This window comes from Eretmochelys imbricata, chromosome 4 (assembly GCF_965152235.1).
Source record: "Eretmochelys imbricata isolate rEreImb1 chromosome 4, rEreImb1.hap1, whole genome shotgun sequence".
Classification (NCBI taxonomy): Eukaryota; Metazoa; Chordata; order Testudines; family Cheloniidae; genus Eretmochelys; species Eretmochelys imbricata.
In genome coordinates this window covers 140,321,160-140,393,012 of record NC_135575.1, presented here as the reverse complement: position 1 = coordinate 140,393,012, position 71,853 = coordinate 140,321,160, and the positions used below count along the sequence as shown (strand labels likewise).

Here is a 71,853-nt window from a genome sequence, read left to right as displayed (position 1 = left end):
TGAGCCAGGGAGAACTGGAAGCACTGCCATCTCTCCACCAGGCTCCCTTCTAGACACGGCCTTGGGGGATTCCACCGTTCCCTTTGCTTGCACAGACGAAACGTCCATCGGACACGCTGTAATATACCCGCATTGCACAAGAGGGCCAGGAAGAGACTGACCTTTTAGTCCTTAGCTGGAGTGCCATGCCAAGGCCACCCCCCTGATTACTGACCCCTGTCATGTGACTGGGTATAGCCACAGGCTCCAGAGGTTACTGCCACAATCCCCAGAAGTGGATGCTCCAGATTTATCTCCTCTACGGGGATCTCCAGCACCGGGATTGGCACGTGGCTGTGGTTCCTGTTTTGTGTGTGGCCAGAAGAACGCAGTCTCCAGGGCTGTCAGGGGCACTGCAGTCGGTTTTTAAAACAGTCAAACAGATGGGATCCATTTTTCTCTGTCCTTCCTTGACTGAGTTACTAGCACATCCCCCACATTCCCCCTAGCCCAGGGGTTCCCAAACTTCAACAACCTATGAACCCCTTTCACTAATATGTCAAGTCTCGCGAACCCCCTCCTAAAAATGACTATTTCCAGGGATTTTCTCCTTTACCTGAGTATAAATTATAAAAGCAGTGATCTTGGAAATATAAAATTTGTTTTTATGACATGCTTATTACACACTATTTATTATTCATTATTATTTATCATGACAGTATTTTTATTACATTATGAAAACGGCAACACTCTTCCAAGGTCTCACTTTCGTAGCTTGTATCACTTTGAATAATCTTGTTATAAGACAAGGCTCCTATGTTTAATCAAGGAGTATCACATGTGGAACAGCATGAAGGGAGTTAAGAAGCCAACTCAAAGAGTTCCTCATACACGAGCATTCAGGTCTTGAGCAGTCAAGGCAAACGATGCACGTTACAACAAAGCTTAAACTTGTTCTTCATCATAATTTTAAAAACAATACTAGCTGTCTATTTAATTTTAAAAACAGCAAAAAATACCCACCTCCCTTTCCAGTTCTTCTAAGGAGCCTTGAAGTTTAAATCTCCTCAGTGTGATAGATATACTTGCTTTGATCTGCTTAGCTCTTGGAAGTCCAGGGGCTCCGGGCTGCCAGCCCCGTGCTGCCCTGGGTCCCCAGGGACAGCTCTGTCTTCCATTAGGGAATATTTTCCCAAAAACCCCCTGTAACATTTTGCAAACCCCAGTTTGGGAACTACTGCCCTAGACCATCCATACAATGCGTAGGCCTTGAAAAGGCAATCGCAAAGGGAAGGCCAGCGGCTTGGGGTGAAAATGTTTACATGGATGCAAATAAATTAGTTGTGGCCGAGGGAGAAACTCATGTGTGTGAAGAGGGTGACGATCCAACTGGCTTAGCCGAACTTCAAACCCGCTAGAAAATCATGAGTGTCCAAGCTGGACTCAGATTTCAACCTAATTTGCTTTGCACGTTGTAATGATTTGGGAAACGGGTCTGTACAAAATGACCATGTCTGGTGATGAAAATTGCTGTATCAGGGAATGGCTCTACGTGGTTATGGAATCCACCAATTGCTGACATGGGCTGAAGCATGTACCTAACAGTGAGGGACAATGGAGAGTCGTTCGTGATAATGAGTGCGCTTTAAACCAAACAACAGGTATGCTCAGGAGGTTGGCTGGAGCTCAAGAAGCTACTTCCTTCAGCTTGTCTGCAGGGAGACGGTGAAGTCAAGAGTGGAAAAATGGCAGTAGCAGAACAAAGGAACTAGGTGCTGGTAGAGGGAACATATAAACTGGGAAAACTCACTGAGACGATGTAACAAGGCCTATGCTTAGCCCTCGCACTATGGGACCCCTGCGCCCACAAAATCAGCTAGAGACCTCTTCTGGGTGCAATCACCAGTGCCTTTTATTTACCTTGTCAGCTCCCAGCACCTTCTGTTTACAGACCACGCCTGTCATAACCATACAGCTAAGGGTGGCCTAGAATTCCTCCTTACCTGTAAGGGGTTAAGAAGCTCAAATAACCTGGATGGCACCTGACCAAAAGGACCAAGGGGGAAAGAAAATACTTTCAAATCTTGGTGGGGGAGGCTTTGTTTTTGTGTGTTCTCTTGGGAAGCAGAGAAGCATCAGGTCAGAAAACTCCTTCTCCTATAAACCATCCTAAAAGTCTCTCATTTTACAACAATTGTAAGTAAAAGCCAGGCAAGGCGTGTTAGATTATTTATTGTTCTGCTTGTGAATTTTTCCTTTGCTGGAGGGAGATTTATTCCTGTTTTTTGTAACTTTGAAACTAAGCCTAGAGGAAGTTCTGCTGTGTTTCTGAATCTTTTGTTACCCTGTAAAGTTATTTTCCATCCCGATTTTACAGAGGTGATTTTTACTTTTTTTTTTTAAATAAAATCCTTCTTTTAAGAACCTGACTGATTTCTCTATTGTCTTAAGACCCAGGGGTTTGGGTCTGTGATCACTTTGTAACCAATGGGTTAGGATATTATTCTCAAGCCTCCCCAGGAAAGGGGGTGTAAGGGCTTGGGGGGATATTTTGTGGGAATAGGAACTCCAAGTGGTCCTTTCCCTGATTCTTTGTTAAATCACTTGGTGGTGGCAGCATACCCTCTAAGGGCAAAGAATTTGTGCCTTGGGGAAGTTTTAACCTAAGCTGGTAGAAATAAGCTTTGGAGGTCTTTCATGTGGGTCCCCACATCTGTTTCTTGACTTTAGCAAAGCTTTTGACACGGTCTCCCACAGTATTCTTGTCAGCAAGTTAAGGAAGTATGGGCTGGATGAATGCACTATAGGGTGGGTAGAAAGCTGGCTAGATTGTCGGGCTCAACGGGTAGTGATCAATGGCTCCATGTCTAGTTGGCAGCCGGTGTCAAGTGGAGTGCCCCAGGGGTCTGTCCTGGGGCCGGTTTTGTTCAATATCTTCATAAATGATCTGGAGGATGGTGTGGATTCCACTCTCAGCAAATTTGCGGACGATACTAAACTGGGAGGAGTGGTAGATACGCTGGAGGGGAGGGATAGGATACAGAAGGACCTAGACAAATTGGAGGATTGGGCCAAAAGAAATCTGATGAGGTTCAATAAGGATAAGTGCAGGGTCCTGCACTTAGGACGGAAGAATCCAATGCACCGCTACAGACTAGGGACCGAATGGCTAGGCAGCAGTTCTGCGGAAAAGGACCTAGGGGTGACAGTGGACGAGAAGCTGGATATGAGTCAGCAGTGTGCCCTTGTTGCCAAGAAGGCCAATGGCATTTTGGGATGTATAAGTAGGGGCATAGCGAGCAGATCGAGGGACGTGATCGTCCCCCTCTATTCGACATTGGTGAGGCCTCATCTGGAGTACTGTGTCCAGTTTTGGGCCCCACACTACAAGAAGGATGTGGATAAATTGGAGAGAGTCCAGCGAAGGGCAACAAAAATGATTAGGGGTCTAGAACACATGACTTATGAGGAGAGGCTGAGGGAGCTGGGATTGTTTAGCCTGCAGAAGAGAAGAATGAGGGGGGATTTGATAGCTGCTTTCAACTACCTGAAAGGGGGTTCCAAAGAGGATGGCTCTAGATTGTTCTCAATGGTAGCAGATGACAGAACGAGGAGTAATGGCCTCAAGTTGCAGTGGGGGAGGTTTAGATTGGATATTAGGAAAAACTTTTTCACTAAGAGGGTGGTGAAACACTGGAATGCGTTGCCTAGGGAGGTGGTGGAATCTCCTTCCTTGGAAGTTTTTAAGGTCAGGCTTGACAAAGCCCTGGCTGGGATGATTTAACTGGGAATTGGTCCTGCTTCGAGCAGGGGGTTGGACTAGATGACCTTCAGGGGTCCCTTCCAACCCTGATATTCTATGATTCTATGATTCTATGATCTGTACCCCAGAGTTCAGAGTGGTGAGGGAACCCTGACATGGTGGCAGCGCCGTGGGATCATTTTGAACCAAAAGCACAGTAGGATTTTAAAAGGATAATTTTTTTCCCCCTTTTGGCTGCTTGGAAAGCAGGGACGGTTTTTTTAAAGGATTTTGTTTTTTTTAAGCTGTGAGCAGCTGGAGGTTTTTTTCCCTGCCTGAGGACAGGGTAGTTAACCTCCTGCAGGGGAATTCACACTTTTTTTTTTTTCTTTCTAGCTCTCGGGTTAGGCCAGATTAAACACAGAAAGACTAGGATGACTGACAGTGACGTCCAAAAGAAATCAGAATTAGCCAGATTCGAAGCTGATGAGAGACAAAAAGAACATGATAGATGGATGGCCTTAAAGAGCTTGGAATTGGAGGATAAAGAAAGAGAGACAGGAAGCATGAACTGGAGGATAAAGAGAGAGAGAGAGAGAGAGAGGAAGCATGAACTGGAGTTAGAGACAAAATGCTTAGAGATGGAAAGGGCTAAGCAGAATATAGCAGATAACCCTAGCAATCCTTCTCCAGGTGCCACTTCCCATCCCAGAAAATTCCCCACCTACAAGGTAGGTGATGATACAGAGGCCTTCTTAGAAAATTTCGAAAGGGCCTGTCTTGGGTACAGCATCTCTGCAGACCAGTGTGTGGTGGAGCTGAGGCCCCAGCTCAGTGGACCCTTAACAGAGGTGGAGGCTGAAATGCCTAAGGAACACATGAACAGTTATGAACTTGTTTTTTTAAAAAAAAGCCAGAATCAGAATGGGACTAACACTCCAGCAGGCCCGTCGGTGGTTCAGAGCCCTAAAGTGGAAACCGGGCATGGCATTTTCCCCAACACGCCTACCACATTGTAAATATTTGGGATGCCTGAATATCAGGAGCAAGCGTTAAATCTCTGGAAGATCTGTCTTTCCTAATGCAAATGGAGCAGTTCTTAGAGGGTGTTCCTGAGGAAATAGAAAGGTATATCCTAGATGGGAAGCCCCAAACTGTAATCGAGGTACGGGAGATTGGAACCAAATGGGTGGAGGTGGCAGAAAAGAAAAAAACTGGTAGCAGTTGAAGTGGATATCAGAAGGCGCAACCCGAGACAACACCCTACCACCGGGGGCAGCCCAAGGCCCCACCTACATCCCAAGGAAAACCCCAAACACCTTATCGTCCCACCACACTTTTTCTCCGGCAACCCACCTCGCCCCAGTGACCAGTCAGCTGGGCGATGTTTTAAATGTAATGAGCTGGGGCATGTGAAGGCCAGCTGCCCCAAGAACCCCAACAGACTGCAGTTCATTCTCATTGGGTCTGGAACACATAAACTTATGAGGAGAGGCTGAGGGAACTGGGATTGTTTAGTCTGCAGAAGAGAAGAATGAGGGGGGATTTGATAGCTGCTTTCAACTACGTGAGAGGTGGTTCCAGAGAGGATGGTTCTAGACTATTCTCAGTGGTAGAAGAGGACAGGACAAGGAGTAATGGTCTCAAGTTGCAGTGGGGGAGGTTTAGGTTGGATATTAGGAAAAACTTTTTCACTAGGAGGGTGGTGAAACACTGGAATGCGTTACCTAGGGAGGTGGTAGAATCTCTTTCCTTAGAAGTTTTTAAGGTCAGGCTTGACAAAGCCCTGGCTGGGATGATTTAATTGGGGATTGGTCCTGCTTTGAGCAGGGGGTTGGACTAGATGATCTCCTGAGGTCCCTTCCAACCCTGATATTCTATGATTCTATGATTCATTACACCAGAGTCACACCAAAGGTCCTCAGGACCAGATGCCTTCCAGGTACCCTCAGAGCGAAGGGAAACTGAGTGTGGGCGGGAAGAAGGTTATTGCGTGGAGGGACACTGGAGCACAAATGTCGGCTATCCACCAATCCTTAGTGGACCCCAACTTAATCAACCCAGAGGTCCAAGTGATGATTCAACCCTTCAAGTCAAACTCTTTTGACTTGCCTACAGCCGAGTTGCCGGTCCAGTACAAGGGCTGGTCAGGAATGTAGACTTTTGCAGTCTATGATGATTATCCCATTCCCAGGCTGCTGGGGGAAGACTTGGCCAACCATGTGAAGCTAGCCAAGTGGGTGGGAATGGTCACCCGCAGCCAGGCTAAGCGAGCTGTCACACCTAGCTCTGTTCCTGAGCCTTCAACAAGGGCCCTGTCTGTGTTACCAGAGACCCAGACTGAGGGGGTGGAACCGGACTCCATTCCAACGTCTGCGACAGCGGTAGTGGATCCAGTCGCAGAGACCCAGCCAGAGCCAGTCCCAAAACCGGAATGGTGGAGCCACCAGCACCAGAACCATTGCCAGCGCTGAGTCCAGCGCTTACAACCCCGTCTACCGCTCCAACTCCAGAGGGCCCCACCGAGCCTGCACTGGCAGCCGCCGCAGATAACCCTACACAAGAGGCTCAGCCAGAGCCTGAAACACCCCATAGTGCACCCACGGAGAGCGGTTCACAGTCAACGTAACCAGCCCCATCACCTGCATCGCTTCCAGGGGGACCAAGCCCCGGTCCACCATCCAGTGAGGAACTGATGTCTCCAGCATCAAGGGAACAGTTCCAGGCCAAGCAGGAAGCAGATGAAAGCCTCCAGGGAGCTTGGACAGTGGCACGGAGCAACCCACCGCCTCTCAGCTCTTCTAACCCATCCCGGTTTGTTGTAGAAAAAAGGACTTTTATACAAGGAAACTCTTTCTGGTGACACCTGGAAGACTGGCATCCTCAAAGACAGTTGGTAGTTCCAACTGAGTACCGGGTAAAGGTCTTGAGCTTAGTCCATGATCATCCTAGTGGCCATGCTGGGGTGAACCAGACCAAAGACCGTTTGGGGAGGTCCTTCCCCTGGGAGGGAACGGGCAAGGATGTTTCTATCTATGTCCAGTCTTGTGAGGTGTGCCAAAGAGTGGGAAAACCCCAAGACCAGATCACAGCTCCTCTCCAGCCACTCCCCATAATTGAGGTTCCATTTCAGCAAGTAGCTGTGGATATTCTGGGTGCTTTCCCGAAAAAGACACCCAGAGGAAAGCAGTCCATACTGACTTTCATGGATTTTGCCATGTTCCGAGAAGGATAGACTTGGGAGAACTCGATTTTGATTGGTTGATCATTTTGACTGATAATATTCATGTTTGTTTTTAAGCATTTTTTTTCTATTTTAATTTTCACAGTTGCAGGAAATTATGGGAGGAGGGATTCATAGTGTGGGGAGGCCAGGCAGTCATCATTTAACGACTGTAGATGTTGAGATTAAAAAAGTTAACCCAAAATATGCAAAGTGACTAGCCTTAAATCAAAGTCTAAGTTCTCAAGCACCATATTTCTGACTTTCCCTCTCTGTACCTTTTGATTATTATCAGTGGAAATATTTTTTGCCTCCGTTTGCGTGTGTATGGTGAAATCGACATTGACCAATAAAAATCCTTCCAAGCCTACGTATGTAACACCCTGGCTTTGTGTGTATGATGCCTTCTAATGGCTCTTACAGCATCTATTGCCATTGGCTAAGAGAAGTTTCCTTTAGAGCTAGTAGTTTGTGGGGGTTGGAGTTGAAAGAACAGGGTTCTAGACCCGCCTCCACAGATGCATGGCACTGGGATCCAAAAGCTCCTCAGTTCTAGCCCAGGCTCTGTTACCTGTGTGGCTGTGGATAAATCAGTTTATCCCGTGCCTCAATTTCCCCCCGATAATACTTGCACATATCACAGGGTGTCATTAGTATTAATTAGTTATTTGCAAAGCGAAAGCCCTGTATGAGGGTTAAGGGTTATTAACCATGCAGTCTGACCTTACTGCTAAAGTCTTGGCAGCCTTTAGCTTCTACATGCTCCTCTTTCTCTCCATTAGCTGAAATCCAAAGGTCAGTTCATAATCTAAAAGCTGCTTCCTAACATAAAAATTTCCTACTGCAATCAAAATTGTATCTGGTTCTATCCTCCTCCCCTCACACTTTGTATGTCACTTGCCATCTTGGTTATTGGTAGAACTGTGTATTAGTAAGGTTGCCTGACATTGGCTGTTATAAGACCCCGTTTTCAGTTGCTTATAAGTTTGCCAAACTTTAACTGTTTGGGCTGAAATCTTCCATGCTGGGCGTCTGCCTCAGGCTGAACTTTGTTGGAAAACTTCCCCCCCAAATGGGAATGGCAATAAGCCATTTCTGAGAAGGAGGCTACGGAAAATATGGCTTGCCCATGTTAACTCTGGTGAACTTTCCTTTGAACAGATCTAGCGAGCTCATTCAGTGAGCACTGTTTGTCCTGTGTGCTGAATGAGGCAGAGGTCCAGGAGTGGGGCTGGGGAGTCTGTGATCATGTAATTAAAGACCGCATCATTATGTATATGCACAAGGGGGCCTAATTAAAATTGTGACCTTAATTCTGGCTTTTCCTTACTTTTGGGTGTTTGATTTGGCCACCTTAATGTTCTTTTAACGTCGTTTTGTGTGTGTGTAATAAATTGTACAACACCCAGCCCAAAGGGGTCCTAGATCCAAGCTTCGGGGCATTACAGAAGTATCACTATTAAATAAGAGATGCAAAGTGATTGTTTTAATAAGCATGAAAGAATGATGATGTGACCCATCTACTTGGATGCTACATGTAGCAGGTATAAACCATTGGCACCTGGTCAGTCTCATTAGCTACACTGGCATGGGGACAGCTCTTGGGATCATGATTAATTCACAGAATGATATAAGCCCCGAAAGCAGCACAGCTGAGTTAAGGCTGTAGATGCAATGGATGTCTCCTGCCACTTAGTGTACACAAATATCCTTAGCGGGGTGTGAAATCCCAGCTGAGGGTACCAGCCAGGCAGTAACGACTTATCACTCACGGCTTGGAGGGACGGACCCTGGACATGTTGTAGGAGAGTGAATGGGCTAAACTGGGAAACTATATTTTGCTTCTTTAAATTCCCCAGCATTTTCAGCTGGATACAACACTCTTCTCCTTTTCCTGTCCGAAACCATTGTTCGGGACCGCTGTAGAGTACTTACCAGCTGCTACCTTTCACCCCAGAACAGGCTGAGTTCCTGCCCTGAGTGGAGACATCACTCCCAAGCTCAGTCACCTCCTCTGGCTCCCCGTACAACTCAGGATTCAGCTCAGAATTGCTCTCCTTTGTTTTTTGTAACTCCTTGAATTCATTTACTCCATTTTTATCTCCTGGCACTTGTCCCTGACTGCCCCCCTCCCTGCTCTCTCTCTTTTTCTGCCCTGGGCTCCTTCTCCCATTACACATTCTCATGGGTTTTGGTACAAGAGCCTTTTCTTCAGCTCTTGGTTCCTGGGACACTCTCCCTATATCTCTCTTGTTGAGCTTCCATCTCATTTGAAAGTAGCTCTTTTCTCCGACAGCTCTTCATTTGTTTCCACTAGAAAGCATGACTGGGCTGGGGAAAGAGTTTGCAATGAAAGAGGTTCATCAACGCTGCATTGTATAGAAGAGAAACAGATTCTGGAGGCACGGTCGTGAGTCCATAGTTAAGCTTACATTGGAAGTTCTAATTTAAGCCCCTTTAACTTCCCATTTGAAGCCTTGATCCTCAAACCACACACCGGTGGAAGACAACTTGGGTGAAAGAGATCATGAAATGATAGGTTTCATGATTCCTAAGGAAAGGAAGAGGTGAGAGCATCAGAATAAAGACAATTAACAAATACACATTTGATTGGTTAGGTTCCATGAGAAGAAAATCTAAGGAGGAAAAATGAGTTCAGGAGAGTTGGCAGTTTCTTGAAGGCAAAACTATCTCAATGGGAAGAATAGAAAGAGGCCAGCAGTGCTGCATCAGCGGCTCTTTGATGATGTGAAAATCAAAAAGGAATCCTACAAGCAGTGGAAATATGGACAAATTGCTAAGGTTGAGTGCAAAAGCATAGCACAAGTATGTAGGGACAAAATCAGAAAGGCTAAGTCACGCAATGAGTTACACCAAGTAAGAGCCATAAAAGGCAATAAGAAGAGGTTCTTTAAATACATGAGGAGCAAAAAAAAGACAAAGGAAAGTGCTGGCCCTCTACTCAGCAGGGGAGAACTAATAATGGATGGCATCCAGAAGGCTGAGGTGTTTCATGCCCATTTTGTAGTCTTCACTGAAAAGGTTAATTGTGACCAGATGCATAGCACAATTAATACTAACAACAAGGGGGAAGGAATGCAAGCCACAATAGGGAAAATACAGGCTAAAGATTATTTAAATAAAGTTACGTGTATGAAGTTCATCAGGGCCCGATGAAAATCATCCTAGGGTACTTAAGGAACGAGCTGAAACAACCTTGGAACCATTCGCAATTTCCTTTGAGAACTCCTGGAGGACAGGTGAGATCCCAGAGGACTGGCGAAGTGCAAACATACTCCCTGTCTTTAAAAAGGGGAACAAAGAGGACCTGGGGAATTACAGATCACACAGCCTAACTTTGATATGTGGAAAGATACTGGAACAAATTATTAAACTATCCATTTGTAAGCACCTAGAGCAGGGGTGGGGCAAACTTTTTGCCACATCTGGGTATGGAAATTGTACGGCGGGCCATGAATGCTCACAGAATTGGGGTTGGTGTGCAGGAGGGGGTGAGGGCTCTGGCTGAGGGTGCAGGCTCTGGGGTGGAGCCAGAAATGAGGAGTTTAGGGTTCAGGAGGGGGCTCTGGGCTGGAGCAAGGATTAGGGGTGTGTGTGTGGGGGGGGGTGAGGGCTCTGGCTGGCGGTGCAGGCTCTGGAGATGAGGGGTTTGGGGTGTAGGAGGGTGCTCCAGACTGGGCCCCAGGGGTTCAGAGTGTGGGAGGGGGCTCTGGACTGGGGCAGGGGACTGGGGCACCAGAGAGGCTCAGGGGTGCAGGCTCTGGGTGCTCGGAAGCAGCAGCATGTTCCCCCTCTGGCTCCTACGTGGAGGTGTGGCCAGGCACAGGAGATAACTGCCCCACTTTACTTGGCCCGGGTGTGGTCTCAGCTGGAGTACTGTCTGATCTGGGGCATTGCACTTTAAGAAAGATGTGGACAAATTGGAGAGAGTCCAGAGAAGAGCAACATAAATGAGCAAAGGTTTAGAAAACCTGACCTATAAGGAAAGGTTAAAAATGGGCATGTTTAGTCTTGAGAAGAGAAGATTAGGGGGGCCTGAGAACAGCCTTTAAATATATTCAGGGCTGTTACAAAGAGGATCACTATCTTTTGTTCTCCATGTCCATCAAGGGTAGGACAAGAAGGAATCGGCTGAGTTTGAAGCAGGGGAGACTTTGGTTAGATATTACGAAAATCTTTAACTACAAGGCTAGTTAAGCACTGGAATAGGTTATCAAGGAGGTTGTGGAGTCCCCAAAACTGGAGGAGTTTAAGAACAGAGATTGCAAGATCAGGGCCTGACTTTGGATCTGAGCATGGGATTTATTAGAAGGTTCTGGTGCATAATGTAGGGCCGGGGAAGGATTTTTCCAGCATATTTCATAACTCTAGGATGCTTGGCTTTCACACTGGTGCATCAGAAATTAGCAGTTTAATGAGGCACTGGAGCATACCTTTTTATTTTTTATTCCTGGCATGTGATTTTTTTCAGTGCACCATTCCCTTTTAATTACCCTAACTGGCCCATGTGCCGCTTTGTCCACCCACTTGATCTTCAGGTGCTCTGTCAAGCTACTGAGTTAAAAAGAAACAAAAATAAAAATAACCATGGTTATTAAATGGATCCCTGTCAATGGAACTAATGTGTAAAGATATGAAACCAGCATTTAAATATATGCTCCCAAGTTAGCCAACAATTAAAGATATAGACACACAAGTCAACTGGCATTTAAAGGTAATTAAAAATCATTAATGTATATTTAACGTTGCTAAGTAACATTCCAAACCATTATTCATCCATCGGACTGGGGGGAAAGAATCATTTGAATGTCATGGAATTAAACAGTTATAATTAAGTTAGCAATTTTACCAACAATCTTAACACATTTCATGTACATATTGCAAAATAATGGGATAAGGGGATAGAGAACAAAGGTAAAAAGTGCTTAACTCTGCCCCTGCTTAAAAAAAAGGGGTCTAATTTTTTCATAATTTGGTTTTCCACTGTTTAAAATGAATTGCTATTGTGATTGTTGGTGTTTAATCTAAAAAAACCGAAAAGTACAAACAGGCAAATGGCTTCCCGTTTGTTTGCATTGCAGAATACCTCACACGTCACAAGATCGCTAATGGAATTATGCAATTTTACAACTCGTCAAAGCAATTGCTGTTTTTATAAAAACAACGAGGAGTCCGGTGGCACTTTAAAGACTAACAGATTTATTTGGGCATAAGCTTTCATGGGTAAAAACCCCACTTCTTCAGATTGTTTTTGTGGATACAGACTAACACGGCTACCCCTCTGATACTTCGCTGTTAAGACCCTCTTGTGCTTCGCATGGTACATTTTGTAAATTTCCTTTATTTTGTTTGTCTAGAGACTTACTGCAAAGTTCTGTCCAATATCTTTGTGAAGATAAATGTGAGCCCAATATTACCACAACTTTATGCATGTGGATAAAGCGAGTGCCTAGATTTTTATCAGGGTTGGATCCTAAATATATTGCGTGAAATCCTAGCAAACTGAAATCAGTGGGAATTGTGCTGTAGGGTTGCATGGGGCCAGGATTTTACCTATTACATACAAATGTGTTCAGGTGTGTTTGTTTATTTGGCTGCTTTTAAAGGGCACCTGCAAAGGAAATAAACTGGGATGGCATTGTGTCCTGTCTCCACTGAGAGCAGGATTGGGTGCATAGTTTATTTCAGGGGAATTGTGATTTTGATCCTCCTTTTACACAACCGATTTTTACAGCAGAATTTCCATGTAAAGGAGCATTGATGGCTTATATGTTACTAAGCAGCATTTGAATAATTCTGGGATTAGAGAGTGTTTACAGTAAAGAATGATGTTGAAGGGATTAATACCACATCACTACTGGTCTTCTGCTACCTGTGTGTCGTTTCAATCACTCATTTTTATGGCTGGTGTTTTGTCATGCATGGAGGGTCTGGGTGGGTGACTGCTTTTCTTAAACATGCACAAAGATTGGTCTTTCTTTGGTTGTGGCGGCTTCCCATCAGCTAGAACGACAGACATAGGACATTTGACATAGACTATTCCTAACGGATCAATACTCGGGTGACTTCTTAACAGAACAGCCTGCAGAGGGAGCTCTATGCAGACAGCAAGTTCAGAGTCACATGGCCTCTGCATTGTGGTTCCAACCACCAGATGACTAAGCAGATCGCTCTCCCCTTCTGAGGATTGGCAGGAGTTCAGCAGTATCTAACCTAAATCTCTCTTGCTGCAGATTAAGCCCATTGCTTCTTGTTTTAATTCTAGTGGACACAGAGAACAATTGATCACTATGATGCAGGCTTCCATGGAAGTTCCTCAGGGCAGGGTCATTAGAGGTTCTTGCTCTGCATAACCTCCTAGTGCCAGTGATTTCAGCCTATCTGGAGCAAACCATAGAACTAGAAGGGACCTCAAGAGGTCATCTAGTCCAGTCCCCTGCACTCAAGGCAGGAATAAGTATTATCTAGACCATCCCTGACAGGTGTTTGTCCAACCTGCTCTTAAAAATCTCCAATGATGGAGATTCCACAACCTCCCTAGACAATTTATTCCAGTGCTTAACTACCCTGACAGTTCAGAATTTTTTCCTAATGTTCAACCTAAACAGCCCTTGCTGCAATTTAAGCCCATTGCTTCTTGTCCTATCCTCAGAGGTTAAGAAGAACAATTCTTCTCCCTCCTCCTTGTAACAACCTTTTATGTACTTGAAAACGGTTATCATGTCCCCTCTCAGTCTTCTCTTCTCCAGACTAAACAAACCCAATTTTTTCAATCTTCCCTCATAGGTCACGTTTGCTAGACCTTTAATCATTTTTGTTGCTCTTCTCTGGACTTTCTCCAACTTGTCCACATCTTTCCTGAAATGTGGCTCCCAGAACTGGACACAATACTCCAGCTGAGGCCTAATCAGAGCGGAAGAATTACTTCTCGTGTCTTACTTACAACACTCCTGCTAATACATCCCAGAATGATGTTTGCTTTTTTTGCAACAGCGTTACGCTGTTGACTCATATTTAGCTTGTGATCCACCATGACCCCCAGATCCCTTTCCGCAGTACTCCTTCCTAGGCAGTCATTTCCCATTTTGTACATGTGCAACTGATTATTCCTTCCTAAGAGGAGGACTTTGCATTTGTCCTTATTGAATTTCATCCTGTTTACTTCAGACCATTTCTCCAGTTTGTCCAGATCATTTTGAATTTTAATATTATCCTCCAAAGCACTTGCAACACCTCCAACTTGGTATTGTCCACAAACTTTATAAGTGTATTCTGTATGCCATTATCTAAATCATTGATGAAGATATTGAACAGAGCCGGACCCAGAACTCATTCCTGCGGGTCCCCCCTCATTATGCCCTTCCAGCATGACTGTGAATGAAGATTTCTAGTATGCTTCTATACCGCCAGGGGGCCCTTTACTGCCAGCATTCCACTCCTGGGTGTGCCACGCATGGAGGGCACAAACACCTGCAGGAATTGCCTCCTGTAATAACCCCTACCACAGGGAGCTGCTCCCCACCACGCACAGGGTCATGTCGCTCTTTGTCCCTGCACTGAGAATGGTTCTGGGAGAGGTGAGACCAACTGCGTGTCCCCTCGTTAGCACCTTCCAGTTACCACCGCACCCGGGGCGGCCCTGAATTTGTGACCCTGCTGCGGCGGCCTCTCTGTGGCCGCAGTTGGGATGTTGTTGTTTGTATTATTGCAGTCCATAGGAGCCTCAGTCATGGACTAGGAAAAACACTGTTTGCAAACTAATAACACCTGGCAATTTCCCTGCCGCCCCAGTGTTGCCAAGTTTTGCAACTTTTATCACAAGTCTTGTGTAATTCGGTGTCTTTCTTGAAGTCCCAGCTCCAGGAGTCATGTGATTTACATCAGAATCTTGGCTTTCCTTCAATGGAAGAAGAAGAAGAAGAAGTAGTTCCTAGCCTTCATGGTGATAGAGAATGTGAAATTGTGACACTCTCCCTCACCCTTCCAGCTCAAAAACCCAGAGGCGAATAACCCACAAAGACCTCCAAATTTATTTATTTTTTTTAAATCTCATGCAATACTGCAGCCCCCCACCACCACCACCACCACAAGGCAGGCAGGTAATAATGTAATGAGCCTCATATTATAGATGGGGAAAACAAGTTACTGAGGAGCTCAGTTAAGGTCAGACAGAGGATTGGAGCTCCTGGCTTCCAGGCCTGTGCTCAGACCTCTAGACTTCATCTCTTCCAAGGAGCAAGCTGCTGGGAACTCTTCCGTATCACCAGCCACAAGTGTTCAAAACTCAGGAGCCAGGGCCCAGAAAATCATGAGATTTTAAAAATAATCAATGTAGGGTCTGTTTGGTGACCATCTGGGGCCTTTAGGGCTCCTGCTCTCCAGCCTTTCCCTGCAAACAGGAGGGTTAGAAATGTCGTGTTTTTTTTTTTTTTAATAAAACAAAAGCTGAGAGTCTCACACAGTCATGTGATTCCAGGAGCTGGGGCTTTATGGAAAACATAAAATAGTATGTGACTCTGTAGTGTTGGCCTCACTGGTTCCTGAGGGCTGACTCCTGAACAGGAACCCTGTGATCCTGTCTTTCTCCTGCTGCAGCAAGGAGGAGTCTGTCTCTTTACCACTGGAATTTGATGGGTTCCTAAAAGGGCTCATTGAGTGGATAGTGCTATGAATGCTCCTCCCTCTCTGCACAGCCCCTTCTGGGTGCCCACCCTTGGGTGTCATCTCTCCTCCTTTCAGCCTGTGAGATCCTGATTTCTCTTGCTAGGCTGGTGTGGATGGTACAGCACGGCCTGCAGATTGCTCTCATGCTCGGCCAGGCAGTAGCTGCTCGCAGCCAAACTGAGGGGCCTCCTGTGGGAATGATGCACCAAGGGAAAAAAAATAAGACCGGGGAAAAAGATTTGAGCCAAGGAGAGATCAGAGCAGTGGCAAGTCTCCTGAAGCATGGGCTAGATGATCATAATGGTCCTTTCTGGCCTTAACAATCGATGATTCTTCTCCTTCACCCACGTTTGGGGGCTGATAGCCAGAGGGTTACTCCTTCCCTAAGCCCATGTAAGGCATGGCTAGAGGGCTGGCTTTGGAAGATCTCATCCAGTCCTGGGCTAGGATTAGCCCCTACCTCTGCACCTGGCATGACTAGCATTGTATGTGGTGGAGAAGCTGGGAAGGACAGGGGGTTATATGTTCTAACCGTTGAGTTGCCACCAGTCCAGTTGGCACAGGCCAGTCCTGCATCCTCCCAGCGCAGCTTGTGGGCCGATGCTGTAACAGTTGTAGGCCCGGCTCATCAGCACGCCATTGTGACGTGTCACATGCCATGGGGATGCTGGAGCCCCAGCACTTGGTTTCTCAATGCAGCATTTGATGTGTGCCATGGAGCGGTGACGTGACGTCTGTGTGCTGTTCGTTCCTCAATTGTCCCACCTGAGTTGTGAGGCGGTGACAACATGCCCTGAAGGGCGTGACATTTCGCAATGTAGCACCATGCTGCATCGTGACGTGATCGCACGGCATCATGACTCAGTGACGTTAATATCCCTGCATGCTAACTTCCCTGAAGCCAAAGGCAGCTGCGTTGGGACACCTTTCCTAACCATGAGCCCCACCCAGCTGCCCAGTTCTCGCTCCCTGTAGGGAGACAGAGCTGTAAAGGCAAAGGAAAATAAGCGATGGGTTCTGAACAGCATAAGGTCAACTGGAGACAACTCTGTCAGTCCTTCTATTGCTACTCTGCTTCTGAGCAGAGCAGCTACAATGATCAAGCCAAGGAGAAAGAGGACAAGGCTGGGCTTTAACCCATCCGTGGTCCTGCATTTCCATTTAAGAACCACAGGGATGGGGGACTAGAATCAGGGATGATGGAGCGGCAGCAGCTTTGGGATGGGTTAGACCTACCCCTTTAACCATCAACCCCTGCCGTCTGTCTCTAACACAGACAAGCTGATGTGCTGGGCAGGTCTGGCTGCGCCTGGCTGAAGAAATGCTCTCCTTGCATGTCAGACGAATGGGGAAGGTGAGGAGTGGGGGGCAGGCATCTGGGCTGGAGGAGCATGAAGATACTGGATATTTGTACTGCTTGGGCTGGTTTGCTTGGCTTTACATAAGAACGGCTATGCTGGGTCAGACCAATGATCCATCTAGCCCAGTATCCTGTCTTCTGACAGTGGCCAAAGCCAGATGCTTCAGAGGGAATGAACAGAACAGGGCAGTTTTTAGTGATCCATTCCCTGTTGTCCACTCCCAGCATCTGGCAGTCAGAGATTTAGGGACACCCAGAGCATGGGATTGCATCCCTGACTATCTTGGCTAATAGCCATTGACCTATTCTCCGTGAACTTATCAAATTCTTTTTTGAACCCAGTTATACTTTTGGCCTTCACAACATCCCCTGGCAAACAGTTCCACAGGTTGACTGTGCGCTGTGTGAAGAAACACTTCCTTATGCTTGTTTTAAACCTGATGTCAACCATTTCACTGGGTGACCCCGGCTCGTTGTGTCGTATGAAGGGGTCAATAACACTTCCTTATTCACTTTCTTGAGTCTTGCAATCTATTGTCCTCCGGGCCAGATGGGCCCACGTCTGTGTGAGGAGAAGAGAGTGAGAGGGAGGATTTTTTTTCCCTAAAATGCCACACGTTGGTTCAACTGTGACCAACTGGCTCTCCACGATTTATACCCCTCCCCCCCGTAGCCCGCAATGGAGTGAAAGCAGCTTGGATTGGGCATCTTTGGGGCCTGCTATTGGAAACATCAAACTCAGGAACATTCCACTTCAGGGAAGCTTTGGTGGGCATGGTAGTGGGTCCAGTTCACTGCTCTGGGAGCCAGTTAGAGAGGACCAGTGGAAGGGTTTAAAGTTCTTGTGGCCACTGAGAGCACTTACTTGCTCTCTCCAAGGACTTTCATTGGCTGCTAGAATTACTGGGCTGGTGGGTCATCTAATCAATTTTGGCTCTTTCTAGGATCACAGGTCTGGCCAGACTGGATCAGACCCAGAGTCTTGTCTAGTTCAGAATCTGGCCTGTGGCCGGAATCTAATGCTTCATGGGGAGGCCCAAGAAACTTTGTAGCGGACAATTACAGAATGCCCTGTCCTTAGAGGAACAATGAAAAGTCATAGAAGACGGCATGATGTGGTGGTTAGAAATTGAGTCACCAGATGTAGGCTCTCTCTAGCTCTGCCACTGATGTTGTGACCTTGGGCAAGTCCCTTAACTTCGCCACCTCAGTTTGCCCAAATGGATTTGATCAAAGCTCCCCCTTTTGGGATCCTTGCATGGAAGGTGCACTGAGCCTGCTTTAAGCTGATCATTTAAGCCAGGACCAAGCTGGCAGAATTTCCCTGCTTTCCTGAGTGTGAGTCTCTTCCCGAAGTTATTTTTATGCCTGCGGTTTGTGTGAATGTGTGCGGCACACAATGAGCCGCGTTCGGTTGTTATGGGAACTATGGATCTAAAAATGTGAAAAGAAAACAAGCAGGGCACATGGGGGGTGAGGGAGATCTTGTAGTTAACAGCTTCCATCACATCCGATGCAGTGAGCTGCAGCTCAAGAAAGCTTATGCTCAAATAAATTGGTTAGTCTCTCAGGTGCCACAAGTCCTCCTGTTCTTTCTGTGGATACAGACTAACGTGGCTGCTGCTCTGAAAGCAGCTTTAATAATAATATTTAGCACAACAGCTGGGAATCACAAAGCACTTCCCCAGGCCGGGCCAGGGTCATTTCACAGAGTGGGAAAATCTAACACTTGGACTGACTCACCCAGGAAGCCAAGGGCAGGGCCAGGCGCCGAAGCCAGCTCATCTGACTCTCAGCCCCAACCGACCACACTTCAGGCTTCAGCCAGCCGCCTTTGGCATCAGGAAAGAATTTCTTCCTCCCGATGCACAATTGGTCACATGGATTTTGGAGGGTTTTTTCCCCTCCTGTAAAGCATCAGGGACTGGCTCTGGCTGGAGATGGGGCCTGGAGAGGTGGGTGTGAGATGGTACAGAGCAGGGATCGGCAACCTTTCAGAAGTGGTGTGCAGAGTCTTCATTTACTCACTTTAATTTAAGGTTTCGCATGCCAGTCATACATTTTAACGTTTTTTAGAAGGTCTCTCTCTATAAGTCGAAATATTATATAACTAAACTATTGTCGCACGTAAACAAGGTAAACACACCTTGTTTAGCCCTGAAGGCAAGACCACAGGGGGAGAGGGAGGGGAAGGGTGACTAGCCTTGTTTCACTCAGGCACACCAACACTAGCAGGGCATCGAATCCAGATCTACAGCAACCTAGCCTAGAGCTTTCCCATCCATCTGTGGCCAGTCAAGAGTCCAGGGCACTCTTTGCAAGTGTAACAGCATTGACCCAGGTATCCTGACCAACTGGCCAATGAAATTCTGCCTGACTCAGTCCCCCATTGATGTTCAATCACAGATATTTTCCTTCATTTCCCCCTCTGACAAAAACGTGGTGTGTGGGGTATCTGGGTGTCCAGAGAGCTCCTCCATGGTTGAGCTGGGCCCTGTGTCTCTCTGGGATCCTGCTGGGTGAAGGGAGCTGTACAAATGCAATGCAGTATTAACTATAACCCTGGCCTTTGCATATACGGGCAGAGCACTCAGAGAAATCACAGGCATATTTCCTGGGAGGGGAATGACAAGGATCAGAAGCTGATGTTAGATAACCCTGGGCTGGATGTGCCTATGACTCATGGTATGTCCACACTACAAAATTGTGTCAACCTAAGTCACATCGCTGTACAGCCACCGCCGTAACTAAATCGCTTATGCATGTCCACACTACGCTCCTTGTCTCAGTGGTGCACCAGGAGTGCGTGCACCAATTTCGCTGCCACGGTGAGGCATTGGGGATTGGCTTCCGAAAGGCAGCAACAGTTGATGTCAGCAACTCCATGTCTCCCCAAACTCACCCAATGGCACGGGGCTACAACGCTGCATGTAACACGCCTGCTTTTGTGAAAAGTGCTAGGTGATCTGTAACGGCCACAAGTGGCCTCTGGATAAGTGTGCCCATTTTACAGGTAGCCCAAAGCCTGCCTGGAGACTTGGAGCATTGTTCCTGCAAGGATAATCCCTAAATACTGCCAAGGATGAAATAAAACAAAATGTTAAATCCAACAAGCTTCTTGTAAGGAGGGCTCCCAGGATGAGTCTGAAAGCCCTGAGCTTGGAGATCTGCATGTGTAGAGACGGCAGCAGACAGAAAACAAATGTAATGGCACAGGGATATTCTTAATGCTAGAAAACCCTTGAGTCAGGGACTTTGTCACTAGTTCCCTTTGTTGGGCCAGGTTTGAGGTGATCACCTTAAATCGGTCCATTAGGAATGGACAGTTCCATCTCTGCAGGGAGCTGATGGGAAATGGGGCTCCATGCGGCCCACGCAATGCTCCATCCCTACCCAGCACCCCGCTCTCCTGGGGCTGTACAATCGCACCAGTTCTGCTGCCTAGGAGGAGGGGCTGAATGCGACCCCTTGTGCACTGAGCCAGCCTGCCAACAGCAGGACCCGTTGTGTGATGTCAACACCTGGCGCTAGGCTAAGACATGGTTTATGGAAGAAAGATGACTTAGAGGGGCTAGGCCCTTAGCCTGAGTTTGATTCCCTGTGGGACCTTGGGCAAGTCTGTGCCTCAGTTTCCCAGCCGTACAGTGTAGATAAGAGCCCTGCTGTCCTAGGAAGATGCTCAATTACAGTGGTAACAGGTGCTATATAAATAGCAAAAGAGCCACCAGTGGCTCCTTACAGGGGCTGAATTAAAGCGGCCAGCCTGGAGGGGAAAGCCCTGTATCACCATGCCAGTGCCCCGGGTGGGACTGACCCATTGGCTTTGGAGAAATGAAAGCCTTTGGTGCCAGGGTAGATTGCCAGGTTCCACCCCCGCTGTGAAGGTCTAGGGACAAAGGCGGCCAGTTCACACCAACAGGCAGGAGCTCACTGAGGACTTTGCAGTAGGCCTGGGCAGGGCAAGTGTTCACATGTCCTTCCTCCCTTGGGGTGATTTAAATCAATAGCTGATCATCCTGGTGCTGTGAGAATCAGGCAGCAATGTGTTTAGTCAACTTAGTTCCAAATTACGTAAGTTCCTGATGTTTCTCACCAGCCCCTCCCATCTTATTTGCTCTGGTTCCTCCTTGGCAACAAGAGGAGCTGAGCCAGGCGGATCCTAGCTAATGCTGGGGCCGCACAAGCTGTGTTATCCGGGTGGGGGGGGGGGGGGGGGAGGATGGTGGTGGTTCTAAACAGAAACCACCCCCAGTGGGCTTGCTGCAGTGAAGTGGTCAGTGGTCATGCCACCCCCATCAGTCTCAGCCGGGGCCACACCCGCTTGCTAGCTCATGGCTGTCTAAAAGCCTAAAGGGGAATTAGCACTCTTCAGGCTCTGCCCCCGCCCCCATAGGTGGGGCAGAGCAACAAGCAGTCTATGAGGGCTGGGTACTCTGGGTGGGGCCAAGCCACCAGCAGACTATGGATGTGGCCGGGCAGCAAACAGTCTAGGGAGCTCCGGCCCTCAGGCAGGGTGGAGCAACAGCAATCTACAGGGCTCTGTCCCCTCTGGCAGGGTAGAGCTACAAGCAGCCTAAGGCACTGAGGCAGACAGAGGACAAATGCAGGCCTCTTGGCCTAATGCGGCAGGCAGCCCCCCCCCCCAGGGGCGGGGTGGGCACAGGGAGGAGGGGGACCCAGGCCCTCTGGGTCCCAGCCCAGGGCTCTGACAGTGGAGGAGGGCTCCCCCACTGGGTCAGCTGGGAATCACACCACAACACGCTGGCCAGTGTTCTGGCCACACATCTGAACTATCATCTGGTGTCTGTGGGCTACTTCCTATTACCCTGCTTCAGCGTACCTCAGCTCATGGGCATCCTCTATCTCCTGGGGGTAGAAGGCCTGCAGCAGTCCCAGTAGCTCCTCTGTGCTCCCATCGACTGGTTGACCCTGCAGTCCTTCTGGGTCCTTGGTGTTGCAGGGCTTGTCCTCAGGCATGGGACTCAGCAATAGCTAGGGCATGTCTGTCTTCTTCACCACGTCCCCTCCAGTTGAGCTGCAGGGCCCACCTTTTACACTTCCTCTCCCGCCCCTCTGCTTTCAGTGGGGCAGACACATGGGTGGCCCAGCTCCACCCACCAGGGGGTGGATAGGGTTTCCTCCCAGTCAGTCTCAGACCTGCAGCAACAAGTCTGTTATCTGGAGGACTTGGCAAAGTTCTGGGCTCCTTTGGGGGCATGATCCAAAGCCCACTGAACTCTTTGGGAAGATACTCAGGGACTCCACTGGGCTTTGGCCCCAACTCTGGCAGGGAGCTGATGCACACCCATTGTGGCCATCAAAAGCAGACCTTTAATGATGCAATGTTGCCTACAGCTTACTATTGCTGAGTGATCCTGGTACATACCTGCCCTTTGCATTCAGTACTGGCTGACTGCTGGCTCATTTCATATTCCCTTCTAGGCAATCCTAATGGGACCACCACAAGTCTCCTTGTAAAACCACCATTTTGTTTAGAGTTGCTTCAGGTACAGGAGACAGCATGGGAAACAGTTCTCTTCCTGACTCTGCCACTGATGGGATGTGACCATGGGCAAGTTCTTAACTCCTCTGGGGTAGATTCTGCTAGCGCCTTCAGCATGCTGATTAGTACTTGACTCCTCACTGATTTCAATGGGCCAGTTTGCGGAGTTAGGTTACTGTTAGCAGAACCGGTCCCTCTGGGATTCGGTTCCCATCTCTGTAGAATATTGAGCTTTATTGACATGCAACATTATAGGGATTAAAAAAGAAAAAAATGCAGGAAGGATTTCTAGAGTAGAACAAACTTTAATTGCAAAAATAAACACAGCTTTGTAATATTCCTGATAGGTTCAGTTTGTTTTACAAAGAGGAAAATATTTACATGGGGGGGGGGGGGAGTGACGACCCCCCACCCAAAGCCATAGTTATGTACAAAATATTATAAACCAGAGTTGGTCAAATAATAACACCTGTCTTCAGTTATTCACGCGTCAGTCGGTCATGTTGATCGCATCCATTTTGGTTTTTTCCCCCCAACAGTCATTCCTGGTGCAGTTTCGACACGAGAACCTGTCTTACGATGGCTTGTTCAGGGAGTTCGTTTAAAGTGCTTGGCAAGCTAAATCGGATTCAGTTTATTAAAAAGGCAGCCCTGACAAATGCAGCTTGTTCTTCGCCTCAAGCGTGGGCGGGATTTCTTGGTGCACGCTTCTCTCTCTTTGAAACCGAAGTTGAAGCCGCAGTTTGCAAGCGTCCCTGGGCCCCGCGCCGCTCCCCAGCTAGCTGGAGCTGTCCGCGCCGCGTGGTGCTGAAACAGCGCGTCTGCCGGCAGCGCGGATTATGCCTCCTTCACCCCCGAGACCCCTCGGCTTGCTCCGGCAGGGACTGTTTACATAGGACTGTGCATGGCCCCTGGGGCCCATCGTGACAGGGGTGGTGCCTTTCACTTATGTACATCCAAAGCGCCTTCTCTCCCGGCCAGAAGGACTCGCCAGAGGAAGCGATCCCTGCCCACCACCAATTGTCACGATCTTTGCCACTGGCTCCCGGGAGCCATGTGGAGGTGGACTCTCCAGCCCGATCCCTTCAGCCAGGGGCGGCCGGGCTCACCCCAGAAAACGACATCCACCAGGGCTCCCCGTTGGGCTTCAGAGAGTCCCGAATGACAGCCCCACCGCATAGAAGCCGAGGCCTTTGAGCTTCTCCTCGGTCCTTGCTTTCTGCTTCAGGTGGACCTTGCTGTGTCTCTTCTTCTCGTCGCTCCTGGCAAACCGGCGGCCACAGATGTCACAGGAGAAGGGCTTCTCCCCGGTGTGCGTCCGGATGTGGGTGGTGAGGTGGTCGCTGCGGCTGAAGTTCCGCAGGCAGATGCGGCACTGGAAAGGCTTGTGGCCGGTGTGGATCCGGAGGTGCCGGTTGAGCTCGTCCGACCTGGCGAAGCTCCTGATGCAGGTCTCCACGGGGCAGGCGAAGGATTTCTCGTGGGGCTTGGGGCAGAAGCATTTGGAGGAGCATTTGTTCTTGCGGGTTCTCTTCTTTGGCTCGGGTAGGATGTTGGGGTTGGTGGAGATTAAAGCGTTGGCTGAGGAGGTGGAAGGATGGGCCAGGAAGTCTGCGGTGGGGACTGACGGGGCATGGTGGGGGTGGAGGAGGTCGGTTGGATTCATTAAGCTTGGAACGGCCTCAGGCTGAGCCAAGGAGGATTCGAACTCGTGCATTAACTGCGGTGGGAGGTTGTGGATCTTTGCCTCCCCGAAGTCGCCGGGGATTTGCCCCTGGCTGCCGAGATTCTGGAAACTTTCGGGCTCGCAACCGGAACCTAAGTTGTTGCTGAAGGGGGCTTCAGACAGGCTGTTGAGCTCTGCCCGGCAGCTGACGGACAAGGCGTTTTCGATTTTGGAGCCGAGGGGGTGGAACATGGCCTGGCTACTTTCCGGGGGCTGGAAGGACTCAGAGGACGGGTAGCCATCTGGCAAGTAGTTCTGAGGTTGAGCGAGTGGCTCCCATGGGGAGCAGGAAACCTTAAACTTGTCCAGGGATGGAGCCATGGGGGGAATCTTAATGTCCTGCTTGTTTTCCAACAGTTTTGCCTCAAAGAGACACTGCGAGGAGCTTCCTAAACTCGGCGAGGTTTGGACTTGGGGCGCATTCTCCAGGGTGGGGAAGCCGGGGTAGCCCTGCTCAGCGAAGGGGGGCTGGACAGAGATATTCAGTTCCGGCTGGCAGCTGGAGTAAAGGTCCAAGTGGTTCTGAATGGCTTCTGGGACCGAGTAAAGAGAGTCCAGTTGTCTTTGGTGGCCTTCGGAGCCAGGGAAAGGAGAAAGGCCCAGGATGCCCGACATCAAGTTGAAGAGGGATTCCTGGTCGTGGGGCTGCTCCGGCATGGCCTTGATGAAAAAGCTGCCCGTGTAGCTGAGCGAGGGGACTGGCTGGCCGCCGAGGAAGAAGTAATCTGCAGTCTCACCGTTTATTGTGGACCCCATGAAGTCACCTGGGAATTAAAAGCGGGGAGGAAAGACGGTTATAGACATCGCTTGGCTCGGGGGCGGGGGATACAGAACGGGCTGCCTAAATAGCGACGCCAGGGCGGGACCTGCAGAAACTCACCGCTCAGCTATGGAGCACCCCGGGGTTATGTAACACCTCTCTGCCTCGCACGCGCGGCTTTTCTTCTAAAGACGAGGTGCCCCGGGACAGCGACTTGCCCCCGGCCCGATTCCCACCCTCCCAGGCCTGGGTCAGCTTTGGATCCACGACCAAGGGCCACCGTCTCTCCGCCAAGAGCCCTACTCCTCTTTCAAAGCCAGAGGCTCCTTTGCAGGCTTTCAGCTGCTTGGAAGCCGGACCCCCCGGCTCCTGCTTGGCTACAGGTTGAAGGCATCAGCCTGTGGGTGGGGGTCTCTCTTACCTCCGGGGAAATCGGCCGCCGCCTCTGGCTGCTGCCCCGCCAGAAGTTGCTGCTCCTGCGGGCCCGAGCCCGGCTGCTCTCCGGCTTTCAGCTCGCAGCTCTCCTGGTACTTGCAGTAGAGCGGGTCCTGGCAGGAGAAATCCATCACGCCCAACATCTCCGGCGAGCCCAGGCTCGGGGGCGGACGGGAAAGTCCCCAACGCGGCAGCCCCTCTGCCCCGCTCCCCAGCGCTGCTCCAGCCCCTGCGGCGCCCGTCCCAGGCCAGTGCCCGGCGGCCTCGGGGCATGGGCGCTCCGCCTGCTGCGCCGGGGCTCGGCGGGTCCTCCCGGCTGCCAGCGCCGCGGCCGCTTTTATACCTGCAGCGGGGCTGGCTCGGCTCTTCCGCCGCGCCGCGCCGCTTCCTTTTCTGGAGTCCCCGGCCAGGCGGGCGGTGACGTAAATGCCCATAGATGGACTCAGGATGTAGGCTAGGGAGTCCCAATAAGGAAATCTCTCCCTGTGACGTGTTGCCATCCCTTCTCTCCCCCCCCCCCTTTCCCTTTCCCTTTCCCCAATAACAATAACACCCAGCAGCAGCCGGGGCGCTGCGGGTCAGGGAGAGCCAGCCGCCCCAAAGGCTGCCAATTCTGCTCAGCTGATCTGGGCTTGCCGCCCCAGGAGGGGAAAGGGGAGAGCCCAAGAGGCTGGAGGCAGCTTGCCAGCCTCCCCCCGGCCCCTGGAGGACGGGCACGTGAGTGGCAGGGGGGCACCGGGCGAATTCTTCCCCCAGCTGGCACAGCTGGAGCTGGGGTTCCCTGATGGAGGCGCCTCTTAAGGCTGCTGGGGCGGGGGGGATCCCAGCTTGGCTTTCAGCTTATTCAGCTGGAGAGAGAGGGAAATGTAGGCCAGGCAGCTATAGATGTGAATCATGGCTCAGCCCAGTGGGTGTATTTATGTATGGAGATAACCGAAGTGAGGTATTTGTATATTTATACCCACACAGTTAGAGCTTTCATAGAATCATAGAATATCAGGGTTGGAAGGGACCTCAGGAGGTCATCTAGTCCAGCCCCCTGCTCAAAGCAGGACCCATCCCCAACTAAATCATAGCCACACCTCCCATGGCATCTTTCAGTCACACGAAGTGCACATGGAACTAACCACCTATTTCCTGCACACACTGTCCGTGCATTCACAAACACGCGTGTTCCCAGCGGTACACGCACACAAAGGGGGTGCCATGCTTAGGGTTTGATGCTCAACACCCACTGAGTAAAGGGCTCAGCGCCTCTCAGGCTCAGGCCCTGAGGGAATAGACTTTCCACTGTATAATTATGCAATTCCTTAAACGCTTTGACTTTCCTCCCAATGTGGGGAGCTGTTATTCCAGATTTACATCACCCCAGGCTCCCATTCACCTTATGCTATTTCCCCCCTGCCATGTGTATGTATTTTGTTGCTCTTGTTTCTTCTAGAAGCATGAAAGACGTTGGGTTTGTTATTCCCTGCCCCCATTTCTGAGGGGGATTTTTACATTTAACTAAGCCTCTGCAGGCATTCTGCATTTGCTTTGCAGAGGGATTGTGCCTTTTGTATAGTCATTTGATTAACAGCTAACAAGCAGATACCCAATGAACAAAAACATCTCAATCATTTCCCCTTACTGGCTTTCATTCCCCAGCACAGCAAAGAGTACATTGCTTCCCCCCTGCCTGGTTTGAAGTATGTGTGTATTTGGGTCAGGGAGCATTTGGATCCAGATGCACAATCAGAATATACAATGGAAGGAGGATAGTTTAAAATAGAATCACTGGGTCTAGGTCAGAGGTTCTCAAACTGGGGGTCGTGAGGTTATTACTTGGGGGGTCACGAGCTGTCAGCCTCCACCCCAAACCCCGCCTTGCCTCCAGCATTTATAATGGTGTTAAATATATTTACAAGTGTTTTTAATTTATAAGGCGGGTTGCACTCAGAGGCTTGCGATGCGAGGGGTCACCAGTACAAGTCTGAGAACCACAGTGACTCAAAGAGCCTGATGGCATTTCCATCACCTCTGGCTTCCTCTCAGCCACAGAGGAGGCCGAGCTCAGCAGCATTGCTGTTTATCTGGGGTACTTGTAGGGCCCTCCTTACTGTAGTAGCTGAGCTGTTCACAATCCGTAATGTATTTAACCTCATAACACAGAGAAATGCTTTAGCTCCATTTTACAGATGGGGAAGTAGAGCAACTAGCCCAAGGTCATACAGCCAAGAGCAGAGCAGGGACTTGGACTAAGGGCTAACACAGCTTGGGCAGGTGCCCTATGCCTAACCGCTGAGCCATCAGTCCTCTCTTCAGAGCACTGTCTCCTCTAACCCTGAGGAGTTTTCCACCTGAAGGGAAGAAGAAGACAGGGTGTGGCGTTTAATTCCACCAGTGGCATTAGATTATCAAAGGAGCCCATACAGTAATAATAATAATTAATTAATACTTAGCACTTATTTTCCTCTTGATCCTGCAAATCCTTGTGCATGCAGCAGGTTGTGCAAGGTTATTGCACTCCAGTGGAAGTCTAAACAATAGGGACAGCTTGGTACAAATAAGGTGAAATATTAGGTTTAAATCCCTGGCATTGATCTTTAGCATATGACAGGCTCCCTGCCTGCTGTCTCCTTCACTCACCAGGTGTGAGATAGGATTCTGCCTGGAGCTAGGCAGCCAGTAACGCCGAGGTCCCTTTTGCATTTCCTATCCTGCTCATATACCTTACATTGCTCTGCATCTGCCCAGCACAGGATCACATCCAGCCTCTCTGAGATGTTGTGTGCAGGATCCAACCCTAAGATCCAACCTCTTCCCTGCTCACACCCATCACAGCTTTTCTGTGACAGCAGGGTTCTGTGCAGGGCTGAGATTCTCTCACCAAGCTCTGATGTTTTACTGTGCCACTCCCGGGGCAGTGCAGTGCGGGCATTCGGCCACACTCGCCACATACTGAGCAGGTTAAAAAAAAGCCAGTGGAATTTTTTAAGCAACCAAATTTTAAAAGAAGAAGATAAGAACGGCCCTACAGACCAAAGGTCTATCTAGCCCAGTACCCTGTCTTCCGACAGCGGCCAATGCCAGGTGCCTCAAAATGATAATGCATAATGATTTATCTTTATAGAGCATAATAACAATAATAATAATCCTGAGATTTTCATCAGTGGATCTCAGATCACTTGAAAAAAGAAGTGCATATTGTTATCCCCATTTTATAAATGAGGAAACTGAGGCACGGAGCGGTGAGGTGAATACACCCGACAAGCCAATGTCAGAGCAAGTTTTCTGGGAGAGGAAGTCCCTACCTGTGCTTGATGTCTGCAGCATGTGCAATAACCAGCATTTCAGATTGAGCCATATCTAGTGCAATGAACTGACGTTATCTGCAGGGTGAAGTAGTGTTGAAATAAATTAAATTAATTAACCAAATGAAATTAATAGGTAGCAGGTTTTAAACAAACACAAGATAGAATTTTTTCACTCAACGCACTCCTTGCCAGAGGGTGTTGTGAAGGCCAGTACTATAACGGGGTTCAAAAGGGAGCTAGATAGATTCATGGAAGATAGATCTATCAATGGCTATGAGCCAGGATGGGCAGGGATGATGTCCCTAGCCTCTATTTGCCAGAAGCTGGGATTGAGTGACAGGGTATGGATCACTTGATGATAGCCTGTCTGTTCATTCCCTTTGGGACACCTGGCATTGGCCACTGTCAGAAGACAGGATACTGGGCTAGATGGACCTTTGGTCTGACCCAGTCTGGCCATTCTTATGTTCTTATGTTGTAGAATGGTAGTGCTGGGTGATTGGAAACCAAGGCTCCTACGTACTATTCCTGGCTCTTCCAGTGACTCACAGTGTTACCCTTGGGCAAGTACTTTTAAATGTGTCTGATTGCACTTACTCACTTTGCACGGAGGTTGGTAATGTTCATATTTGTAAAGCACATCGAGCTCTTTGGCTGAAAGCTGCTATAAAAGTGCAAAGAAGTGTGACGTTCGAGTGGTCATTCGGCAGGCACTTGGGCCTAATTCTGGATCAATTCTCCAGCCTGGTGTTAGAGGGCAAGGTGCTGGAGGAGGTAACATATTTTAAATGAGATGTAACAGGAAAGTCCCAACCACTTGTGGCCATTTATATTCACACATGTAAGGCAGTTAGCTGCCAAGGCATGGCCAATATTCTGCATTCTTAATTGTGCCCACTGCATTTACAGCTGGGCATGGCATTCTTCATCACTTCCTCTACTAAACTGCTGCTTAGTGTTGCATCACGCTGTTATACAGCTGCCATTTTCCACCCTAGAGGTGGTGAGTTCAGTGATTTCTTCTTGCTCTGTAAAAGCTACATAATCATAGAATCATAGAAGATTAGGGTTGGAAGAGACCTCAGGAGATCATCTAGTCCAACCCCTGCTCAAAGCAGGACCAACCCCAAATAAATCATCCCAGCCAGGGCTTTGTCAAGCCAGGCCTTAAAAACCTCTAAGGATAGAGATTCCACCACTTCTCTAGGTAACCCATTCCAGTACTTCACTACCCTCCTAGTGAAATAGTTTTTCCTAATATCCAACCTAGACCTCCCCCACTGCAACTTGAGACCATTGCTCCTTGTTCTGTCATCTGCCACCACTGAGATCAGCCGAGCTCCATCCTCTTTGGAACTCCCCTTTCAGGTAGTTGAAGGCTGCTATCAAATCCCCCCTCACTCTTCTCTTCTGCAGACTAAACAATCCCAGTTCCCTCAGCCTCTCCTCGTAAGTCATGTGCCCCAGCCCCCTAATCATTTTTGTTGCCCTTCGCTGGACTCTCTCCAATTTGTCCACATCTTTTCTGTAGTTGGGGGCCCAAAACTGGACGCAGTACTCCAGATGAGGCCTCACCAGTGCCGAATAGAGGGTAACAATCATATCCTTTGATCTGCTGCAATGTTCCTACTAATGCAGCCCAATATGCTGTTGGCCTTCTTGGCAACAAGGGCACGCTGCTGTTTCATATCCAGCTTCTCGTCCACTGTAATCCCCAGGTCCTTTTCTGCAGAACTGCCGCTTAGCGAGTTGGTCCCCAGCCTGTAGCCATGTATGGGATTCTTCTGTCCTAAGTGCAGGACTCTGCACTTGTCCTTGTTAAACTTCATCAGAGTTCTTTTGTCTAGGTCACTCTGGATCCTAACCCTGCAATCCAGCATATCTACCTCTCCTCCCATCTTAGTGTCATCCGTGAACTTGCTGAGGGTGCAATCCATCCCATCATCCAGATCATTAATAAAGATGTTGAACAAAACTGGCCCCAGGACCGACCCCTGGGGCACTCTGCTTAATACCGGCTGCCAACAAGACATCAAGCTGTTGATCACTACCCATTGAGCCCAACAATCTAGTCAGTTTTCTATCCACCTTACAGTCCATTCATCCAAGCCATACTTCTTTAAGTTGCTGGCAAGAATACGGTGGGAGATGGTAACAAAAGCTTTGCTAAAGTCAACGTATATCACGTCCACCACTTTCCCCATATCCATAAAGCCAGTTATCTCATCACAGAAGGCAATCAGGTTGGTCAGGCATGACTTGCCCTTGGTGAATCCATGTTGACTGTTCCTGATCACCTTCCTCTCCTCCAAGTGCTTCAAATGGATTCCTGGAGGACCTGCTCCATGATTTTTCTGGGGACGGAGGTGAGGCTGACTGATCTGTAGTTCCCTGGGCTCTCCTCCTTCCCTTTTTTAAAGATGGGCACTATATTTGCCTTTTTCTAATTGTCTGGGACCTTCCCTGATCGCCAGGAATTTTCAGAGATAATGGCCAATGATTCTGCAATCACATCAGCCAACTCCCTCAGCACCCTCGGATGCAGTGCATCCGGCCCCAAGGACTTGTGTATGTCCAGCTTTTCTAAATAGTCCTTAACCTGTTCTTTCGCCACTGAGGGCTGGTCACCTCCTCCCCATACTGTGCTGCCCAGTGCAGCAGTCTGGGAGCTAACCTTGTCTGTGAAGACCAAGGCAAAAAAAAAGCATTGAATACTTCAGCTTTTCCCACAACATCTGTCACTAGGTTGCCTCCCCCATTCAATAAGGGTCCCGCACTTTCCCTGACCACCTTCTTGTTGCAAACATACCTGTAGAAACCCTTCTTGTTAACCTTCACATCTCTTGCTAGCTGCAACTCCACTTGTGCTTTGGCCTTTCTGATTACACCCTTGCAAGCTTGAGCAATATTTTTATACTCCTCCCGAGTCATTTGTCCAAGTTTCCACTTCTTGTAAGCTTCCTTTTTGTGTTTAAGCTCACTGAAGATTTCACTGTTAAGCCAAGCTGGTTGCCTGCCATATTTGCTATTCTTTCTGCACATCAGGATGGTTTGTTCCTGCGCCTTGAATAAGGCTTCTTTAAAATACAGCCAGCTTTCCTGGACTCCTTTCCCCGCCATATTAGCCTCCCAGGGGATTCTGCCCATCAGATCCCATTAGGAGTCAAAGTCGGCTTCTCTGAAGTCCAAGGTCCCTATTCTGCTGCTCTCCCTTCTTCCTTTTGTCAGGATCCTGAACTCGACCATCTCATGGTCACTGCTGCCCAGGTTGCCACCCACTTCTACTTCCCCTACCAATTCTTCCCTGTTTGTGAGTAGCAGGTCAAGAGGAGCCTGGCCCCTAGTTTCCTCCAGCACTTGCACAAGGAAGTTGTCCCCAAAAACTTCCTGGATTGTCTGTGCACTGCTGTATTGCTCTCCCAGCAGATGTCAGGGTGATTGAAGTCCCCCATGAGAACCAGGGCCTGTGATCTGGAAACTTCTGTTAGTTGTCTGAAGAAAGCCTCGTCTACCTCATTCTCCTGGTCCAGTAATCTATAGCAGACGCCCACCACGATATCGCCCTTGTTGCTCTCGCCTCTAAACTTAACCCAAAGACTCTCAGCAGGCTTTTCTCCAGTTTCATATGGAGCTCTGAGCAATCATACTGCTTCCTTACATACAGTGCAACTCCCCCACCTTTTCTCCCCGGCCTGTCCTTCCTGAACAGCTTATACCATCCATGATAGTGCTCCAGTCATGTGAGTTACCCCACCAAGTCTCTGTTATTCCAGTCACATCATAGTTCTTGGACTGTGCCAGGACTTCCAGTTCTTCCTGCTTGCTTCCCAGGCTTCTTGCTTTCATGTACAGGAACCTAAGATAACTAGCCATTTGCCCTACTTTCTCAGTATGAATCGGGGGCCTTCCCTGTTGCACCCTCCTCCTTACGTTTCCTCCCGGTATCCCACTTCCCCACTTACCTCCGGGCTTAGGTCTCCATCACCCAGCGAACCTAGTTTGTAGCCCTCCTCACTAGGTTAGCAAGCCTGCCTGTGAAGATGCTCTTCCCTCTCTAGGTGGAGCCTGTCTCTGCCTAGCAATCCTTCTTCCTGGAACAACATCCCACGGTCGAAGAATCCAAAGCCCTCTCTCCGACACCACCTACGCAGCCACACATGGACTTCCACAATTCGGTGGTCCCTACTTGGGCCTTTTCCTTCAACAGGGAGGATGGACGAGAAGACCACTTGCGCCTCAAACTCCTTTATCCTTCTTCCCAGAGCCACGCAGTCTGCAGTGACCTGCTCAAAGTCATTCTTGGCAGTATCATTGGTGGAGAAGCAGGAAGGGGTAGCAGTCTGAGAGCTTGATCAGTTTCTGCAGACGCTCTGTCACATCCTGAATTCTAGCTCCAGGCAAGCAGCACACTTCTCGAGTTTCCCATTGTGGGTGACAGATGGATGACTCCGTCCCCCTTAGGAGGGAGTCTCCGACCACCATCACCCATCTCCTCCTCCTAGGAGCGGTGGTCGTGGAACCCCCATCCCTAGGACAATGCATCCCATGCCTTCCGGTCAATGGGGTCTCCTTCTGATCCCTTCCCTCAGATGGCTCTTCCAAATTATTCTCCACAGTAGCACCTGTGCAGAGAGCCTGAAAATGGTTTCTAACCTTTATCTGTATAATGTATGTAGATCTTTCAGGATGGAGGAGGCTAAAGAAACTAAGGGCTAAACCTTGCGCATTCTAAAACCCAGCTGTGATAAGGGAAATTTGGTGGCTTACCTCTAAAACCGAAGTCCTCCAACCTTCTCAGCCAGTGGAGTATTGCATAGATTGTATCCTCACACAGAATCTCCTCCCTGAGCATTCATCGCATCTCCTTTATCGTGTTTTCTCTCTATTTGTTGATGGTCTTGTGGACCAATATCATGGACTCCCTGGGTGTCAGTAGACCATGTTTTGAGAACCACTGTTCTAGGAGGAAACTGAGTAGTTTAACCTTAAGACATTCAAGAGCGTAGTGACTATCTGGTTTACCCACTTTGTTGTTGTTGGGGCATTTGAGGAAGTACATCACATGTTGTGATAAGGATGTGTAGGATCCACAGATCTTGAAAGGTGTATTGTGACGGGTATTTATCATTGTATCAAGGTTCTCGATTTGCCAAATATTCCAAGAAAATTCGCTTCAGATTGACTTGAAACAAATTTCTTTTTCTGTGTGTGTGTTTTTTTTTTTTTTGAACTGCCAGTGAGATGAAAGATCGGTTATTTGCACAGCTCTATTCCAAAAGTCAGTTGGAACATTTCAAATGTTTTCAATGGGTTTTGGATTCAGACCACTGAAACAACCCATATTCTCATGCAAACGAAGAGCCTGGAGTCTGAACAACTGCTTTCCTTTCTCACTCTATTTTCCTGTTTTAAAAATGTCAGGGATCCAGTCATGGAGCAGAAACAATAACACATAACTGAGGCTATGTCCACACTTAAAACATTACAGTGGCCCAGCTGTGCCTCTGTTGCACTCCAGTGTAGACACTCAGCGAAGGGAGGAGTTCTCCTGTTGCTGTAGATAATCCACCTCCCCGAGAGGCAGTAGCTAAATTGACGGAATAATTCTTTCACAGACCTAGCACTGTCTACATGGGGCCGGGGGTTAGTTTGGCTTAACTACATCTCAGGGGCTTAGATTTTTCACACCTGCGAGAGAGGTAGCTATGCTACTGTAACTTTTCAGTGTAGCCCAGCCCTTAGGTAGGCCTTGACTGCATAGAAAATTTTACCAGACATACAGGTATAGTTACACAGGTGTAGTCATACCATGTGGACCACTTCCTAAGCAACCTAAATTATAGCAAGGCCCTCTTATGCCAGAAGACTATACCAGTGAGGGGTAGCCATGTTAGTCTGTAGCCACAAAAACAACAAGGAGTCCGGTGGCACCTTAAAGACTAACAGATTTATTTTGGTATAAGCTTTCGTGGGTAAAAAACCCACTTCTTCAGATGCATGGAGTGAAAATTACAGATACAGGCATAAATATATATTGGCACATGAAAAGAAGGGAGTTACCTCACAAGTGGAGACAAACTTTCCCATGTAGACAAAGTCCTAGGTGATGATATGCGGTGAATCTGCCACTTTCAAACCCACTTGCAGGGTCTCCATAGTGCTATTCATTTCACAGCTTTCGAATAGAGATTAGTTTAGTGGCTGAATGAGTCACCCAGATAAGGGGGGTCTGTGCTTGTTTCAGTTTAGAAATCGTGACCCTTCCTTCTCCTAGGGACTCAGCACAGATTAATGTAATGATCTCCCAGCCTGGCTAGAAATCTCTGTCATAGGCTTCTGCTGGAGAGCAAAGGGAGAGGGAGGGAGGGAGCAGCCTTCAGCAGACTGGAATCCTGGAAGAGGCTTGCTAAAAGAGACAACCAGAGCCACCTGATGCAGGGAAGGAGCCTCAAGCTGCTGGTTCCTTATAAGAGAGCTGAAGTGGGTCCAGGGGGGTGGGGAAGGGGCTGGTTCCGAGAAGCTGTAAGGGAGTCAGCTTGAGGGGAGGCACCTGCAAGCTGCCAAGAGAGGGTCTGTGGAGGGACCTTTTTCAGCTTCCCCCAGGGTCTGAGGTATGAGCCAGGCCCTGGGACTGATTTTTGGGAACTCTGAGTGATGGAAGTTCCTTCTTTGGAACTTTGTAAATGAAGACAAGCAGATGCCAAGAAGGGCTGTGGTTGAAGGAGAAAGGTTGTGGGGTTTGTGTAAGGAGCCCCGAAGAACGGGAAAACAGGGGTGGGGTGCTGCAAAGGCCCCCCATGCCATGTGGGGGTGCTTGGGTGATAGCCACCCCGTTACAGTTGCCCCTGCGTTACCAGGAGCACGGACAAAGGATGGGTTCTGGTTCCTGTGGGTCACATTGTTTTAGCCATTTGTAGCAACCTGTGCGAGGTAGTGGGAAGAAAACGTGGACAGGAAGTTTCCTGTTGATCACAGCCAAGCTCTGCTGTAGCTCAGTGGTGCAGGTTCTCACCAAGGGCACTTGGCTTACTAATGCCTGGGGTATCCTTCCAAGGGCCAAACAGGTCCTAAAAATAAGAGAGAAACTTGTACTCAGGGCTGGATTCTGTCCCCTGTGAGCCCACGCAACCCTAGAGACGCCCAGGATTTTGTCTTGGGTTTTTTGTACTCTCCTGGCCTGTCCTTAGAACACTGCAGGTATCTCTGTCTGTCACCTTTAAAGTCCAAATATGGAAATATATCTACATGAAGAGACGGGCTGGAAAACCCTCAGTAAAGCTCTAGGCATTTCTAATGTGCCAGGCCCTGATCCTGAAAACAGATGCACTAGTGAGCCCCTGGGATTTCATAGATTCTGATGCCGGAAACAACCTTTGTGATCATTTAGTCTGACCTCCTATATAACACAGGCCAGAGAAATTCCCCAAAGGGACTTCCCCTGGATGCAGGCGTTCTCACTAGTGCACGTGGGCTTGACTGAGACTCAGACTACACGCTGTACTGCAGAGTAAGGACCACCCTCTTCTATCCCCAAGTGGGCGACCCCGCCCTTGAATCCAGGAATCAGGCAGGTGACTCACCCACTTCGGCGATGACTATCTTGCACACTGCTGGCGGTGGTGCCTAGGGTATGTGTCGAAAACCAGGCTGTGACCACCACACCACCGTGTGCAGCCGCGCGTGGCAGTGAAAGGCTCTGGCTGGGAGAGGCAGTGTGGAAAGGCACTGGTAGCACCCTGCAGTGGGGAGAAGCAGCGGCCCCGTGGAGCTGCCGGAGCCTTTCCACACTGCTTCCCCCCTGCCAGAGCCTTTCCACACTGCTTCCCCCCCGCCAGAGCCTTTCCACACTGCTTCCTCCCTGCCAGAGCCTTTCCACACTGCTTCCCCCCTGCCAGAGCCTTTCCACTCTGCTTCGCCCCCGCCAGAGCCTTTCCCCACTTCTTCCCCCCTGGCAGAGCCTTTCCACACTGCTTCCCCCCTGCCAGAGCCTTTCCACCTGCTTCCCCCCTGCCAGAGCCTTTCCCCACTGCTTTCCCCCTGCCAGAGCCTTTCCCCACTGCTTCCCCCCTGCCAGAGCCTTTCCACACTGCTTCCCCCCTGCCAGAGCCTTTCCCCCCTGCCAGAGCCTTTCCCCACAGCTTCCCCCCTGCCAGAGCCTTTCCCCACTCCTTCCCCCTTGCCAGAGCCTTTCCACACTGCTTCCCCCCCGCCAGAGCCTTTCCACACTGCTGGAGTCTTTCCCTGTGGCAGGGAAAGGCTCTGTTGGCAGGACACTGCACTCCTAACAGCAGTGTTGCAATGCAGGCACGGCTTGGGGGCATAGAGAGCCTTTTAGGGTACATGCCCTAAAGGTTCAGGTGTGTCTTCACTCACCGAAGCCATGCATCAGTATCTACGCTGCAATTTATGCCCGTGGGCGGTGCAGCGTATGTACGCTACATGCCGCCGTAAGAAGTGTGCAGTGTAGACATCCCTGAGCCCCTCTCTGGAGCAGGCCTGGGTACTGGGTTCCCCTATTTGCTGGCCAGAGTAGCTGAACCTGTGGTGGTGGGAAGTAATTTACTGATGTTCTAGGCTAGTAGTAAATTACGGCACTCCAAGAACAAGCAGGGAGCAGAGACAGACTTGTGAGTTCAAACGGCATCCCTGAAATCCCTGCCTCCTGGTCCTACCCTTGGGTTTACACACCACCCCTTGCTTGGGCCTGTGCCCAGTGTCACAATCTAGCCCTCTGGGTGCAGGACTAGGAGCCAAGACTGTTGCAATCCCGAATCAGTAACCACGCAGCTGTCATCTGGAATTGGCTCGCAAGATCTCAGCCCCTAGGAGGTTTCCTATTTCCTCCATAAAACACAATCAAGGCATCCTTGTGGCACCTTAGAGACTAACACATTTATTTGGGCATAAGCTTTCGTGGGCTAAAACCCACTTCATCAGATGCATGCAGTGGAAAATACAGTAGGCAGGTATAAATACACAGCACATAGTAAGCCATGCTGTAGTAAGTGTTCACTTGGTCCACCTACTTTCTGGACACTTGCCAAACTGCCCAGCTGTTCGAGTTGCATTGCCAGCAACCTGCCGAAGTGGCTGGAGAAGGGCAGCCCCTGGGAGATGGGGGATTCCCACAAGCCGGGAGAATGCTAGTTAATGCAGCTTATCTTCTCCATTGAAAGAAAGCATTGCATGAGTTCTGCTCATTGCTTCTTGGGTCTGGACAACAACTTAAGTGAGACTCAGCTGAGGGGATTTGTCGCTCTGTCTCTCTCTCTCTGTGGAGATGCTGATGTGACTCCCATTGCTGGACTATCTGAGCACCCCACGAAAATTTCTGCCTATACCCTCATGCTCTTAGAGGAAAGGTGGGTTTGGGATTAAGGCCCTAGGCTGGGACTCAGGAGGTCTGGGTTCAGCTTTTCTGTCTTGGTGATCAAAACCTTCCCGCAAGGTGATGGGAAATGCTTCAGAAAGGACTCCCTGACGGTCGTGCGAAAATCTTCCAGGAGCCCCTCTCACATGCAAGACAGTGGCTACATCTGCTCTGATCTCCCAGGCCTAAATAGTCAAGAAGACACTTCTGTGATTCAAACTCACTTTTAATTGGGGGAAACACTAGCTACAGTAGGGAATGCAGTTCTTGATCGTCTTGTTTCTTCTGGAAATTTTGCTTCATTGTCTCAGAACGACAGCTTCCGTCCTTGATTTTTCTGCTTTGGGGTCATGTTTACTGCACAAGGCAGTCACTGGAATGTCAGGTCAGTTGGGACATGTCCATAAATGTCTCAATAGGCAGCACTGGGAATGCTACAGGAAGAAGTGAGTGTGGACAGTAGACACCTGAAGGTCTGATCATCATCCCACTTTGCATTTACACAGCACTTTTCATCCAAAGATCTCAAAGCACTTTGCAAAGGTAGGACATACAAGCATAATTACATGCCCAAGGGCCCACCGAGTCATGAACAGAGCCAAGCTCCCTTACTCTCAGCCTCTGTCTCCTTAATCACAGTCATTTGCAGCAGGCAAACAGCGTACATTGCAAGAGGCAGTAAAGGAGGTTTGTTTGCAGATGTGCAGCTATTCTGCATGTGTATGCAGCTAGATAGGCTCCTGTCTGGCAATCTGCATGTGAACTGGGTATTGGCATGCACACATCTGTTAGTGCATATCTAGCTGGCTCACTGAGTGCCAATGTGCAGAAATCATAGACATGTAGGGCTTGAAGGACCCTCTAAGAGGTCCTCTAGCCCAGCCCCCAGAGCTGAGGCAGGCCCCAAGTAAACCTAGACCACCTCTGACTGGTGTTTGTTTAGCCTGTTCTTAACTTCCAATGATGGGGGTTCCACAACCTCCTCTGGAAGCCTATTCCAGAGTTTAACTACCCTGAGAGTTAGAAAGTTTTCCCTAATATCCAATGTGCACCTCGCTGCCGATTTAGCCCATTACTTCTTAACTTGTATTCAGTGGACAAAGTGAGAGGTTGATCACCATCCCCCTTATAACAGTCCTTAACATATTTGAAGACTTGTCAGGTCCCCCCGTCGACCTTCTCTTTGCAAGACTAAATGTGCACCTTTTTTTAACCTTTCCTCAGAGGTGAGATTGTCTAAAACTTTTATCATGTTTGTTGCTCTCCTCAGGACATGAACAAATTGGAGAGAGTCCATCTTAAAAGATAGCACCCAAAACTTGACACAGTACTCCAGCTGGGGCCTCACCAGTGCCAAGCAAGGCATAACACTATGAATAATGATTTTGGTCAATGGAGAACCGGTGGGGTTTGAATGCTGTTTTAAAAGGGCTAGTCAATGAGATGGAGGAGGCCGGAAGAATTTACTTGAGAACTGGTGTTGCAGCAGATGCTTCATAGGCCTTTGAAAACACATTCTGTTCAGATCCAAGCTGCTTCTGTGGCTAGACGGGGTAGAAAACAAACCCAGATCCAGTCTGCAAGGGCTTTTCCTTGGAGGCCAGTGCTTGGTGTGAGCTAGGAACGGAAGTTGAGATACTCTGAAGAACTCCCCAGGCTGAGGATCTACTCAAATGAAGGAGCCCATTGTGATAGGACATAGGAAGGAATGTGGTCTCTAAGGTACACTGATCCCAGACTGCTGAGGTCATGACCTGGCCAATCCAGCTAGTTCACCTGGAACTGAATTGGTGGCTGATGAAGAGCCCTGAGTACAGAAGTTACCTTATACAGCATAGATATAATGATACGCTTTATTTTAGCAGGGCTAGGGGTTAACTCCTGGGATCCTGTGAACACTGAGAATTGAGCTGGGAAGACATTAAGACTCCTTTTCCACCTTGACTAGATTACTGTTATTTTAACTCTATTGGTCTCCACCAGCGAACACAGAAGAAATGTATGTATAGGGTTGAATATGAGTAACTGGCAAATCTAAAAGGACACAAGCCAGAAAGAATAAAAGAAATAATCACAAGGATAGGCGTAGTCGGTCCATGATTTAGTTGGTGTTGGTCCTGCTTTGAGCAGGGGATTGGACTAGATGACCTCCTGAGGTATCTACCAACCCTAATCCTCTATGATTCTACATTGGCTCCAGTTGTTCCTCTCCTGCACAACTCAGAAAGGGGGGATGGGGAACTGCTCCTCTTCTCCAAATGCCCACACCTGTGGGGTCCCCCATACTATCCCTGCCTCTGTACATTTCTCCATAGGACCCCTGGGAGAGATAGTGAGACCCAGGTCAGGGGGCACAGCCCAGGCTAACGAGTTCCTATGGACTCAGCCAGCACTAACCAAACACACCTGCCAGGCTTCCTCTGCTTGGAGGAAGGAAGTGTAGAAAGGAAAAGTCCCCACGGAGGAGTGGGTGGTAACGAGGGTGAGGCTGCTCTACCTGGGAGACAGCAGGCTACAGGGAGAGATCAGCAAAGAGGAACATTGTTGCAGCCCCCCAGGCCCCGAGACTGTATGGACCAGGTACAGAGAGGGGGTTACCAACAGGAGGAGACCTCAAGACACACCCTAATCCTGATCAAGGACACTAAAGCCTGCCGATAAGCAGGGCCCCAACAGGGTCCTCAAGAGACTGCTGAAGAGACTGACCATCTTTGTCTTTTTTTTTCCTTGACTCTGATTTTCTGTCTCCCAGGAAGGGGAAAGAATCTTTTCTTTTTTTCCTGTTGTTTGGAGAATCCTTTGTGTGCCACAAGCAGGGGAAGGACTCTGCAAGCAGCCCAAATCATGGTCTGGTGGGGACACAAGACAGTCCCCACCCACTGCAACCCTGCAAGGGCTTATCAACAGGGTGCTGATAACATTCAATTGTATATCTCGTTCTACGACCATGACTACTTGTAGCAAGGTGGAGTGCCCTCCCTCTGACGCTGACAGGAAGGCACCACTCCCCGTCCCCAGTGGGTGGAGTCAGGCCCAGCCCACCCCTTGCACCCGAAGTGCAGGGTCGGAACAGGAAGTATAAGAGGTGGGTGGGGCCTCCAGCTCAGATGAGAGAGAGCCAGGGACAGAGTTAGATGCCGCTGCCTTGCTGCTGGGCCCTGAACCAGGGAATGAGATGCACCAACCCCTGCTTCTGGAGGAAGAGCAACAAGGAGTTCGGTGGCACCTCAAAGACTAATATCCCGAGGAACTGCTGGAACGGCTGGCTGCCGAGTACCCCGAGGAGCCTGAGGGCCTGTGAGCGACAAAGCCCTAGGAACAGGTCGGGGTAGGAAGTAGCCCAGGGAAACCAGACATTAGTCTGGTTGTAGAGTAACAGCCGTGTTAGTCTGTATTCGCAAAAAGAAATGGAGTACTTGTGGCACCTTAGAGACTAACCAATTTATTTGAGCATGAGCTTTCGTGAGCTACAGCTCACTTCATCAGATGCATACTGTGGAAACTGCAGCAGACTTTGGGAGGAGGTATTGTTTCATATTCTCTGTGTATATATAAAGTCTGCTGCAGTTTCCACAGTATGCATCTGATGAAGTGAGCTGTAGCTCACGAAAGCTCATGCTCAAATAAATTGGTTAGTCTCTAAGGTGCCACAAGTACTCCATTTCCTTTAGTCTGGTTGTGTTGCTGAAACCACACTCCAATGTCAGTGTCTACAGGATATTAGCTCTTAGATGAAAAGCAGCTGGCTCAGGCTGGGCCCAGGGAAGACTGAAGTGATGCTGGTTGAAAAGGGGAAACGCTTTGAAGAGCTGGCAAAGATGTTGTCTTCACCTTCTAGCTAAGTCTCACAGCCCTCGTGTGTCAAAGTGGGGCGAAGCCTCAGGGATGTGACTCCTCATTAAGCCTGGATAATTAGGTAGCTTCCATTTTCCAAAATCCCTTTTATCTCCAGCTAATGAAAAAGCTTTGTTCCTTCCTCCTGGATGAGGACCTGGACCCAGTGATCCATGCATTTGTCACCTCCAGGCAGGATTACTGTATTGTATTTGGAAGTTGAATAAGACAATGAACAAGCTCCAGATAGCAAAGAATGCACCTGTCTGCCTTCTCCCTGGTTCAGGCCACTGTGTGCACATGAGGTCTGGGCTCAAATCCTTCTACTGGCTCCCAATCAACTTCTGATGCCAGTTTAAGGCCTTGAACCTAATTTTCAAAGCAATTCATGGATCCAGCCCTGGCACACTGTTGACAGCTAAGGTCATGATATTTCACTCTTTCTTCCAGTGGTCCCATGCAGATATTGAAGAGAAGCTGAGCTAGTGGGGATCCCTGTGGGAATCTATAAATGAGGGTCTTTGGAGAGGAGGAGCAATTACCTATCACCTCTCTCTCTGAGTTCTGCTAGACAGGAATGAATTTTGATCTAGGAACCACACTTGCGGTCCTGGAGGGTACTGCAGAGCAGAAAGACCAGGATGAAGCATCCGAGGGCTGGGGGCAAACATTTTCTGTCCACAGGCCCCAGCTACGGAGCAATCTTCCAGAGATCAGGCAAACCCAGAGACTGACCATCTTTAGGAAATGTTGCAAAGCCTTCCTCTTTGAGAAAACTTTTCCACTGTGACAGTTGCAATCCAAACTATCCTTTTATTCCTACCCACCTCAAACTCCCCTGCCGCCCCACAAAACCCAGCCAACCAACAAAAAAGAGCAAAAAAAAAACCCCTACCATGACCAGAGTTTTGACCCCCAAAAGGGAGAAGTGCCAGAGACTCCATGAAGTCCACTAGACATTTGACTATTGCTATTGACTTGACATGAAAAGCGCCCAGATACCATGGTGATGGGCAGCAGTATAACATTCTAAGGTAGACAGATAACAATTCCATCTCTGATAAAGCCTTTGAAATTGACTCTCAACCCCACAGGTCACTCGCCAGCCTGGGATTTCACTTCAGCTCCCAACAAATGATTCCCCCCCCCGACTGCACAACTCCTCAGGAAAACTTCTAGAATGTACATCCTGTGAGTTGCCATGACAACTGGCATGTGGCCAGCCTAGCATTCTCTGGTGTGTACTTATTCATAGCATCACAAGGAGAATTCTGATTTCTGGGGGGAGTGAAACAGGAGAAAGCGATAAACAAATAAATTCAGGTTTTTTGTCTGTGTCTCCAGCCCCTGTTAAAGTTAAGGAATGCGACACCCAGAAAACTGATGCCAGGGTAGAATTGTTTCTGAATAGAAGCTTTTCCCAAAGTTGTCCATGAGGTGTCAGCAGATTTAAGAATCACTTGTGTCTAGATGAACTGTCTTTTTAAAAGCTCCAATCTAGTTCAACTACACGTTATTGGACTTGGTGGAAGAATCACTAAGTGAAACTCTATGACCTGTGTCCTGCAAAAGGTCAGACTGTCAGTGGTTCTCAACCTATTTACCATGGTGGGCCACATATGCACCTTTCTATGTGTAATGTGGGCTGCATCCACACACAATATATATATACACTACCTGTATGGCCCTGAGGATGTCACGTGGGCCACAGCTTTGGGCTGTGGGTTGAGAACCACTGGACTAGATTTCAGAGTAGCAGCCGTGTTAGTCTGTATTTGCAAAAAGAAAAGGAGGACTTGTGGCACCTTAGAGACTAACAAATTTATTTGAGCATAAGCGTTCGTGAGCTACAGCTCACTTCATCGGATGCATTCAGTGGAAAATACAGTGGGGAGATTTATATACATAGAGAACATGAAACAATGGGTGTTACCATACACGCTGTAAGGAGAGTGATCACTTAGGATGAGCTATTACCAGCAGGAGAGCGGGGGGTGGGGGGTAGAAAACCTTTTGTAGTGATATTCAAGGTGGGCCATTTCCAGCAGTTAACAAGAACGTCTGAGGAACAGTGGGGGGTGGGGGTGGGGATAAACATGGGGAAATAGTTTTACTTTACTTTGTGTAATGACCCATCCACTCCCAGTCTCTATTCAAGCCTAAGTTAATTGTATCCAGTTTGCAAATTAATTCCAAGTCAGCAGTCTCTCGTTGGAGTCTGTTTTTAAAGTTTTTTTGTTGAAGAATTGCCACTTTTAGGTCTGTAATCGAGTGACCAGAGAGATTGAAGTGTTCTCTGACTGGTTTTTGAATGTTATAATTCTTGACGTCTGATTTGTGTCCATTTATTCTTTTACGTAGAGACTGTCCAGTTTGACCAATGTACATGGCAGAGGGGCATTGCTGGCACATGATGGCATATATCACATTGGTAGATGTGCAGGTGAACGAGCCTCTGATAGTGTGGCTGATGTGATTAGGCCCTATGGTGGTGTCCCCTGAATAGATATGTGGACACAGTTGGCTACGGGCTTTGTTGCAGGGATAGGTTCCTGGGTTAGTGGTTCTGTTGTGTGGTTGCTGGTGAGTATTTGCTTCAGGTTGGGGGGCTGCCTGTAAGCAAGGACTGGCCTGTCTCCCAAGATCTGTGAAAGTGATGAGTCGTCCTTCAGGATAGGTTGTAGATCCTTGATGATGTGATGGAGAGGTTTGAGTTGGGGGTTGAAGGTGATGGCTAGTGGCGTTCTGTTATTTTCTTTGTTGGGCCTGTCCTGTAGTAGGTGACTTCTGGGTACTCTTCTGGCCCTGTCAATCTGGACTAGATGATCATCTATTTTAGGGTCAGCTATTGCCACCCATCACCCTAGTATCTCAGTCCTCAGATTATTATAATCGATGGATCTGTTCTTCTGTGTCTCTTTTCTACCCCAGATGGCAGCATGAGTCATATGCTATTCAGGGAGGAGTAGAATACACTGGATTCACACTCACCCTCATGCTCATGCTCTGGTCCTTTGGCTACTAACTGTAATTTAGCCAAGGAAAACGGCCGTCTGAAAGCCATTGCATAATAGGATGGAAGTCAGGCTTGCCTCACATCCTGGCTTGTGTGACCATATTGAACCCTAAAAATAGGCCCAACCGGAAATCTATTTCTGGGCTCTTTTCTCTCCCTTCCCACAATAATCAAATCAATAATAAAGACAAAGTGCTAATGTAACAAGGGCTCAGAGGATCCAACAGAGGACAGAAGAAGCATTTCTATTCCCCCCTTAATTACCACCTCTGTTCTCAACATTCTTAGCGTGTACTTTTTGCATTTAATGGGCAGAGGCAGAAAAATTAATCGGGGCCATTATAAGCATAGACTCAGCACACAATTACCAGTAACGAAATGGTTCTGTGGTGCAGCGTGTGGGCATTTTTTCCTTAACGAGCTGGGCGGAGAGGTTGGTCTCCAGGGGCACTGTGGTAGATTTTGTTTTAAAATCATATTTTCTTGTAAGGGCTATATTTTGAAAGATTACATTTTACTTAAAGGGACAGAGCCGACGGTACCCTCTGGCATCTCAGAGCCGCCAATAACTTGGCTTAACCAGCCTGTTACACTGAGTTGATGGGTACTTTGCATTGCCAGAGTGCCACAAAGCAGCTGGAATGGACTGGTGAATCTGGCCCAGTGTGCAGGGAGCCCGAAGTCACTGGGGCCTTTCAATGGACCCTTAGGCTGCGTGTATTCTGCAATTAACCAACTCACGGCACCAATTCTCAGAACCCAGGGCAGCTGACTTGGGCTGGCGGGACTTGGGCTCCAGGGCTATCAAATTGCAGTGTAGACATACGGACGTGGGCTGGAGCCTGGGGTTTGAGACCCTCCCAGCCCTCAGGATCTCAGAGCCTGAATGTCTACATTGAAATTTGTTAGTCCTGCAGCCTGAGCCCTGAGAGCCCGAGTCAGCTGCCCTGGGCCAGCCCCAGCTTGTCGCAGTTCTTTTATTGAAATGTGGACATAACCTTAGACTCTGAATGTGTCTCTGCAAGAATGGCATCATTGGGCTCCATAAAAAGAACAGGAATATTTGTGGCACCTTAGAGACTAACAAATTTATTAGAGCATAAGCTTTCGTGGGCTACAGCCCACTTAATCGGATGCATAGATTGGAACATATAGTAAGAAGATATATATATACATACAGAGAAGGTGGAAGTTGCCATAAAAACTGTAACTGTAACTGTAATTAAGATGAGCTATTATCAGCAGGAGAAAAAAACTTTAATACTGATAATCAAGATGGCCCATTTAGACAGTTGACAAGAAGGTGCCAGGATACTTAACATGGGGAAATAGATTCAATAAGTGTAATGACCCAGCCTCTTCCAGTCTCTGTTCAAACCCAAGTTAATGGTATCTAGTTCGCATATTAATTCAAGCTCAGCAGTTTCTCGTTGGAGTCTGTTTTTGAAGCTTTTCTGTTGCAAAATTGCCACCCTTAAATCTTTTACTGGGTGGCCGGAGAGGTTGAAGTGTTCTCCTACCGGTTTTTGAATGTTATGATTCCTGATGTCAGATTTGTGTCCATTTATTCTTTTGCGTAGAGACTGTCCAGTTTGGCCAATGTACATGGCAGAGGGGCATTGCTGGCACATGATGGCATATATCACATTGGTAGATGTGCAGGTGAACGAGCCCCTGATGGCGTGGCTAATGTGATTAGGGTGGCAATTTTTAAAAAATCACCCGTTTTGCTAAAAACCAGTACCTTAGAAAGAATAAGCAGGCTCGCGGGGATGGGGACCTTGACCATAATTGATATCAAGCAGGGTTCCCTTGGTAAAACTCTTGTCCTAGCCTATATGAATATGTCAAACTCAGCACCAGGCAAGGGGTGAAGGCCGACCTGGTGCTTTGGCCAGACTCACCTCTTGTTTTCATTGGGCACCAGAGGGTCATTATCTGCCAACTTCCATTAATGGCAGCAAAGCCTAAGAGCTTGATCCTATGCCAGGCAGGTGCGGAGAGCTGCACGATAAACTCCAGATGCAACCTGATAGGCAAGGGAACTTGGTCCTGCACTAGTGAGGCTCTGCTGGGCAGACACCGAGCGCTCTGGCCATATGGCAGGAATGAAGGCTAAGAAGAGAGCATGGAGGTGTTTAATCATCTCATCAGCATAAAGATAACTGTCTGAAATCCCATACACCCTCAGACACACCCACGCTCCAATCCTTTGTTACCCTGTGAATTTGCAAATAACAGCGCAGGTGTATAAGTGGCCGGAGACTTACTACTCAGTGTATGTAAATAGCGACTCCTCTTACTAAATCTAAGGTACTTATCTGGTGCCCCTCATTGTAGTATCTGAGCGCCTCACAATCTTTAATGCATTTATTCTCACAGTGCCTTTGTGAGATGGGGCGGTTCTATTATCCCCATTGTGCAGATGGGGGACTGAGGCATAGAGGGCTGCATGCTTGAAAGGAGTTAGGCTCCTAACGACTATCGAAATCCTGCTGAGCATTCAGCCCGGAGAGACTAAGGTCCAGAGACCCAAAGATGAAATCAGTGGAAGTTAAGAGCCTAAATAATTCTGAGCATAGGCGCCGACTTCCCCTCTGCCCGGTGGGTGCTCAACTCACCCTCTGCCACTGGTCCAGTCTCTGCCCCGCCTCGTCCCGCCCCTGCACCATCCTCGCCCCACTCCCATTCCATCCCTTCCCCAAAGTCTCCACCCCACCCCACCTTTTCCTACCCCAGTCCTGCTCCTTTCCCACCCCCTTTCCTCAAGTCCCTGCCCCTGCCCTGCCTCTTCTCTGCCTCCACCCCTGAGCGCGCCGCGTCCTTGCTCTGCCCCCTCCTTCCTGGAAAGTCCTAAGCACCACCAAACAGCTGTTAGGCGGAGTGGGGGTGGGAAGCACTGGGAGGGAGGGGCAGGAGCAGGGACGTGGTGCGCTGCGGGGGGCAGAGAAGGAGGCGAGGAGGGGGGAGCTTGGCTGCTGGTGGGTGTAAAGCACTTACTAATTTTTCCCCGTGGGTGCTCCAGCCTCGGAGCACCCACGGAGTCGGTGCCTATGCTTCTGAGGACGTTGGCATAATGCCTTTTCCTGGATAGCACAGTAAGCCTGTTGGAAAGCAGCGAATTGAACCAGGTTCACCCACGTCTTAAGCCAGTGGCCTAACCACTGAACCATCTTTCCTCTGCAGTCCCATGCCTCTTCTCCACTTGTACTTGCCCACAGCAACTTCACCCTGCTGCTGCAGAGGTCTCAGGGAAGGGGACTTGCAAGATCGAGGCATTGACCAACAGCTGATCCCAGATAAAGGTTATCAATAGACTGAGTTCTGAGCATCCCGTGCTTCCTTTCCCAGCTTACTGCTCCTTTTCAGGCGCGCTTCCAAGATTCTGGAGAGACGCTCTCCAGAGCCATTCATCAGAAGAGCATGAAGATTTATTCACTCTCCTTTCACAGAAATAAAACCATCAGCCTCCAAAGTTCATTTCTATGCTATCAATTCTTCCTCCCCAGTAAATGTAAAGGCTATCATTGTTAGCTGCTACCGGAGACAAATCCATCCATCAAGTTCTGATTTGTTCCATATAGTAACAGTAGTCAAGATTCAGATCTAAAAATAAAATTTAAATTATAGTTATTAATGCTTGTCATTAGTATTAATTATATTAATAAAAGATAAACATATTCCTGCCTCTGGTGCTTTCACCAGAGGGCTAAAGTACATGGGAATTCATGGATCTCTTCTGGTTAAGTAGTCTGTTTCCTTTGCACACGGTGAGACAAAAAGTTTGATTTTAATCTAATAAGGCTGTGTCTACACTACGGGGGTAAGTCAACCTAAGTTACGCTACTCCAGTTACGTGAATAACGTAGCTGGAGTTGACATAGCTTAGGTCGACTTACTGCAGTGTACTTGCCTTCATCTTGATGTGCCAGTGAAGTACTGGAGTTGACCGGAGAGCGCTCCATTTTAAATCGACCCCCGCTGCATTGGATCACAGCAGTGTCAATCTCCAGTAAGTGTAGACATGGCCTAAGGTGTAATTTAATTATGGTCTCTTTGATTCCAGATTTAGAATAGCAAAATTCAGATGATCAAGGTTATGTGCTGCCCTAGCCTCTCCCCGAAAGCCATACTTGTAAATTCAGCGGCTTACCCTTTTTATAACCCTCCTTCTCTCTCTCCCCATAGCATGTCCGGTGGTCCAAGTTATTGGGCTAACTGGAGCCAGGGCCTCCAGCCTGAGTGCCCCGCCGTGCTGTGTGTGGGAAGGAAGGGTGCCTGGGCCCTTCTTTGAAGAGTATGGGGGAGTGTTGGGATATGTAAGGGTTAAGTAGAGACCTAGGAAATCGCTGGTGTGCTGGCATGCTATTAGGGACTAAAAGCAGTTTTTGTGCTTGATAAATAAAGTGCTACCCCTCTCCCTTCCCTTCTCCTTGTTAAGGATTGATAAGCATTGCTGCTGCAAAAGGAATGTAGGGATCTTTGTGTAGAGCAGTGTTATCTCCCCCTCCCTTCCTTTCCCAGCTACATAAACGAGCTCGGGATCATGGCCCCTTCCTCCCTCCCCTGAGAATTGCTGATTAAGGGAACTTGAGTCAACGATTACTGCAAAGAAATGTATTTTCAAGGTAAAAATGTGTGTATAATATGTGTAATGCTGTAATCAGTCAATAGAAGTGGGTATAATCATAGTGTGGGTGTTTGTATTACTTAATAAGGGTTTTGGGGGTGTTGTAGCGGATGTAGGCATTTACATACTAACTTAGCTAAAAGGAGTGTGCTGAAACTAATTCAGTGCTTACTTGACAATGGGGTCGAGGGGAACAAGAAGCCCGTTTATGCAATCCGTCTCTGGGTCCCCCTGCTCCTCTGCTAACAGGCTCCCTAGCCGGACTACATCTCTCATAGTGTGTCCAATGTTTTGTTTTGACAATTGTGGAACTTTTTGTTCTATGAAAAATGCTGAGATTTCAACTTTTCATCCTGAATCAAGAGGAAAACACAGCTTTTCAACAGAAAATATTGGAATTGGAATTGGAAAACAGGTTTTCAAGAGGAAATATTGGAATTTTCCATAGAATGGACATTCTGATTTGTGCAATTCTATTTTTTTGCTCTCAGTGTGTGTGTGTGTGTGTGTAAACCTGCTAGAGCTGGTTGGGAAATTCCTGTTGGAATTATTTGCTGATGCAATATGCTGTTTTCACATAATTGAAACTTTCTGCAGGAAAATTTTGATTTTGTCGTACATTTTTGATTTTCCATTGAGAAAATCAAGATTCTTTTTGGGTCAATTCAACCCAAATTGGAATATTTCATTTTTTGAACTGACCTGAAACTTTTAGTTTCTAATCAGTTTAAACAAAACAGTAAACTGCTTTTGTTATAAGCACATTGCCTTATGGGAGTTGTAGTTTGGGTCCCCAGTCCCGCCTATGGATGGGGCTCCCTGGAGGACTACATCTTCCTAAAATGCAACCCAGCTTGCGCTTGAACCTAGCTGCATGAGTGTATCGTGGAAATCACATGGCTCTGGGTGCATTATGGGAGATGTAGTCAGGCCAGGGAGCCTGGCCCAAGAGGGAAAATGGAGGCGTCAGGTTCCTGAACTACAGCTCCCATGAGATAATGTAGTTATGGAAAAATTCAGTTTAATATTGAACTGACTCAAAACAAAGATATGCCTTCCTCTGAAGCATGTGGTGGTGGCCAATGTCATAGAGAGAACTCTTAATCCAGCCTGACGGTGTTATGTTTTGCCACACACAAAGAGCCACCATATATACTTCCAGTCAGAATGACCTTTGTTTCACACTACAAGAAAGACTAGACAAATCTTATGGAGAGAAAACTCAGTGTGTTTCTCTTCTGTAACAGGCTGCATCAATCTTAGGGCAGCTGTTTCCAGTTAAACAGGAGATCTCTGGAAATGGAAAGATACAGCACACAGAAAACAAAGTCTCATCAGCTCCAGGCAGCCCACTCTCTGGGCCTGTGGGATCACAGCTTTACAGGGATTAACTAGAGATGGGAGCAGATACTACGGTGATAGGCGGGATTTAAAAAAACTTAAAATAGATGGGATTGAGTTGCAAAGGGAGGATAGGTATCTAAACTTTCAAGGATGTTCAGATACCCATCTTTGGTTTTGGCTCATCTCTAAAGTTAACCAAGTTTTCATCCCTCTGCGTCTGCTCAATCAGGCGTCTTATTCTATCAGGACTGGGTGACGTGTCCGTCGAAAGGCACGTGTTTGCAGGATGGTAATTTCACAATGAACCTCTTGCAAATTCACCTGAATCCTGCAGTCCAGGTATTGCTTGCTAGGGGACTAGTCTCTTCCCTGACTCCTGGGGATTCTATTCATTATGGCTCCACCCTGACTCCAGTGCTCATGTCCGCCCTGGCCTCCTTTCTTGTCTCTCTGGCCTGGCAGGTTTTTTCAGACATTTCAGTTGTCAGCAGCAGAGGGATCTGGAGGAGGAAGGCAGCTGTCAGTAATGCACTCCCAGCGTTCCGCTAGTAAATATCAGTGTGGCTCCTACTGGGATGCTGGCATGAGCAGTCCTGCAATTTATTCTCTCTCCACCTTAAGCAGACCCAGTACTGCAGATTTGCATGGCAAATGATCCTATGTTGGTACTCTGCAGTGCTAGCTTTTTGCTCTAGCCTCCGGATTATGATTATATTGCACTTCTCAGCTGTGTCAAGGCAATTTGCTCTCACAAACCCTTGGTCTACTCCCCATCCTCTGTATTTTCCTCTGTCTCAAGCTGGGCTGATACCTTCAGGTCTCTGGGTTTCCTCTGCTTCCTGTCTCACCTGACCTGCCGATATGTACAGTAGCTTCTCTGCCCGCGAGCACTCTCTACTCTTTATTCTCCTTTCTTCCAACCATCACCCATTACCTTCTCTCCAGTTTCCCAAAGCTTCCCCACCATCATATAGCTTTTCCTGCTCCTAGATCTCATAGAATCATAGAAGAATAGGGTTGGAAGGGACCTCAGGAGGTCATCTAGTCCAACCCCCTGCTCAAACTAGGACCAACACCAACTAAATCATCCCCACCAGGGCTTTGTCAAGCCAGGCCTTAAAAACCTCTAAGGATGCAGATTCCACCACCTCCCTAGGTGACCCATTCCAGTGCTTCACTACCTTCCTAATGAAATAGTGCTTCCTAATATCCAACCTAGATCTCTCCCACTGCAACTTGAGACCATTGCTCCTTGTTCTGTCATCTGCCATCACCGAGAATCATAGAATATCAGGGTTGGAAGGGACCTCAGGAGGTCATCTAGTCCAACCCCCTGCTCAAAACAGGACCAATCCCCAACTAAATCATCCCAGCCAGGGCTTTGTCAAGCCTGACCTTAAAAACTTCAAGGGAAGGAGATTCCACCACCTCCCTATGTAACGCATTCCAGTGCTTTACCACCCTCCTAGTGAAAAAGTTTTTCCTAATATCCAACCTAAACCTCCCCCACTGCAATTTGAGACCATTACTCCTTGTTCTGTCATCTGCTACCACTGAGAACAGTCAAGATTCATCCTCTTTGGAACCCCCTTTCAGGTAGTTGAAAGCAGCTATCAAATCCCCCCTCATTTGTCTCTTCCGCAGACTAAACAATCCCAGTTCCCTCAGCCTCTCCTCATAAGTCATGTGTTCCAGTCCCCTTATCATTTTTGTTGCCCTCCGCAGGACACTCTTCAATTTTTTCACATCCTTCTTGTAGTGTGGGGCCCAAAACTGGACACAGTTCTCCAGATGAGGCGTCACCAATGTCGAATAGAGGGGAACAATCACGTCCCTCGATCTGCTGGCAATGCCCCTACTTATACATCCCAAAATGCCATTGGCCTTCTTGGCAACAAGGGCACACTGTTGACTCACATCCAGCTTCTCATCCACTGTAACCCCTAGGTCCTTTTCTGCAGAACTGCTGCCTAGCCATTCGGTCCCTAGTCTGTAGCAGTGCATAGGATTCTTCCGTCCTAAGTGGAGGACTCTGCACTTGTCCTTGTTGAACCTCATCAGATTTCTTTTGGCCCAATCCTCTAATTTGTCTAGGTCCCTCTGTATCCTATCCGTACCCTCCAGCGTATCTACCTCTCCTCCCAGTTTAGTGTCACCTGCAAACTTGCTGAGGGTGTAATCCACACCATCCTCCAGATCATTAATGAAGATATTGAACAAAACTGGCCCCAGGACCGACCCTTGGGGCACTCCACTTGATACCGGCTGCCAACTAGACATGGAGTCATTGATCACTACCGTTGAGCCCAACAATCTAGCCCGCTTTCTATCCACCTGATAGTCCATTCATCCAGCCCATACTTCTTTAACTTGCTGGCAAGAATACTGTAGGAGACCTTGTCAAAAGCTTTGCTCAAGTCAAGGAATAACACGTCCACTTCTTTCCCCTCATCCACAGAGCCAGTTATCTCATCATAGAAGGCAATTAGATTAGTCAGACGTGACTTGCCCTTGGTGAATCCATGCTGACTGTTCCTGATCACTTTCCTCTCCGCTAAGTGCTTCAGAATTGATTCCTTGAGGACCTGCTCCATGATTTTTCCAGGGACTGAGGTGAGGCTGACTGGCCTGTAGTTCCCCGGATTCTCCTCCTTCCCTTTTTTAAAGATGGGCACTACATTAGCCTTTTTCCAGTCATCCGGGACCTCCCCCGATTGCCATGAGTTTTCAAAGATAATGGCCAATGGTTCTGCAATCGCATCCGCCAACTCCTTTAGCACTCTCAGATGCAGCACATCTGGCCCCATGGACTTGTGCTCGTCCAGCTTTATTAAATAGTCCCGAACCACTTCTTTCTCCACTGAGGGCTGGTCACCTCCTCCCCATGCTGTGCTGCCCAGTGCAGTAGTCTGGGAGCTGACCTTGTTTGTGAAGACAGAGGCAAAAAAACCATTGAGTACATGAGCTTTTTCCATATCCTCTGTCACTAGGTTGCCTCCCTCATTCAATAAGAGGCCCACACTTTCTTTGACTTTCTTCTTGTTGCTAACATACCTGAAGAAACCCTTCTTGTTACTCTTAACATCTCTTGCTAGCTGCAACTCCAAGTGTGATTTGGCCTTCCTGATTTCACTCCTGCATCCCAGAGCAATATTTTTATACTCTTCCCTGGTCATTAGTCCAATCTTTCACTTCTTGTAAGCTTCTTTTTTGTTTTGAAGATCAGCAAGGATTTCACTGTTAAGCCAAGCTGGTCGCCTGCCATATTTACTATTCTTTCTATACATTGGGATGGTTTGTCCCTGTAACCTCAATAAGGATTCTTTAAAATACAGCCAGCTCTCCTGGACTCCTTTCCCCCTCATGTTATTCTCCCAGGGGATCCTGCCCATCAGTTCCCTGAGGGAGTCAAAGTCTGCTTTTCTGAAGTCCAGGGTCCGTATTCTGCTGCTCTCCTTTCTTCCTTGTGTCAGGATCCTGAACTCGACCATCTCATGGTCACTGCCTCCCAGGTTCCCATCCACTTTTGCTTCCCCTACTCATTCTTCCCGGTTTGTGAGCAGCAGGTCAAGAAGAGCTCTGCCCCTAGTTGGTTCCTCCAGCACTTGCCCCAAGAAATTGTCCCCTACGCTTTCCAAAAACTTCCTGGATTGTCTGTGCACCGCTGTATTGCTCTCCCAGCAGATATCAGGGTGATTGAAGTCTCCCATGAGAACCAGGGCCTGTGATCTAGTAACTTCCATGAGCTGCCGGAAGAAAGCCTCGTCCACCTCATCCCCCTGGTCCGGTGATCTATAGCAGACTCCCACCACGACATCACCCTTGTTGCTCACGCTTCTAAACTTAATCCAGAGACTCTCAGGTTTTTCTGCAGTTTCGTACCGGAGCTCTGAGCTGTCATACTGCTCCCTTACATACAGTGCTACTCCCCCACCTTTTCTGCCCTGCCTGTCCTTCCGGAACAGTTTATATCCATCCATGACAGTACTCCAGTCATGTGAGTTATCCCACCAAGTCTCTGTTATTCCAATCACATCATAATTCCTTGACTGTGCCAGGACTTCCAGTTCTCCCTGCTTGTTTCCCAGGCTTCTTGCATTTGTGTATAGACACTTGAGATAACCCGCTGATTGTCCCCCTTTTCTCAGTCTAGATCCATCCTCTTTGGAACCCCCTTTCAGGTAGTTGAAAGCAGCTATCTCCCCTTGATCTGTTGGTGCTGTAGCTGGCTGACTGTAGTTCTTTGTAGACGTCAACCCCCAATTAATGACTTGGGGTGATAGCATAAGTTACTTGGCTTAAACACAGGTATAAAGAAGTATGGTAGTTCAGAAATTAATAATATAATCTTAGGCACATAACAGTGTGGTCTGCAGGCTCCTACTGGGAATGCATAGCACTTTGCATCAGTAGATCTCAAAGTACTTCACAAAGGGGAGAATGGATCAGTGTCCTCTTTGGAAGGATGGGGAAACTGAGGCACCGGTGCTTACCCAAACTCATAGAGCGAGTCAGTGGTGGCGTGAGAAACAGAATCCAGGTCTCATGATCCCCAAGTCTATGAACAACACACGTGGCCACGCTCCCTTCGTGATTCACAGCCCTGCGGTGGGTTGCTCAACATGTTTTGGCCTCCTGCGTGTCGTTGTCAAAGGCTGCTTGCGCAGCCATCTCATAGCAGAGAGAATCCTAACAGTGGGGAAAAGTTGCTTGGAGTTTACAGAGAGTTAAACAAAACCCTGGTGCTCGCTGACGCAGCACAAATAGGAAGGGGTGCTCTTCAGTTTCCTCTATGCCCATACCTGGTTTTGAGGCAGAAACAGCAGGCCAGGGGGATCAATGGGATTCCAGATTTGCACCAAAGCATAATTTGGCCCACTGTGTCTCAATGAAAAATTAAAAAAAAAAAAAAAAAACTGGCATAAAGGATAAACCACCTGCCAGGAGAGTGCACTGTTTCCATAGAAACCCCTGACAATAGAATCTGACGCTAATCTAACAATCACTGGAATAATTCTGTAGCCTCTGTGTTATAAATGGGCTCAGCCTCTCTTTCTCTTTCTCTTTCTCTTTTCAAAGAGTAGAATGTAATAGCCTGAGACAATGCAGAACCCAAGGGCCAGGGATGGATGGCTGTCTCCTCACAGGCTGTATGAGAGCCAGCGATGACAGATGCATGTTTGGCTTTCACAGGTCTCTCCTTCACTGCTCCACTTCAGGACTAAAAATAAACAGAAAACGGAGCTTAGGCTGGTTCAAGGCTTCCTGGGGAAACATTGTTTGTTCCTGAACTCAGATAGTTCCAAAATTAGTTAAACTCTTTCTGCCCTAACCTTTTAAAATTCCTCCTGCCCTGCATAGGGACTTCCACTGAAATAACACAGCTCCTGCTAAAAAATTAACTCTCCCTTCTGGTATGGGCAGGAGAAATTGAAAAGGGCAAGGACAAAACCCATATTACCAATTCCAAGTGTTTAAAAATCCTGTAATGAGACCCCCAAAAATCAGGAGATTGGTTAAACATCACTCCATTTTTATAAACAATTTTTAGTTGCCTTCTGCTTTTTGAGCTGTTAGGATTCATATTTCATTCTGCAGCCATGAGAGCTAGAAAGTTACCTTTAAAATGAAAGCTGTAATCACAGGACTCCAGGAGTTTGGACTTTATGAAAAACAAATATAGTGAGACTCACCATAAAAATCACAGGAGTTGACAAGAAGGAACTGGGTGATTCTCAGGAGCGGGAAGGGGCTTGAGAGCCCTTCATACCTGGCTGATCGCTCAAACCCAGGCCAGGGCAGTAGGCCCTCCGCTATTGCAGTGTTGGGTGTGGTATAAAAGGCTATACAGATAGTGACTGAAAGTTATGACCATCCATGACTGTTCAGTGCATAGACACCGACTCCGTGGGTGCTCTGGGGCTGAAGCACCCACGGAAAAAAAACAGTGGGTGCTCAGCGCCCACCGGCAGCCTCCCCCCCCTCATTGGCAGGCCGCACCAATCACCTCCTCCCGCTCCTTCCCAGCACCTCCCTCCCACCGCAATCAGCTGTTCAGCGGTGTGCTGAAGGGGGAGGAGCGAGGGCAGGATGCTCGGGGGAGGGGTGGAACGGGGAGGAGCAGGGGTGGGAAGAGGCGGGGCAGAGTGGGGGCGAGAAGAGGCGGGGTGGGGGGTAGGGAGAAGGAGTGGAGTGGGGGTGGGGCCTGGGGCAGAGCAGGGGTCGAGCACCCCCCAGCAACTCAGAAAGATGGCGCCTCTGGTTCAGTGAGCCCCTGCATGCCGTGAGTTTGGTGATCTCAGTCCATTTCCAAGTGGACAGGTAGCCAGGTTCCTGGAGACAAAGGCTGACCATAAGTTAAGGCACTTGACTGGGATGCAGGACAGCCAGGTTCACTTCCCATTTTAGCCAGAGGCTCCCTACCAGCCTCTGAGGAAGTCATTTAATCTCTCTGTGCCTTAGCTCCCCCTCTCCCACCCTACGTTGTCTTGGCTGTGTAGGCTCCAGACTCTTCTGGGCAGGGGCTGTCTCTACAGCACTCAGCACATAGGCGCCCTGATCTTGGTTCAGGCCTCTAGCTGCTACTGTAATACAGACAATAACGGTAGCGCCCAAGGACCAACTGAGAATGGGCCCCATTGTGTGGAAGCCCAGGGCTGAATAGTTATGGCAATAACTAAGTGGGTGTCTTCTGCCCTAAAACAGGAGGGATTATAGCCCTTATATTTTTTAAAGAAAAACGTAATGTAATGTGACTCTGGATGGTCTCGTTATCCACATCAACATCTAATCGTTCTGACTCCTCCAAAGCTCTGTGACATCCTGTGGCAATGAATTCCATAGGTTAATAATGCATTGAATATAAAAAAGTGTTTTCAGGGTATCAGTTGGAACTGTGATGCCTTTCAGTGTGCCCTTGTTCTCATATATTGGGGAGGAACAACAGGGCCATCCCACAACATTTTGGCACCTGAGGCGGGGAGCTCAAATGACGCCCCCATGCCCCCTCACTTGACTTGAGTCAAAACTTTGAAAGGTCTCGATTCTGCCTTCTTCCTGTTCTGCTCCTCTCATGGTACTGCTCTGCTGCCTACCCCAATAAAGGTGAACTAATAACTTAAAATGCCTTCTTCAAAAATTTTAAGTAACACTTAACTTTCAAACATCCGAACAGCAAATGTAACTTTTCTTGTCTGCATGGTAAACACTGGCATTTTTATCTGTTTGAATAATCAAAGTGGTGCTTTCCGTGCCTTCTTGGTTGCAAAGATTGAACTGCTTCCTGAAGGTCCACAGTCTGGGCCAGCTCCTGCTCTATTGAGATGGTTGCAAGGCCGACCAGCCTCTCCTGTGTCATTGTGGAGCATAGATGTGTTTTTATTAACTTCAGCTTGGAGAAGCTGCGTTCTCCACTGGCAACTGTTACAGGAAGTGTTAGACGTATGCGCAGAGCAACAAAAGCATTTGGAAAGAGGGTGGTCATCTTATTTGTGCACATATATTCCAGAACAGCCTTTGGAGTTGATCCTGCTAAAATGTTTCTTGAAAGGGCTTTCAGTTCATCACCTAAATCACTCCCATCAATATCGCGCATGTCATCATGTGTCAGCACTGTCTCTAGTGCCCTGCATTGCTGGTGTAGGTCTTCTTCAGGTATAGTGAGGTGTTTTGGAATAATCATACAACAACCCGAATATACTGCTGTGTTCCTTGAGCTGCATGAAACGTTCTTCAGCTGACTGTATTGCATAATCTAGCACCTGGTTAAAGAATTCAACTTTGAATTGTTGTTTGAGGTCTCTTGTGGGATTATCCCATGCCTCGTAATCAAAATGTCTTCTTCTTCGGTGACTGTTGTATTCTTGAATGGGTGGGAAAATAGCTTCAGTGTGAAGTTCCTCTGTCAACTTCTGTGCACTCTTCAGAACATTTTGAAATCCCTCATCTGACCGGTAAGACTGTAGGTATGACTTCGCTTTGTCCAGTTGTTCCATTGCTCCAGATGTATCACCTTGGAGTCTCTTGCTTACAACATTTATTTCAGACAGTACGTCATGCCACAACACTAAGCCACACAGAAATTTGAAGTTATATATGTTTCTGGTGATTCAATTTCCCTCTGCCACTGTTCTCCCATGAACAGTTCCTGTCATAGCATTATCCTCCATAATGGCAGCTATGGCATCATCTATCTTCCCAATTTGGTGTTTCATAGGCTTTATCGCCTGCACTCGACTTTCCCATCGTGTGGCACTCAGTGGTTTCACTGAGAGAGGATGTTCCCAGATGTTGCTTCAGATTTTGCCATCGATGAGTTGATGCAGAGAAAAATACATAGATGCTTTGAATTACATTAAAAAATTCAGCAGCCTCACTAGAGGCTGATGTTGCATCACTGACCACCAAGTTCAATGAATGAGAACTGCATGGGACAAAAAAAGCTCAAGGGTTTAACTCTCAGATCCGTGTCTGCACTCCTCTGTTCTTTCCCCTCATGTTGGCACCATCATCGTAGCCCTGACCTCTTATGTCAGCTATCGCGATTCCCGTATCTTCCAGCTTTTTAAGAAGCACATTTGTCATACCAGTTCCTGTAGTATCATCAATGTCAATAAATTCTAGAAAACGCTCTCTGACAGTCACCACTGCAGGGACATTTTCACTAGGTTCTGTTGTTGTTACAAAACGCACCATTGAAGTCATTTGTTCCGTATGGCTGATGGCAGGTGTGCAGTCCAGATAACAGAGTAATATCTTGCTGACTTCCGATCTGCCACAATCTTCTGTTTGACTTTTGTTGCCAGGAACTGTATGATCTCATTTTGAATTGTTTTTCCCAGGGAGTGGTGTGTGTACATTTCTTGAGTGGTGACTCTTCTTAGATGCTCCTGGAGCGCAGCATCAAAGTCAGCCATCAGCTCCACAATTTTAAGGAAGTTTCCACTGTCTGGCACATAAGCTGATCTGAAGTGCCACGCAGTGCTAGGTTTTGGGTAGCAAGCATTCTCACCATGGCCATGAGCCTTTTCAGAACATTTTGCCAGTAAAGAGACTCTGATGCAATCTTCTCTTGATGCTGATCCTCTATGGTGGCCTTTAACCTTAGTCTCATCTCAAGCTCTTTCCACCTATGGAATGCTCTCTGGTGATTTGCTACTTCTCATGGCATGCCAGATTTCTAGCCAGAATTTTCCAGTCCTTTGTTCCTGTAGAACCCAATGTGGTGGGAACATTAGACTGGAAGAGTTTGCAACAAAAACAGTATGCAGCATTCTGGGTTTCTGAGTACATAAGCCATGGCCTCTGCACTTTGTCCCCATTGTGCCCCCCCCCCCCCCACAGTCTGCCACCTGAGGCGTCCGCCTCAGTTCGCCTCACAGTAAGGCCAGCCCTGAGGAACAAACAGGTGTCCGTTGTCCCTTCTCTGGCCCATTCATTATTTTTAGGCCTCTATCAGTCCTCTCCTCTCTAAACAGGTTCAGTCTTTTTCAGCCTCTCTGCACTTGGTCGTTTTTCCAGGCTCACTTTGACGGGCCCGCTCTGAATCCCTTCCACATCTGCTATATCTTTATCGCAGCAGGGTAAACAGACCTGTACACAGTGTTTGAGGGAAGGCACCCTCAGGAGTTATATTTTAGGTATTGTTTCCAACACGCCTTTCTTTAGACACCTCGTCGGACACACTTTGGCTTCCCGGAGGATCACAGCAAGCAGCAGGGTTTTGAGCGGAGCGCTTGGCTGCCCGTCTGTCTTCCTTCGTACAGAAAGGAGGCTGTGGTGGCTCTGAGGTCCTGCAATGAGTTCGGCATGGGCAAATCTATGCACAGACCCCCCTCACCCCGCCCTGGTTTTTTTACTGAGCTCTGTGTGCCCAAACGGAGCTCCTGGCAGGATTGGGACCTTTGTGGGGGGCCAAGCATGGAGAAAGTAGCCGATCAAGCAGCTCCCAGGTTGGCAGCAGGAGTCAGTCGTTGCGGCAGCAGGGCACCCGTTGGAAGTTAGATACATGGCGCGTCTTGTCTATGGGTTGGCAGAACAGCCAGGTCTGTCAGTTACCGCCAATGGAACCCTCTGGTTAGCGTGTTACAGGTCCCTGCGCGCCAGCTCCACAGAGGACGGGAGTCGGTTACAGCCTCAGCTAGGGAACACTGGAGCTTTAGCAGCTCCTGCTTTTAGCTCTGGAGGCCCCTGGTTCAATTCCTGGTGGACATCTGGTACATATTTACAGGCCACTGGAGCAAGGACTGTATGACGTGGTGTACATTACGGTTTTTATGCACCTTTCCCTTATTGAGTCAATGGTGGGTGGTTGTAGTTGGCTTTATGAGGTCTTGAAGTGACAGGGAGGATGTGTCATTGGCCAAGACTCCAGCCTCTTTCTCTGGGCGTGTTGGGTGTTCTTGCTCTATTAGACAGTGGCGGGATTGTGCTGTTAATAGATGGCGTTATGTGCAGAAGAACCTCAGAGTTACGAACACTTCGGGAAAGGAGGTTGTTCATGACTCTGAACAACGTGTTCTGGCGGTTCTTTCCAAAGCTTGCAACTGAACATTGACTTACTACGGCTTTGAAACTTTGCAGAACAAAAATGCTGCTTTTAACCATCTTAACTGAAATGAAACTAGCAGAGAAGCAGTTTCCTTACCTTGTGAAAACTTTTTTTTAAAAGCTTTCCCTTTATTTTTTAGTACTTTTCGTTTAACACAGCGCTGTACTGTATTTGCTATTTTGTGTGTGTGTGTCTGCTGCTGCCTGATTGCGTACTTCCACTTCCAAATGAGGTGTGTGGTTGACTGGTCAGTTTATAACTCTGGTGTTCGTAACTCTGAGGTTCTATTGTACCTGCAGACTTACAGGGGTCAAGGAAGGTCTTGTGACTAAACCGCTAAACAGGGAAGTCAGCGACCTTTATCCTGTTCCTGGCTCTCCCAGTGACTTCCTGTGCAACCTTTTAACTGCTGTGTGCTCCAGTTTCCCTACAGGCGCAAAGGGATAGTTACACAGCAACGCAATTGCATATAGAGCTTGATCCAAAGCTCACTGAAGTCAGTGAAAAGACTCTTGTTGGCTTCAATGGCCTGTAGAGCAGGCCCATGGGTATTTAGGGACCAATACCGCAACGTGCTGAGAGCTCTGGCTCAGCTTCAGCAAAGCACTTAAGCAAGTGCTTAAAACCCTAAAGGGACTTGGCATATGCTTTAGTGCTTTGCTGGAGCCCTCAGCACCTTGCAGGAGCAAGCCCATACACAGCAAATGAAGGACACGGTCCCTTCACTGAAGAACTTACTAAAGTTTAGACATACACACTGACTACAGAGAGGATGGAGAAAGGGAGGGCAACAGACTGGAAGTGTTCTTCTAGGAACCCATCCTGTTGTCAGGCTTGGCCAGTCCTGTGAGGAGATGCTAAATGAGTCTTGGTGACTCACTGTTTGCAGCTGGGGCTCACTAACCCCACCAGAGCTACAACAGAAGTGAAAGTAATCCTTGAGCTGGAGAGATCTTGGATCGGAGGCAGAGAAGACCCCAAGTCTGGTCCTGAGTAAACTGGAGGAGGGAACTCTAAAAGCCACCAAGACCACAGAGAAGGTTTGGGCTGACCGTTGTCTGCTTGTTAATTTCTTTGTTAATAAAACCAAACCCCACGAAGAGAGTGGGCCAGGGCTTAGGCTTGGCACAGTGTTTTAAACTGGGTTGGGAAAAGCACCTGCTCATACTAACAAAAATAAAACGATGTGATTGGTTGGGTTTGCTGGGTAAGCACCTTGAGGCTGGGGTTAGATCTGGTATTAGCATAATACTGACCCGCTCCAGAGAGACATTGTGTGGTTTAATTCATTAATGGTGGAGAAGCACTGTGAGGTGAAGTGGCTTGGCCGAGGTCACACACACGGTTAGGGCTTGTCTACACCAACATTAAGCTTGCAGCAAGCTGGGGTGTGAATCTACCCTGCCACAGACAAGCGTATGGACCCTGCTGGTGTATGTTAACAGTCTATTAATGCGCTTTGATCTAGTCCTCTTTGAAACATGACTGAATCAAAGCACATAACTAGCTGTTAATGCACATCAGTAGGGTGCAGGCTGGTGGGGGGTAGATTCACTAGCACCCAAGCTTGCTGCCAACTAAATGTTCCTGTAGACAAGCCCTTAGTCATCTCCAGAGCTGACAATACAACCTAGAGGTGAAATCCTGCCTCCGCTGAAGTCAATGGGAGCTTTAATATTGATTTTAACGGGGTCAGGATTTCACCCCAGGTCTCCTGTCTCCCACTGTTGTACATGGTTGTTGTGTAAAGCTACTGTGTGGTTATTTTGATAACTACCTGTCTGATAGTAATAATCTTTATGCATCTACCTATATCGCTATCATCGAGAAGGCTACAAAAGAGCTTTGCAGGTTATAGGCTACATTCTGTGCTGCTGTGGACCCAGTGTGACCTGATTCATGACTGCCTTTCAGCCTCTGGGGGAGTATGTGTGTGTGTGTGCAACCAGCTCTATTGTGGAGCATGTTAGGTTTTCTTCAATCTGAACAGTGCAGAGTGATTTTTTTTCTTTTGTGAAGATCTATTCAATTGGTTATAATATAAGCTGTAATAAACATACACACACAAAATCTCTGCAACCGTGCATTTCAGAGCACGACATTTATTGGAGGGAGGGAATCGGTAAATTTTTGAAAGCGTCTGAAAGGAGATTACGTTTTGCTGCTGTTGTTGTGACTTTTTAGGGTGATAATTCAGGCAATGCCCAGAACATACATTGCATCAGCAAATGTGGCTCCCCGCCTTCTTTTTATTCTTCTCTGTGATTATAACCTCTCGTTGGAACTGTTCCAGCTTCCTTGGTATTCATTGTACACGGTGATTAATATTATTTGATACTTTTCTGATGTGTGAAAAAACAATCCGTTTTGTAAATGCCAAACTCTTGCCTGAACTGAGTTGGGAATATTTTCCTCCGTTTGTCAGATTTCATCATATACGTTATCATGATCGCCACAGAATAATTTTCTTTCCTTCTGCAACCATGAATTAAACTCTGGAGCCATGAAGTAAACTGCATTTCATTTGCACCTTTGACTTCCTCACTTGCACTTTGACTATTAATCCAGATCTACTGGACTATTTTTTTTCTTGTAAAATGTTACCCCACAAAAATATGTCCTACTTAATCCCCAGAGTATGGATTAATCCCCACCTTAATCCCCACCTCCTTTCTGAAAATTATATTGGCCCAAGGTCTAGGGCTGACAAATTTCAACCCTAGATACTGACCTGATTTAAGATCCTGTAGCCCACAAACCAGACATTTTTGTCTTATCCTACTAGAGAGCTGGAATTCCACTTTTTCTAGGGGTTTTGTGTTTAGCTGAGACAGGATACATCCTGCAGTACCAAACCTTAAAATCTTGATACGTTGATATACAGAGACGCTATTTCAGATCAATCTAGAGGTTTTAAAATATCAGTATGATATGCAGGCCTCTGGGTGACATCTTTGAACCAAGGGAACCCTGCTTCACCAGGTAGAGGGATACAAGAAATAGTGCTGTTCAAATGACTTAAAATTCTAAGGGCAAAGTCCAAGTTAATGGAAAGACTCCTACTGGCATCAGTGGGATTTGAATCAAGCCCCCCAAATGTGGGATATCATTTTTCAGCTGCATGGTAATCCCGTAGCCAGCAAATGTACCTGGAAAAGCTGTCTCTTGCTACAACCTCAAAGGAGGCAATCCCTTCATATAACTTTGCATCGAAAAATAATGATGTGTGTCAGCACCATAGATATGTGCTGAATCAGCCAAAATGATTCAGAACCGTTGGCAAAAGGGAGGTGTTAGTTACTATGAAAGATCGAGAAGTGAATGTTGTCATACTGTGGGCATGTCAAGGAGAAATGGAGACCACCTAAGGAAGAGGGTGATGCCATAGAAGAGCAGCAAAGAAGGGGGCGGAAGTGAATGGAGAAGCTGCTTAGATAATGATAAAGTAGAGTCTGGACTATACACGATTGCGGGCAACACAAACAAGTCACTGGTACTGGCAGATCAGGGTGTGACATTGTCTATGCTCAGAGGACAGGGGCAGGTGACAAGGACATGCTGGCTAACAAGGATGCATGCTCCTATGTATCACAGGGCCCCTACAGGGGTCTTACTCTATGAGAACTGAACCCGGGACTTCTAGATCTAAAAGCCTGAGCATCTCACTGCTTGACTTAAAAGAACAGCTGTGGTAGCTTTGGAGACAGTAGCACTCTCAGGCGTGGTCTACACTGAGGGGGGAATCGATCTAAGATACTAAACTTCAGCTGCGTGAATAACGTCGCTGAAGTCAACGTACTTAGATCTACTCACCGCGGTGTCTTCACTACGGTGAGTCGACTGCTGCCGCTCCCCCGTCGACTCCGCCTGCGCCTCTCGCCCTGGTGGAGTACCAGAGTCGACGGGAGAGCTCTCGGCGGTCGATTTATTGCGTCTAGACTAAATCGACCCCCACTGGGTCAATCACTGCCCATCGATCCCGCGTGTAACGTAGACAAGTCCTAAACCTCTGTATCCTAGCCACTAGAGGGGGACAAAGAACCACACGGCATTAGCGTAGATCACATTTGCACACCACACTCGTTGACTTTTCTACTTAGTAGGGTGAGTTGATTGCTGTGCAGAGGGCCAGCACTTGGCCAAATGGACCCCTTAAGTCCTGTTTGAAGACTTAAGTGCTGCACAGGTATTGCCCTCTACATGGGGATGAATTTTACCTTCTAGACACTTCTACCTAATAAAGAAAAACACTCAGTGGATGGCTTGGGGGACTGCCAGGACAGCTGTCACTTCTAGGTTGCTGATTCATATCCAGTCCATATTGGAAGTGACCTGTAGGGCAGGTGTCATAATCAAGACTGGTACATTTGTGAAAAGATTTCTCTTTCGTGGACTACAGCCATGACTATGTGTTGGGGGTGGGGGAAGGCCTGGCAACAACAAAATCCTAATGAGTTGACAATAAAATGTACTTTTACTTACTCATCTTGTTGTATTTTTTCTGTAATAGAAAGAGGAGGGGAAATGGGGGAGGAAGCAAAGCGGTTAAGAAGAAAAAAGAAAACAAAAATGATTCACTCCCCAAATGTGTGTCATTAGCTGGGGGTGGGCTCCACCTTTGCTCCTGAACTTCTCCTGACATTTTACCCAGCACCTGGCTGAGATTCTGAGGATGGCATCGTTAAGTAGCCAACCATCTTCTGGCACTTCTGGATGCTACAGCCACAAAGGCTATGTTGTGGGGTTTTATTTTGTTCTGGCAACCAAAAACTCCGTAATGATTCAGCTTTAAAACAATCAACATCAACAACATTTGAGAACAAACAGATTAGAGATATTTGGCACAGCAAATAGAACAGATGAGCTGGGGTTTTTCAAAGACATAACTGGGCCAGGTTCTGTGCTGATGTAAATTGGCAAAGTTCCATTAAAGTCAATAGAAGTGTCACCAAAACACGATCAGAGAATTTGGACCAGAATTTTTTAAAGGCCTGATCCTGCAAACACTCCTTGTTATATAGCTTCATAGATAGAGCAGTAAGCACTATGGCCAGAAGCCAGCATGCACAGGGCGTAGCCCCGAATTGGTAGCAGTTAACTCTGAAATGATGGCTCAAGCCAGCTGCGTACTATGATCCATGCGATGTAAAGCTATTTAATATTTTTTTTGGAGGGCTTTGCAAGTCCTGTGCAAGGGAGAAGTGGTAAACTGCAAGAGCTGAAGAGAAGGATGGTCTTGGGGTTAACTGTTAAAGCCTGGGCAGCTGTGTTAGAGGACTGGGTTCTCTTCCTGGTGATGTTGCAGATTTGCTGTGTGGCCTTAGACAAGTCATTTTACCTCTGTTGCTCCATCTCTGAAAAGGTGATGAGGCTAGTAATAGTCTATCTGAGTTCTTACCTGCCTCACGGGGCTGTTAGTTTTAATTTATTCATATTTGTAAAGATCCACAGATGGAAGGTGCTAGACATGTGAAATTATTATATCATATTATATAATATGAGTCAACAGTGTGCCCTTGTTGCCAAGAAGGCTAACGGCATTTTGGGCTGTATAAGTAGGAGGATTGCCAGCAGATCGAGGGATGTGATCATTCCCCTCTATTTGGCATTGGTGAGGCCTCATCTGGAGTACTGTGTCCAGATTTGGGCCCCCACTACAAGAAGAATGTGGAAAAATTGGAAAGAGTCCAGCGGAGGGCAACAAAAATGATTAGGGGGCTGGAGCACATGACTTATGAGGAGAGGCTGAGGGAACTGGGATTGTTTAGTCTGCGGAAGAGAGGAGTGAGGGGGGATTTGATAGCTGCTTTCAACTACCTGAAAGGGGGTTCCAAAGAGGATGGATCTAGACTGTTCTCAGTGGTAGCAGATGGCAGAGCAAGGTCTCAAGTTGCAGTGGGGGAGGTTTAGGTTGGATATTAGGAAAAACTTTTTCACTCAGAGGGTGGTGAAGCACTGGAATGCGTTACCTAGGGAAGTGGTGGAATCTCCTTCCTTAGAGGTTTTTAAGGTCAGGCTTGACAAAGCCCTGCCTGGGATGATTTAGTTCGTGTTGGTCCTGCTTTGAGCAGGGGGTTGGACTAGATTACCTCCTGAGGTCTCTTTCAACACTGATATTCTATGATTCTATGATTATTTTTATTAAAAGATTTCAAGAGGGTTACTGGGTGGCACAAGAGATTGTTAATGGGCTATAGCATATTTTACTTCTAGTGTGGTAATCTTACTCCAGCCCTAATGGATAACATATCTGAAGGGTATATCATCCGATGGCTATCAGTGATCTAAGAAGGGGACAAAGTTTGATGGTCTCTGTCCAGACAAGCATCCATATTGCAAAACCTACCAGAACTCATTGATGACCTGGAGTGAAGAGGACTGGCTGATTTAGCACTGAATGTAAATGGCGTCTGCTTTCCATTAGTGAATGTGTTCACATCAGGGGTTAGGTGCTTTGGTGAGGCAGCATGTGGAAAGCTTGCATGGCAGCGCTGCCTATGACTGGACTTGTGGAGAGCTCTAGTCTTCAGGGCTGTCACTTGGCACCTAAAATCACCTAATGCTTTTACAGAAAATGAGAGGCAAACTGCATGCAAGTTTCTCTGGGAAAAAGACCCCAAAGTTGTCATGCTGGGGATTCAACAGGAAGCCCTCTTCCCTGGGTCAGTGCTGAGCCAATGCCTCAGCCTATGGCTGGTGATCAGTAGTGCCCCAATGGCACTCTTTGCAAGGGAAGGCATGTCCCAGCCAAACAGCAACGTGGATAATTATATTGTGCCTCCTTTAGACTGTAATGCCCTCAGGGCAGGTGATGTCTCTTTTCTGTGTTTGTGCAGCATCAAGCATACTGGGCCCTAGATCCTGACTGCGTCTTTGAGTGTTACCAAAGTTACTGTTACTACTAAAATCCCCTCCTGTGTGTTTCAGCTGGATAAAGTGTTCTTTACCCTCTGCCATAAACTGTCCTGTCATGTTTCTGTGCTCTGTTAAAAGGCTGCTACACTGCACTCCAGAGGTGGCTGCATTTCTGCAGTGGGGCGGGTGGAGTGATTATCTAGTACTTGGAAAGAACTTTGGGATATATACAGGAGTAGAATGAAAGGATTTGCATAGAAAGCACCCATTGATAATAAAACAATAATAACCTCTCTTCAAGGAGAGTCCATTCTTCTGCTTAATAATGTGGAACTGACCAACAAGGAGAGTGGGATGCTACAAAAAATACACCTGCTTTTGATAGTCATCTGTTGCTTTGACAATATCCTGCAAATCTTGTTGAAATTCTTCAGATGTCTGTTATTTGCTACACACTTCAATTTAATTGCTCTGTTTAATTTATTATGCTATTCCATTCTAAAATAGATAACCTGTTTGGCAGAATTTATTCTTAAAATAATCAGGGTTGGTAACATGATTAAGAGCAAAATCAATTAATGCTTCTGCTACTAGACAGTCAACTGAAGAATGTGTGTTTAAATAGACAGCTTCTCCTGTGTCTCTGATTTTTGCAAAGCATTAAAACATAGATCATTTAAATAAATCCATCCAAATATAGGAATGTTTATAAAAAAAACTTCCATAAAATAGGAAGAAACAGAACGTAAGAAACGCAAATTCATAGATATTCATTGTGTGACTAATGCAGTAGTGATCAATTAGTCTGTTCAGAAGCCAAATATCAAGGATTCTATGTAATATCAGACTATAGGTGATCATGCAATAAACATGAGTGATGGTTATGATGAGTAGGATTTTGCTAAGATGCTAAACTTATATTACTAAGTTTAGATCTTTCCTTTCTTAAAATACAAAAATTGCTCTGTCCAATTAACACAGTTACCCAGCCAACTCTGAAAATGGGCTACCCTGCTATGTCATTAATCTAAGTTTGGAGCTTTTTAATTGTACCTATAAATCATATAAGGATGCTCAGCCAATTAAAATTGAGAATACCGGTATGGATTTTAAACCTCCCACCACCTAGTGAAAAAGGCTTTGCAAATGGTTTTAGAATAATTATCACGATTAACACTTGCATAAGGCCCATTCACATTCTCATTGATGTCAATGGCCAGACTTTCAATGACGTCAGTGGTGCAGGATTGGGCCTTAGTGGTTTACATCTTCAGAGTGCTTTACACTAAAGCCTCGATCCTGAAACAGGATCCATGCAGGTGGATCCTTGCACCTGCATGAAGTCCCATAGATTTTCATAGATTTCAAGGCCAGAAGGGACCATTGTAATCCTTTAGTCTGAGCTCCTGTATAACACAGGCCAGAGAACTGCCCCACAATAATTCCTAGAACAGAGCTTTTAGAACAACGTCCAATCTTGATTTAAACATTGCCCGTGATGGAGAATCCACCACCAGCCTTGGCAAATTGTTCCAGTGGTTATTTACTCTCACCGTGAAAAATTGACATCTTATTTCCAGTATGAATTTGTCTAGCTTCAACTTCCAACCATTGGATCATGTTATACTTTTCTCCACTAAATTGAAGAGCCCATTATTAATTGTTTGTTCTCTATGTAGATACTTACAGATAGTGATCAAGTCACCTCTTAACCTTCTCTTTGTTAAGATAAATAGATTGAGCTCTTTAAGCCTATCACTATAAGGCATATTTCAGAGTAGCAGCCGTGTTAGTCTGTATCTGCAAAAAGAATAGGAATACTTGTGGCACCTTAGAGACTAACACATTTATTTGAGCATAAGCTTTCGTGAGCTACAGCTCACTTCATCGGATGTTTTCGAATCCTTTAATGATTCTCGTGGCTCTTCTCTGAACCCTCTCCAATTTGTTAGCATGTTTCAAGAATTATTAGCACCAGAACTGGACATAGTATTCCAGCAGCAGTCGCACCAATGCCAAATATTGAGATAAAACAATCTTTCTTTTCTTATTTGAGATTCCCCTGTTTATAAATCCCAGGATCACATCAGCTCAGGTGTTCTCAAACTGGGGGTTGGGACCCCTCAGGAGGTTGCAAGATTATTATATGGGGTGGTCACGAGCTGTCAGCCTGCACCCCAAACCCTGCTTTGCATCCAGCATTTATAATGGTGTTAAATGTATAAAAAAAGTGTTTTTAATTTATAAGGGGGAGTCGCACTCAGAGGCTTGCTGTGTGAAAGGAGTCACCAGTACAAAAGTTTGAGAACCACTGCATTAGCTCTTTTGGCCACAGAGTCACACTGGGAGCTCATAAGAATGGCTATATTGGGTCAGACCAATGGTCCATCGAGCCCAATATCTTCGGAAAGTGGCCAATGCCAGACACTTCAGAGGGAATGAACAGAACAGGGCAATTATCAAGTGATCAGTCCCCTGTCATTCAGTCCCAGGTTCTGGCAGTCAGAGGTTTAGGGACTTTTGGGGCACCCAGAGCATAAGGTTGCATTCCTGACTATCTTGGCTAATAACCATTGATGGACCTATCCTCCATGAACTTATCTAATTCTTTTTGGAACCCAGTTATACTTTTGACCTTCACAACATCTCCTACATAAGAACATAAAAACATAAGAACAACCATACTGGGTCAGACCAAAGGTCCATCTAGCGCAGTATCCTGCCTTCTGACAGTGGCCAGTGCCAGGTGCCCCAGAGGGAATGAACAGAACATATATATCCTAATATATTTTAAAAACTCTAAACTTTAAAAAATTCTAGTGAAGACCCACTAAATCAATGGCAGAGCGCTCTCCAGTCAACTCTGGTACTCCACCAGAACAAAAAGAGTAAGGTAAGTTGACGGGAGCGCATCTCCCGTCAACGCAGCACAGTATAGACACCGCAGTAAGTCCACCTAAGCTACGTTGATTCCAGCTATGTTATTCAAGTAGTTGGAGTAGTGTAACTTAGGTTGACTTACCGCGGTAGTGCAGACAAGGCCAAACTCTGGTTGCAGGTGCTTACCTAGTGACTTCCAGCAGGTCAATAGTTTGACTTTCTTTAAAATTTTGGCAGCAAACACTTACTGCTTAATATTATTTTTTTATTTAATTCAAATTAAATTTAGGCATTATCATAGGTTGTCATAAACCTATTTAAAATTAAATTTGCAATTATTTTTAACAAGAAATATGTATTTCATTTCAATTTAAAAACATTCAAATTAAATAAAAATGTGATTTTTTAAATGATTTTTTTTATCCATCATGCTTCAAGGCCTGCAAAGCTTGAAAACTGTTATCATGTCCCCTCTCAGTCTTCTCTTCTCCAGACTAAACAAACCCAATTTTTTCAATCTTCCCTCATAGGTCATGTTTTCTAGACCTATAATCATTTTTGTTGCTCTTCTATGGATTTTCTCCAATTTGTCCACATCCTTCCTGAAATGTGGCTCCCAGAACTGGACACAATACTCCAGCTGAGGCCTAATCAGAGCGGAATGGA

General features: G+C 47.5%; 1 protein-coding gene across 1 annotated transcript; it reads right to left on the bottom strand.

Moving 5' to 3' along the window:
• Nucleotides 1-23,639: 23,639 nt before the first annotated feature.
• EGR4 (early growth response 4) lies at nt 23,640-25,556 on the bottom strand. Its single transcript, XM_077814702.1, has 2 exons — nt 25,400-25,556; nt 23,640-24,982 (listed from the first exon to the last, which is right to left on the bottom strand). Exons 1-2 carry the CDS (start codon nt 25,554-25,556, stop codon nt 23,640-23,642), a joined length of 1,500 nt encoding a protein of 499 aa, XP_077670828.1.
• Nucleotides 25,557-71,853: the final 46,297 nt, after the last annotated feature.

Bases quoted from the DNA above. Each gene is read 5' to 3' on its own strand.
- EGR4 (XM_077814702.1), bottom strand. From the start codon at position 25,556: ATGTTGGGCGTGATGGATTTCTCCTGCCAGGACCCGCTCTACTGCAAG. The intron at 24,983-25,399 runs GTAAGAGAGACC...TTTAATTCCCAG, and splicing joins GGCGGCCGATTTCCCCGGAG to GTGACTTCATGGGGTCCACA.